We start from the raw sequence: 72089 nt of genomic DNA, 5'->3' as shown, positions 1-72089 counted from the left end.
CAGTTTTAGTTACGTTATCCCATTTATCAACTTAAGTTTTATATAGTTAAGATGGTTATCTTTGTTAGATCTCCTCATGTGTTAGGCTTACCTAGTCTTAGAGACTATGTGCCATCACGATTCCTAAGGTGGAATTTTGGGTCGTGACAAGTTGGTATCAGAGCTCCAGGTTCATAGGTGCTACGAGTCATAAGCAGGTTTAGTAGAGTCTTGCGGATCGGTACAGTGACGTCTGTACTTATCTTCGAGAGGCTACAGAATCATTAGGAAATTCCACTCCTTGCATTCCCTATCGTGCGGCACTGATTCAGCTTGAAGCATACATCTTATATTCCTTTACATCCACTCATATATGATGATGCGCACTCGGTATCAGCTATGCTCCGACAGCTTGGAATGATGTGGATGGGCTACGATGGGGCCATGGATGCTCGATCATTGTCTCGAGATGTTGTCCAGACTAAGGACGTGGACGTGTTGGTAGATCTTTAGTTGTTCACGTATGGGATGCAACAGGTTCTTATATCTGATTGGTATTGTACGAGCTTATAAAGTTCGGTATTGTGGATCATTAGATGTTATGTCCTATGGCTTTGATGTAATGATCCGATCATTCGTTTTGAGAATTAACATCCTGTTTGGTGGCTTAAGGTCCCAAGCAACTTAGTATTGTGTATTATGACATGCATTTGTGGTTGAGTTCAGTTTTTGGATGATTCAGGATTGATTTGGAAGAATGATTATTGTTTTAGAAGCTTAAGTGGCAAGAGTTGACCAGAGTTTGACTTTTGTATAGACGACTCTGGAATGGTGTTTTGATGATTTCAATAGATTCGTATGGTGATTTTGGATTTAGGCGTATGTCTAGATTTGGATTTAGAGGTCCGTAGGTTGATTTGATGTATTTTGGCAAAAGTGGAAAAGTCAAAGGTTTGGAAGGTTCAGAGGTTTGACTAGGAGTTGACTTTATTGATATCGAGTTTGAATTTCGACTTCGGGAGTTGGTATAGATCCGTTGTATCATTTGGGACTTGCATGCAAAATTTGACGTCATTCCGAGTTGATTTGATATGATTCGGCACGAGTTGTAGAAGTTGAAAGTTTATAAGTTTGATTTGAGGTGCGATTCCTAATTTTCATATTTTCATGTGATTTGAGGCCTCGAGCAGGTCCGCGTTATGTTTTGGGACTTATTGGTATGTTCGGACGTGGTCCCGAGAGGCTCAGATGAGTTTCAAATAGGTTTGGGTTGTGTTGCGCTCGTTTTTTATGTTTCGACGTCGTTTCTTCAAGAATAAATTTTACCACATTAATCAAATGAGCTCCAATTTCTTTTTTGATTGGAGCATTAGATCTGTATCATAATTAATGAGCCATAACGAAAAGAATTATTGAATCTAGATCTCGTATGAGGGAGTTATTCTCATTTTCATGTCGGAGAAGAGAGCTGGTGCTTCGCAGATGCGAAGTTGGGTCCGCATCTGCGACCCGCAGGTGCGAAAAATGGTACGCAAAAGCAGAAATGACAGCTGGAAATGCGTAGATGCGGCCTTTAGGGCGCAAAAATAGAAATGCATGTATATAAAAAATCAGATTGCGTTCTTTTGGTATTTTGAGCATATCTTGAGTTCTAGAGCTCCGATTGAGATGATTTTCGTGGTGTTCTTCTCCCATTTTCATGGAGGTCAGTATCTAATCTCAATTTTTGTATTTTAACATGATTCGAGTAGTTCATTTGAGAATTAATCCATATTTTGATTTGAGATTTGGGGGGGGGGGGTTATTAAAAACTTATCTAAAGATAATAATTGGGTTTTGAACATCGATTCGGAGTCGGAATTGAATAAAATTAGTTCGGGTGGACTCGTAATATAATGGGTGTTCAGATTTTATAAATTTTGATGGGTTTCGAGGTGCGGGCCCAGGCTTGATATTTTGGATTGACTTTTAATTTTCATTAAAGATCGAAGCTTTATTATCTGAAATTCTTTCCTATGATTTTTATTTATGATATTGAGTTATTTTGGCTAGGTTTGAACTATCCGGAGGTTGTTTCACATGAGAAGGTCATTTTAGAGTATCGGTTTAGCTTCTTTGAGGTAAGTATCTTGCCTAACTTTGTGTGGGGGAACTACCTCTTAGAATTCGAGTCGTTTGTGCTATTTATGTCATATAAAAGCCGTGTACGTGCGGTGACGAGTACGTACTCGGGCTTATATATGGAAATTGACCGGTTTAGACTTTTAGGCTTCTTTCATGTATTCATTTGGAATTGTTAACACATGTTGTACTTTTTATTCGTCATGTCTATTATCACATGCTTTATTTGAAGTTGTCGTTACATGTCTCATTCTTCACTTGTCGAGTTTTCTCTTATATGCTTTATATGAAGTTGTTATCACTTTTATCATTATGTGATTTCTTTTATTGTGGAGTTATTCTTAGTTGAAATTATTGTACATGATATCCCTTTTGTTGTCGGGTTACTCTCATGCATTTAGAGGTAGTACTAGTTCCGTCCATCTCTTTCATTATTAGCCTAATTCATACACTAGGAGCCGAAGTTTTCCATTTCATGAAAATACTTCCACTATTGAGTTTATCCTTAAATAATTAATTGAAATTGAGGTTATCAAAAATCATTAATCTATTTTAATTGAAGTTGTGTAAAAAGGGGTGTCATTGCTTGTTGAGTTACTTTCCCATTCCTTTTGTTGTTATTGAGATTTTATACACATTGTGTTTGAGTCCTGGGCTATTTGTTGTGGAAATATTGATATTGTTGGATCTTTGGAAAGGTTGTGGCCTATGGGAACTTGTGTTACGAGTTGATACGCCGTGTTGTTATGATGTTAGCATTTGTGAATTATTATGTGGTTTTGGTTGTTGTTATGCGGAGTATAAGGGTGGCATTTCACCGTTGTTGTTATGCGGAGTAAAAGGGTGGCATTTCCTCATTGTTGTTATGCAGAGCATAAGGATAGAATTTCACCGTTGTTGAATGTACGAAGTGATAAGGGTGGCTATTGTGTTATTGTCCGAGCGGAGTGATAAGGGTGGATATTATATGGAGTGATACAGGTGTCTATCAGAGAGATAAGGAGGGCAAATGTTATTGTCAGGGCGGAGTGATAAGGGTGGCTATTACACAGAGTGATACGGGTGGCTATCAGAGAGATAAGGGTGGCAATGTCAAGGATGATATGTGATGGTTTGGAGACATTGTGTTGGTTATTTTCATGTGATGGTGTGCTTTCCAAGAATATGCCACCTCTTTCAGGTGGTAGGTAGCCAATTCCACTGCCTCCGTCTCAGTAGCACGCATAACTCGGAGAGTTTTGTGCATCTCATCAATGAAGTCCTGAAGGTCCTCATCTGGGTTAGTACCCGTGAACACTGGAGGATCCAACTGGAGAAACCTGTTCACCTTGGAACTGGCAGAATCCCCTAGCTGACTGGAAGAAGTGGGTGCAACATTTGATCTCTAGTCCTGGGAAGCCACTATCTGAGCCAACATTTGTATGGCTCCCCTAAGATCAACATCAGAAATACCAGAATCGGAAGTTGGAGCTGGAGGTGGAACTGGAATATCAGTTGGAGGGACCATTGCACCCTCAGTAGGTGCAGGTATAGGTGCGGTCTGATCAGTTTTAGTAGAATCAGGCAGTGTAGTAGTTGGGGGAATATCCTCACCCCTCGGGTCCTCACCCGCATCATCAAATATAGGATCAACTGCCACTCCTGGGGTGACATTGGCTCTTTGGCCAGTTCTTGCCTTCTTTTTAGGCGCCATATACTGAAAATTAGAGCAATGCACGAGTTAAAGGAGGAACAATCTTACAATCAGCTATATCGCACGATCAAGAACATCAAAGAAGGGTATTATTCCTTAATGTCCAAGTAGCCTCCTAATTATAGATGTGAGCGACAACACACCGATAAGAAGGACCCTACTAGACACGGCTCCGAGACATCCAAGGACACTTTAAAACCTTAGGCTCTGATACGAAGTTTGTCACGGCCCGACCTCGGGGAGCGCAACTGGCGTTCAACTGAGATAACCCGGACGAGCAAGCCTGTACAATACCTTCTACTCGAACTCACTCATGAATAAAGAGAATATCTATTTCATTAATTAGGGAGTGAGGAGATTCATGTGAACAACAACACCAATTCATTATCAGTAGTTTCATCATCTATAAGTTTCAGAATACATACACTTTCCTAGTTTGATGTAGAACGTGTGATGTAATTACCAAAATTACTAGTTTGCCTTTCCCAACACCGACATACCACCCACACAATATCTACGGAGCCTCTAATAGATACAAAAGAGTACGATGATAGTGCCGGCAACAAGGCCCCAGCTATACCTCAAAACATAATATATAAGGACAAAAGATATATGACCCCGAATGAGGTGGGGCTCACCAAGTCAGCTGGGAAGAGGGTGTTCCGCTATCAATGATCAAAACTGCCTGTTGTGGAACCACCTGCATCCATTAAAGATGCAGTTCCCCCGGCAAAAGGGACATTAGTACATGTGGAATAGTACTAGTATGAATGACTAAGTACCCTATCAATAGGACGAATGATAAGGCAAGAATGGACAATCATAAAATCAATAGGAGTATCAAACAATACCCCAAATATCAAGTTAGGAACAAGACAAATTTTCAAGTGATTTCCATATTTTAAGTTGGGAGATCTTTACAATCGATATGCCACCGTTTATAGTTTCGATTACAATTTCCGACACAGTCACCACCATGTGTGCGTCATGGCATCCGATCACGACCCGATCGGCTAGGTTGTCTCATACGAGACATCAATTACAATCATAATTTCAATTTCAATTTCCAACACAATCACCACCATGTGTGCGGCACGGTATCCGATTTCGACCTGATCGGCTAAGCTGCCTCATCTGAGACATCATCCTCTTCTATCAATCATCCCATTCCATACCTCTTTCACATCTTTTTATTGCATTGTCACTAGTGGTCATAATTGTAATATCCCCTTTTTGTGTGGCGTGTTGGCCGTACTTCATATTTTATATTTCGTGCTTACGTTTTCACTCACAACCATCATCAACAACAAGGCATTTATGTTCAAGACAATAAGCAAACATATGAGCAAACAAAAGTCTTAAGTGCATTGAGATTTCTTACACAATTGGCATTACATATCATTTGAAATGCAACTTGAAGTCATAGCTTTTAACTAAGCAACCAATACTTTGAACACATTACCAAATAGTAGTACAACTTAACAAGAGCATTTGGAATACGTATTGAACACGAAAGTCTTTTGACGCAAAGTTTATTCAGAATAATTGATTCATAATGAGTAACTTGGGACTTACAATGATATTGTGGGGGTTTAATTCTAAGGAAACAGTTTAGACAACATACCTCACTTAAGCTTCCTTAAACTCTAAAATGTTCCGGAAATCTTAGCAACTTCAATCTATTTCAGAAATATAACAAATTGAACCAAAAATTAGGAGGATGATCATGGTTCCAGCTCATTTGAGTATTTTATCAAACACTAAGTGTGCATTAAGGTTTTTAGGTCCTCATATGATGGATTCCATCATCCCACAATCCATTATCTACCACTTTTAGCTCAATAATCTTCCTACACCCCTTGATAACATATGCATGCAAAATGAACAACTTCCACACCCAAGAATTTCTTTACTAATTACCTATTTTTAGTTGAATTTCGAAATTGAGAGTTAGGGTGTAGAATCTTACCTCTAGGATGAAGACCTAGTGCATTTCCCTTGTCAATCTTCCAAGATTTAAGCAAGAATTGAAGAACAAATTGTTGAGGAACCCTCTCCCACTACAGAGCACTCTCTTACTCTAAAAATACCAGGTTTTTACTTAAGAAATGGTCCATAGCGTCTATATAATGGAATATGGTCGGGTTATAAAAACCAAAAAAATGAAGCTCTGGAACCCAATCTGCGGTCGCATATGTGACCGCATAATGATTCTGCGGTCCGCAAAAGGGGCCGCGAAATGTCCCTCCGGAACTGGGTAGCCCTGCTTAGGTATGCGGCCGTTCTGCAGTCTGGATATCGATTCTGTGGTCACAAAGCGGACCGCAGAATCTCCTCCCAGAATTCCTCATGTCAATCTTTCAATGCAATCTGCGGCCCGCAAAGTAATTTCACAGCCGCATAATGGACCGCACAATGGCCCACAAATTTTGCTCAAGTTCCTGCTTCACTCTGCGACCGCATAGTGGGCCGCAGAAATGTCTTTTTCTGCCAACATTTTCTTTTAACTCCCTAGCGCACTGTTCAACCCAAAAAGTCCGTACACTAAACATATTAGCCTACCTCGCCACCACGGAACCTCAAGTTTTAGGTGAAATTTTACCGGGCCTTACATTGTGATTATGAGCATGTGACCATGACAGGCGGATTGTGAGTATGAGCATGTGATCATGCCGGCAGATTGAGATGTTGGTACATAAGTTGTCCGTGCGGTTGTGATTTGAGATGTGGGCATGAGGTGTCGTGAGTACATGAAGGTGGGTTGACACCTGTGACTTGTGACCATGAGATGAGGTATCACATGGTGATTTTGTGGTGAATCTTGTGTTAGCACGACTTGATTAATTAATTGTCCTCTGTGTTCCTTATTTGGTTTCAACGATACTTCTCGGTGTTCTTGTTGCTTTACTCTTTATATAACATGTTGATTTTGTTGTCATTTATTGATTTCTTCTTTTCATTATTAGATTTATACTTCTATACTGCACAAGTTACTTTGTCTAGTGAGTGTCTTGACTTGTACCTCGTCACTACTCAACCGAGGTTAGTCTTGATACTTATCGAGTACCGACCGTGGTGTACACATACTACACTTCTACATATTTTTGTGCAGATCTAGGTACTTCGGAGTCTGTGGATTGTTAGATAGCGGATCAGATATTGATGTGGAGACTTCAAGGTATACTAGCCATAGCGCTCGCAGGCCTTGGAGTCACCTTCGGAAGTTAGTTGTGTATAGTTTATTTCTATTTCGGAACAGTGTATTTAGAGATTTTCTTTAGTGAACTCAGTAGAGCTTGTGACTTGTACTACCGGTTTTGGAAAGTGTGGGATTCTATTTCAGTAGATTATTACAGTTTATCAAACTTGCTTTAGTATTTTGTTAAGTTATTATTAAAGTTAGGCTTACCTAGTCATAGAGACTAGGTGCCGTCACGATATCCTACGGAGAAAAATTGGGGTTGTGACAAGTTGGTATCAGAGCTCTAGGTTCATAGGTGCTACGAGTCATAAGTGAGTTTAGTAGAGTTTTGCGGATCGGTGCAGAGGTATTTGTAATTATCTTCGAGAGGCTACAGAACTATCAGGAAAATTTCACTTCCTTCATTCTTGTCATGCAGAATTGATGATTTTAAAGTTTGAGCCTTTGTATCTCTATTCTCTTACAGATGGTGAGGGCACGCGCTACTGGATCAGCTGAGCAGATACCCGCACCCCCTACTAGAGCCGCGAGAGGTTGGGGCCGAGGAGGGGAATGCCGCAGCTAGAGCACCTGTCAGAGCAGTAGTTGAGGAGCTACTAGTAGCTCCGGTTGGGGGTCAAGCCTCGGAGGTACCTGTTGTTACCCTCCAGAATTCAGGAGACTTTAGTGCAGTTCCTGAGAATGTTTGGTACATTGGCTCAGGCGGGATTATTCTCTATTGCACCAGCTACTTCACAGATTGGGGAAGGAGCTCAGAATCCCACCGTCCATACACCAGAGCAGCGGGCTCACACTGGTCAGGTTTCGAGTGTGGCACCAGTATAGCCTGTTATTCTTGTTCAGCCTTAGGTCATGCCAGGGGCATCAAAAGAGGAGCAGAAAAGGCTTGAGAGGTTCAAGAGGTATAGTCCACCTACTTCCAGTGGCACAACTACCGAGGATGCACATGATTTTCTAGAGAAGTGTCACTGTATTCTCCAAACCATGGGTATTGTGTAGGTGAGAGGGGTTGCCTTTACTACATTTCGGCTGCCGAGAGCAGCGTATCAGTGGTGGCAGGTTTATGAGGATAGTAGACTAGCCAATGCAGCACCACCCACTTGGGCTCAATTTTCAGAGATGTTCTTAAGGGAGTTTGTTCCCCAGACACTTTGGGATGCGTGGCGTATAGAGTTTGAGCAGTTGCGTCAGGGCACAATGACGGTGTTAGAGTATGCCATCAGGTTCTGTGAGCTATCCCGTCATCCACCTACTTTGGTTCCTACAGTCAGAGAGTGAGTCCGCAGATTCATTGAGGGGCTTAGTTATGATTTTAGGTTCTGCATGGCTCGGGAGTTACAGACTGATACTCTATTTCAGCAGGTGATGGAGATTGCCAGGATGTTAGAGCGTATTCGGGGTGAAGAGAGGGAGGATAAGGAGACCAAGAGGTCTCGAAGTTCTTGAGGGTTCAGTGGATTCTACTCTTCAGCTATAACCCATCACGGTGGAGGCTTGGGTAGTTGGCCAGTCCAGTCGGCACTTCAGATTACTCGTGGTGCTCTAATTATTCAGGGTACTCATATGGGTCAGTCCTCTTTTAGTGCGCCACCTACACGTGTTTCCCACATCAATTATTCCAATTATCCAGCACAGATTCAGTACTAGCATCCACGCCCGTAGAGGGGTTGTTATGAGTGTGGTGATACTAGGCACATCATGAGAGATTGTTCCAGACTTGGGAGAGGCAGATTTCATCAGAGCACTCAGGCCATGGGCTCCATTCCATTTGTTACTCAACTTTCACAACCAGCTAGGGGTGGAGGACAGGCGGGTAGAGGGTGCCCTAGAGGGGGAGGCCCGGCCCGTTGATTTGTTTTCTGTGGTATGGCTGAGGCCGCTGCACCAGATGGTGTTGTTACAGGTATGGTTTCGATTGTTATAGAGGAGCATCATTCTTATTTTGATTCGATTCTGCTTATCAGGGTGAGTTCTCCTATCTTTCTTCACATATGGGTGAGCTTCGTGATTTTGTACTATGCTTATGTGTTTACCCCTGTTGGGAGATTCTATAGTGGTAGTCATATCTATCGTTTTATTTTGTTCACTACTGAGATCTATGAGACTAGAAGTGACTTTTTGTTACTCATTACAGTAGGTTTTGGTGTGATTTCTGGATGGTTTAGTTACAATTTGTGATTTAGATGCTCTACCGGTGTGAGGAGTTCGTTATGTATTATGATTTTATTTCGCTGAATTGAATTAAGTGGAAGGGTTCGGTTGGTAAGATGTGTATTCTACTTGTGATTCAGAGCTGAGGATGGATTCTCGCATTTTCATGTGGTTTGATATGTTTGAACTGGGCTACGTGCCGCGGTGGGGTTATATTAGGATGAGATCCTTGTGGTTAGTTCATATGTTTTGATTCTCCCTTGTAGAATTGATTCGTAGTATGGTAATAATAGGGAATTGTGCCTATCGGGCTTGTTTGATAATTCTCTCATGTGTTTCTCTTTGCATATTCAGTCATATTCGCATTGTGCTTTTTGGGTTTTAGCTTGCGATATGTGTGCCTAGGTGACATTAGATATGACTTATTGATTTGAATGAATGACTATGGGATCTTCATGTTTCTTGCATCGTTGTCAGTATTGTGAGGGTTTGGAATAGGGTTCTAGCTGGTATGAGGTTAATTGGCGGTGCTGGATTTGATTATGGGCACCAATGGTGGTCAGAGATGTTGTTATAGGCATATGGGCGATGTATTGCGTCGGGTGGCCATACCTTGTGGGCGTATGCATGAGTTGTGATAGCTGGTTGAGGTTGATACAGTGTGTTTATGCGGGAATAGGGTCTTTGGGAAGATTCAGATTGTGAAAATATTGGTTCTAAGGCTTATCGGTGTGGGTGGAAGGAATAATTTTCAATTGAGATGGTGTTGTAGATTAGGGTGACAAGGGATCACCCGCGAGTACATGTATGGTGAGTACATTCGGTGATTTGATGACTTCGGAAGGGTTCTTGGCACGTTCGAGGACGAACGTTTGTTTAAGAGGGGGAGAATGTAATGACCCGACCGGTCGTTTTGAGAATTAGCGTTCGGTTCGGTTGCTTAAGGTCTCAAACAGCTTCATATTGCGCATTATGACTTGCGTTTGTGGTCGAGTTTGATTTTTGGATGATTCGAGATTGATTTGGAAGAATGATTATTGTTTTAGAAGCTTAAGTGGAAAGAGTTGACCAGAGTTTGATTTTTGCGTAGACGACTCCGGAATGCTGTTTTGACGATTCCAATAGCTTCGTACGATGATTTTGGACTTAGGCGTATGTCCGAATTTGGATTTGGAGGTCTGTAGGTTGATTTGATGCATTTTGGAAAAAGTCGAAGGTTTGGAAGGTTTGACCGGGAGTTGACTTTATTGATTTCGGGTTTGAATTTTGATTTCGGGAGTTGGTATAGCTCCGTTTTATCATTTGGGACTTGCATGCAAAATTTGACGTCATTCCAAGTCGATTTGATATGATTTGGCATGAGTTGTAGAAGTTGAAAGTTCATAAGTTCATTAACTTTGATTTGAGGTGCGATTCATAGTTTTGATGTTATTTGAGGCCTCAATCAGGTCCGCGTTATATTTTGGGACTTATTGGTATGTTCAGACGGGGTCCCGAGAGGTTCGTGTGAGTTTCAGATAGGTTTGGGTTGTGTTGCGCTCGTTTTTTATGTTTTGACGTTATTTCTTCAAGCATAAATGGTACCACATTAAGAAAATGAGCTCCAATTTCTGTTTTGATTGAAGCAGTATATCCGTATCGTAATTACAGAGTCATAGCAAAAAGAATCATCGAATTTGGACATCGTATGAGGGAGTTATGCTCATTTTAGTGTCAAATAAGAGAGCTGGTGTTGGTGCTTCGCAGATGCGAAGTTGGGTCTGCATCTGTGTGCGGCAATGATAGTTGGAAATGCGCAGGTGCGACCTTTTGGGCGCAAAAGCGGAAATGCCTGTGTATAAAAATTCAGACTGCGTTCTTTTGGTATTTTGAGCATATCTTGAGTTCTAGAGCTCCGATTGAGGTGATTTTCATGGCGTTCTTCTCGTATTATCATGGAGGTCAATATCTAATCTCAAATTTTGTATTTTAACATTATTCCTATAGTTAATGTTTGAATTAATCCATATTTGGATTGGAGATTAGGGGGTTTTTATTAAAAACATTTCTTAAGAGAATAATTGGGTTTTGAACATTGATTCGGAGTCAGAATTGAATGAAATAAGTATGGATGGACTCGAGGTGCGGGCCCAGGGTTGACTTTTTGGGTTGACTTTAGTTTCCCTTAAAGATTGAAACTTTATTATCCAAAATTATTTTCTATGATTTTTATTTATGATATTGAGTTATTTTGGCTAGATTTGAGCTGTCCGGAGGTTGTTTCATACGAGAAAGTCATTTTAGAGTATCGATTTAGCTTCTTTGAGGTAAGTATCTTGTCTAACTTTGTGTGGGGGAACTACCCCTTAGGATTCGAGTCGTTTGAGCTATTTCTGTCATGTGAAAGCCGTGTACGTGAGGTGACGAGTACGTACTCGGGTTTATATATGGAAATTGAGCGGTGTAGACTTTAAGGCTTCTTTCATGTATTCATTTGGAATTGTTAGCACATGTTGTACTTTTTATTCGTCATGTCTATTATCACATGCTTTATTTGAAGTTGTCGTTACATGTCTCATTCTTTACTTGTCGAGTTTGCTCTTATATGCTTTATATGAAGTTGTTATCACTTATGTGATTTTCTTATTGTGGAGTTATTCTTAGTTGAAATTATTGTTCATGATATCCCTTTTGTTGTCGGGTTATTCTCATGCATTTAGACGTAGAACTAGTTCCGTCTATCTCTTTCATTATTAGCATAATTCATACACTAGGAGCCGAAGTTTGCCATTTCATGGAAATACTTCCACTATTGAGTTTATCCCTAAACAATTAATTGAAATTGAGGTTATTGAAAATCATTAATCTATTTTAATTGAGTTTGTGTAAAAAGGGGGTGTCGTTTCTTGTTGAGTTACTTTCCCATTCCTTTTATTGTTATTGAGATTTTATACACATTGTGTTTGAGTCCTGGGCTATTTGTTGTGGAAATATTGATATTGTTGGATCTTTAGAAAGGTTGTGAGTTCGAGTCACCCCAAGAGCAAGGTGGGGAGTTCTTGGAGTGAAGGATGCCGAGGGTCATTTGGAAATAGCCTCTCTTCCTCAGGGTAGGGGTAAGGTCTGCGTACACACTACCCTCCCCAGACCCCACTAGTGGGATTATACTGGGTTGTTGTTGTTGCTTTGGAAAGGTTGTGGCCTATGGGCACTTGTGTTATGAGTTGATATGTCGTGTTGTTATGATGTTAGCATTTGTGAATTATTGTGTGGTTTTGGTTGTTATTTTGCGGAATATAAGGGCGGCATTTCACCGTTGTTGTTATGCGGAGTAAAAGGGTGGCATTTCCTCATTGTTGTTATGCAGAGCATAAGGGTGGCATTTCACCATTGTTGAATGTACGAAGTGATAAGGGTGGATATTGTGTTATTATCCGGGCGGAGTGATAAGAGTGGCTATTATACGTAGTGATACGGGTGGCTATCGGAGAGATAAGGGTGGCAAATTTTATTGTCAGGGCGGAGTGATAAGGGTGGCTATTACACGGAGTGATACGGATGGCTATCAGAGAGATAAGGGTGGCAATGTCAGGGATGATGTGTGGTGGTTTGGAAACATTATGTTGGTGATTTTCGTGTGATGGTGTGTTTTTCCTTATGTTTTTCATACACCTTACATGACTTGTTTTGTTGTTTCGATGAGCTACTCGATGTCTTTGATATTACTTGTTGACTTGAGTTGCAGTAGTACCCTCGCACAAGCATACACCGTAGCATGCCACTTATACTAGCTAAAGAGTATGAAACTTGAAATTTATTGATCATGCCCATGTGTTCTTGTATTATCTGTTTCTATGTTAATATTGAGCCTGCGACCATGCCAGGCGGATTGTGATTGTGAGCATATGACCACGCCGGCGGATTGTGAGTGTGAGCATGTGATTATGCCGGGCGGACTAAGATGTTGGCATGTGAGTTGTCCGTGCGGTTGTGATTCCAGATGTGGGCACGAGGTGTCGTGAGTACATGAAGGTGGGTTGAGACCCGTGACTTGTGACCATGAGATGAGGTATCACGGGGTGATTTTGTTGTGAATCTTGTGTTAGCACGACTTGATTAATTAATTGTCCTTTGTGTTCCTTATTTGGTTTCAACGATACTTCTCGGTGTTCTTGTTGCTTTACTCTTTATATCACATGCTGATTTTGTTGTCATTTATTGATTTCTTCTTTTCATTATTAGATTTATACTTCTATACTGCACATGTTACTTTGTCTAGTGAGTGTCTTGATTTGTACCTCGTCACTACTCAACCAAGGTTAGTCTTGATACTTACCGGATACCGACTGTGGTGTACGCATACTACACGTCTGCATATTTTTGTGCATATCTAGGTACTTCGGAGTCTATGGATTGTTAGATAGCGGATAAGATATTGCTGTGGAAACTTCAAGGTATACCTGTCACCGCGTTCGCAGGCCTCGGAGTCACCTTTGGAAGTTAGTTGTGTACAGTTTATTTCTATTTCGGAACAGTTGTAATTAGAGATTTTCTTTAGTGAACTCAATAGAGCTTGTGACTTGTACTACCGGCTTTGGAAAATGTGTTGTTGGGATTCTATTTCAGTAGATTATTACATTTTATCAAATTTGCTTTAGTATTTTATCAAGTTATTATTAAAGTTAGGCTTACCTAGTCGTAGAGACTAAGTGCCATCACGACATCCTACAAAGAGAAATTGGGTTCGTGACATTCGTGCCAAGTGGGGGAGTTTACTGTCGACGATCAGATTGCATGGGCAACTGTTATATCAGCTTTGGGTCTGAGGTATATATGTGGTATATCTGTATTACTACTAAATCTACATTTCAGTATCAGAGAGGTTAGAGAAGCATCTTCAGATTCACACAAGGTCTCTTTAGAGTTTGTATCTCAATTGTAGCATTGTTGGGTACTTCAGAGGAAATACAACGGTTTATAGGCCTTCGGACGACGTGGTTCATGCTAGGATCTCCCGCAACGAGCTTTGATTTGGAATCATTGTGTATCGGCAAGAAGAAGTTTAACTTGAAGAGAAGTCGAGGAAGATTCGAGGAAGTAGGTCAAATTGGGGGTGTTGGGTCAGCATGGTAATAAAGGTAATTGGTTCTTTTGGTATGGTAATGCCTTGCCGGCATTTTTGTGGAAGTACTCTTAGGTTTGACGGCTTGCGTGACTTGGTTGAGTTGGGGAAGTTCAGTTCTGATGGCTTGGTGGTAGCAGACAGGTCTCGAAGAGTTCTTGATAGTGTCAACCATGGCTTGAACTAGATGTCTGCTACCGGCATAATGAACATATTGCGTGTTACGATTTTCGCTTGGATGGGGTCATAAGTTTTAGATAGCATGGACGATTTTAGATGTTTAGAAGAATGCTAATAGCATTATTTGGTACCACCTGAGAAGGGTGCGCACTCCAGAAGGCGCACTGTGCTTCTACTTGCGGATGCCTGACTATTATTACGATAATCGCCTGATTGATCGACCATTGATGTACAGATTTTGCTATATGTCACAACGGAATTATGGAAGTATTTATCATGGGATGATCATGTATGAGGAAGGTGTCAATCATTTGAGTTGTGCAGTTGGGATCAGATATGGAGATTCTGGCATTCTAAGGATCAGAAGACTAAGAAGTTTCTCAGAGGCAGCTTATTACATGGTTACGGACGGTAAAGGTATGCTAAGAGGTGGGCGACTGATGATATGTGCTATAGATATGCTATTGTGGGCTTTTCGGAGGCTATCCACCTATTTGGAAGAATCGGAATTGATTTGGAGGTCGCTGGTAGGCCTAATGAGAATATATATTCTACACATTGGTCAGACTTGTTTACTCAACACAGTTATTGTAGCGGGTGGTGTCATTAGTTAGAGTTGACCTTATTCATGTTCTGATGTGTTCTACGTGTTACTCTTCTATGCCACGACGGGTTGTGAGATTGTTGACTATTCACATACGATGCGGTTATGTTTGGGATTTGTAGCGAAATTTGAGCGAGATTGCTCTTGGGGTGTTGAATGGTTGATTGTGCCTTGGTTATGGTCTTCATGTTTCTGGTATATAGTAATATCCGTATCTCCATAGTTATAGTCACGCGCTTCGTATGTTTGTTGTTGATATGCTTATGGTTGTTGATTGTGAGTATCATGGCTCGACGTATTCCTGGTGGACCGGTGTTGATATTTAGCTTAAAGTATATATATTTATATGTATATCGCCTCATATTTTCTCGTGTTTCATAGATTTCGGATGTAAAATGTATTGATTTATGTTAATTCGTGGTATTTTTATATGTAGGAATTATCCGGAGGAAATAGGAGGCGAAAGGTACAAGATTAGAGTAAAAAAGAAGCAAAAGATGAAAAATTGGTCATTGTAGCGCCACATGCAGCGTGGGGCACTACCTGTGGCGCCATTTCCAGAATTCTTAATTTCCCAGCGCCAGGGATAGCACGCCTGCTACACTGGGCGCTGGTGACGGGAAACCTCTCCAACTTTTCCCGGGACGACGTTATTTCGGCACAAGACCTACCCAACGCGTATAAAAGCAAGACTAAGCCTATTGTTGAGGGAGGAGATGCTACTTTGAAGGAAAAATACACACGAGGAACATCCGGGAGTGAGGATATCTCAATTTTCTTCATCATTTCTTAGTATTTTTAATTATTCAACACTTGTGAATTTGTTTTAATACTATCATGAGTGGCTAAAACCCATAGTTCTGGGGTTGTGATTTAGCCATGAATATTGTTGTTTAAAGTTGACTTAACCCTGATTACACTTCACCAATACATGGATGTTTCTTCAATTCTGTGATTAATTGCTTAATTGTCTGGCCAACAGTTAGGTTCCATTTACTATCTATGATATGCTTGAGAAAGCCATGTTTAGATTAGAGAAGAATTGAGGAGAGATACAATCTTAACTCTGAGGGGGGCGGATTTGTGGTTAGGATAGGAATATACCTAGTCACCGTGCTTAATTAAATATCGTAATCTTAATGCGTTCTTAATAGATTGATTCCATAAGAATATATGCGTTTATCTATTTTGAATAGGTGAGTAGGAATTCGAGAGAATACTACAAGAGCAATTGTTCAATTAATTAGCAACCATTAGTCAATTGTATGAAAGGGAGAGTTAATTAGAACACAATAGTATTGGCGATTCGATCACAACCCTGGAATATTCGTCTCTACTGAATACACAACAACCATTTTGCTGCTTGATAAATTAGTTACTTGTTAGAATTATTGCGTAGAATAATCACACTTTTGAACTCAGAAATACTTGACTGAATAATAATCTTAGTGAAACTAGTGAGTAGTTAATACAAGTCTCTGTGGGTTCGACACTCGACTTATCATTTTATTACTTGTACGATCACGTATACTTGCGTGTGCGTTTGGGAGCAACAAGTTTTTGGCGCCGTTGCCGGGAACTTGAATATTGACCACTTTCTAGTTCTCGCTTTAATTATTTATTTCGTCAAGTCTAATATTTCTTATTGGTTGCTCTGCTCTCAGGAACTTTCATTGAATGCGAAGGGTCAGAAGCCAAGATAGACTTCAAGGCTTTGACCTCGAACCTGAGAGAACATCTCAGAGGAGGTTGAGGGAAGTAAGGGACACAAATAATCTTCAGGCACTTGTTCAATTTCCATTGGATATGGCAGAGGAGCAACATATGGCTGTTCAGAAGGTTTATTGCCCAGCATTGCTAATGTCACCTCCAGCATTGTGAAGCCTAGCATCACTGGGCACTTTGAGCTGAAATAGAGCATGATCCAGCTAGTGATACTTATATCACTAACGGAGTCACTCCAGACTATGTGAGGCTCACATTGTTCCTATTCTCTCTATTGGGCGAAGCAAAGCGATGGTTGAAGGCAAAACCAGCTAATTCTATTACATCATATAATGATCTGGCGAGGAAATTTTTGGCAAGGTTCTTTCCTTCAGGCAAAACTGCAAAGATCAGAAGTGAGATAGTCACCTTCAAACAGAAATATGGGGAATCTTTATACTTATCTGGGGAAAGGTTCAAGGGGATGCTCAGAGACTGTCCTCATCACAATCAAGCAAATGAAGTGTTAGCTCACACTTTCATAGAAAGGCTACATCCTGAGACGAAGATTGTGGTGGATGCTGCAGCGAGAGTTCAAGTGTTGGATAAAAGTTTCGATGAGATATATGCATTATTGAACAAATTCTCCAAAAGCAATCCTGATTGGCAAGGAGAGATGGGCAGACACACAGCGCAAAAATCTGCAGGAGTTCTCGAGTTAGATGTCGTCTCTGCATTATCAGCGCAGATTGCCACACTGACCAACCAAGTCAATCAGATGACCTCAGTTATTAATAAGAAACAAGCTCAGCCAGTGCAACAGGTTCAAATATTTTATGAAATATGTGGAGAGAGTCACACGAGAGACTTATGCCCAGTTAATCCAGAGTCTGTATATTTTACGGGTAATGAAAATAAGGGCCAGACAAATAAGTATGGGAACACTTACAATCCTAACTGGAGAAACTACTCAAACTTCTCTTGGGGTGGAAACCAAGGTACTCAGAATCAGTACAGGCCATAAGCGCCTCAATAACAATATAGACCACCTCAGGCTGAACAACCTACAAAACCGAGAGTCACCTTGAGGAGATGATGAGGAAATTAATGGCATACCAGCAAGCTCAAGTAGTATCCCACGCTGCAGCGATTCAAAATTTGGAGTGACAAATGGGGCAAATTGCTAGTGCCCAAAATACTCGACCAGTTGGAGCTCTTCCAAGAAACACATAGGCTAATCCTAAGGCATCTATTAATGTTGTGTCATTGAGGAATGGGAGATAGTTAGAAGAAGTCCAGTCGAAAAAGGGAAAGCAAGTGACGTTTCATGAGAAATCGACCACCATAGAAGTAGAATCAGAAAAATCAAAGGAGTCAGAGAAGCCAGCTGAAGAGGCGGTGGCTAAGCAACCCCCACCATTAGTTGCAAGGCCACCACCTCTGTTCCTCGAGAGATTGTAGAAAGTGAAGGATAATGTGTCCTATAAAAAGTTTCTTGATATTTTGAAGCAGGTGCAAATCAACATTCCACTGGTAGACATCCTGCAAGAAGTGCCCAAATATGAGAAATACATCAAGGACATAGTGGCAAATAAGAAGAGGTTGATAGAGCTCGAGACTGTGGCACTCACTGAAGAATGTAGCCCAAGAATTCAAAGCAAGCTACCTCAAAAATTGAAGAATCCAGGTAGTTTCACTATCCAAATCTTGATTGGTAAGCACGCAGTCGAGCGAGCTTTGTGTGATCTTGGAGCGAGCATCAATTTTATGCCGCTATCTGTGTTCAGACAGTTGGGGTTGGATGATCTGTGCCCAACCACAGTAATTTTATAATTGGTTGATCGCTCCCTTGCTCATCCTAAAGGAGTGATTGAAGATGTGTTAGTTCAAGTGGGTTTTTTCATATTCCCTGTTGGTTTCATAATCTTGGATTATGAGCTTGATCAGAAAGTCCCTTTTATTTTGGGGCAATCATTCTTAGACATGGGCCAAGCTATTATTGATGTATGTGAAGGAAATATGACAATGAGAGTAGGTGATCGAGTAGAGGTATTCAATGTGTATAAAGCACTCAGATTGTCAGCCCACTATGAAGAGCTATCCATGATTTCTGTGGTGGAAAGTAATGTGACATCATTGGTGACTTATATGAGCCCCATTGATCCTCTTGAACGATCCTTGATTGGGGATGAAGAAGACAGTGAAGATGAGATGATGGAGGAAATTGAGCAAGTACTTGACATGTCTTGAAATTATGTCCATGGATTTGGTAGATTTTAGGAGTTGGACATGCATGTTACTCTGACCCCTCCTAAGCTATCTATTGAAGAAGCTCTAAAGCTAGAGCTTAAGCCCCTTCCACCGTATCTGCACTATGCTTATTTGGGGAAATCTGAAACATTGCCAGTGATTATCTCATCCATCTTGACCAATGTGCCAGAACAAAAAATGCTCAGAGTACTTCGTGAGCATAAAAAGGCTATTGGGTGGACAATTGCTGACATCAAAGGAATCGGTCCATCAGTTTGCATGCATAAAATCTTTCTGTAAGATGGACACCACCCCCAGTGTTGAGGAATAAAGGATATTAAATCCCATTAAGAAAGAGGTCATGAAAAAGGAAGTAATTAAGTGGCTCGATGCATGTATCATCTTTCCTATTTCTGATAGCAACTGGGTAAGCTCAGTGCAATGTGTGCCAAAAAATGGGGGATGACTGGTAGAGAACGAGAAAAATGAGCTAATTCCTACTCGTACCATGACGAGGTGGAGAGTTTGCATTGATTACAGAAAGCTCAACAAGCTGCCAGCAAGGACCACTTCCCACTTCCATTCATTGACCAAATGCTGGACAGATTGGCGGGGCATGAATATATTGCTTCCTTGATGGTTATTCGGGGTACAACCAGATTGTTATATGCCTAGAGGATAAAGAGAAGACCACTTTTACATGTTCGTATGGTACTTTCGCTTTCAAGCAAATGGCGTTTGGTCTTTGTAATGCACCGGGCACTTTCCAGAGGTGCATGATGGCTATTTTCACCGATATGGTGGAAAAATTTGTGGAAGTCTTCATGGATGATTTTTTAGTCTTTGGGTCTTCTTAGAATGATTGTTTGAAGAATTTTAGCAAGGTGCTGGCCCGTTGTGAAGAAACAAATTTTGTGTTAAATTGGAAAAAATACCATTTTATGGTACAAGAAGGCATCGTGCTGGGCCATAGAGTGTTAAGGAGTGGCATTAAAGTTGATAAGGCGAAGGTGGAGGTGGTTGAAAAATTACCTCCACCCATTTTTGTGAATGGTGTCCGGAGTTTCTTGGGACACATGGGATTCTATAGACGTTTTATTATGGATTTTTCAAAAATTGCTCTCCTTTGTGCAGGTTGCTTGAAAAGGATGTAACTTTCAATTTTGATGAAGCGTGCCTGAAGGCATTTGAGGAGCTCAAAAGGAAGTTGGTGAATGCCCCCATTATTGCGGCACTGGATTGGTCCTTACCATTTGAACTTATGTGCTATGCGAGTGACCATGGTATTGGGGAAGTGCTAGGCCAGAGGAAGGACAAGATATTTTACTCCATCTACTATGCGAGTAAGACTCTTGATGATGCACAGCTGAATTACACCACCACTGGAAAGGAGTTGTTGGCCGTTGTGTGGGCCTTTGAGAAATTTCGCGCATACATGGTGGGAACAAAAGTCATAGTCCATACCGATCATGCAACAATCAGGTATCTATTTACAAACAAAAAAAAAGAATCCAAGGCTAGATTGATGCACTGGGTTTTATTATTACAGGAATTTGATGTAAAAATACGAGATCGGAAGGGCAAAGAAAACCAAGTAGCTAACCATCTATCAAGGCTAAAAAATCATGAACATGTGGAGAAAGGTAGATAAATTAAGGAGGCAGTTCCTGATGAGCAACTTTTTGCAATCACCCAAGACCTTCCCCCATAGTACGCGGACTATGTGAATTATCTTGTGAGTGGGGTACTCCCTCCTGAAATTGAATCTGAAGCTAGAAAGAGGTTTCTACATTATGTAAAATTCTACTGTTGGGATGAGCCATTCTTGTACAAATAGTGTGTTGATCAGTTGATGAGGAGGTGCATTCCATAAAAGGAAGTGGAATTAGTGTTGTATGATTGCCATGCCTTACCTTATGGGGGCCATCATGGGGGCGATAGGACAACTGCAAAGGTGCTACAATCTGGGTTCTTTTGGCCAACATTGTTCAAGGATGCCCATGCATTTGTTAAGAAGTGTGACCAGTGTCAAAGAACAGGGACAATCACAAAGAGGCATGAGATACCTTTGAATAACATCCTAGAGGTTGAGATTTTTTATGTGTGGGGGATAGACTTCATGGGACCGTTCCCATTGTCCAGAGGAAACAAATATATCTTGCTAGTAGTGGACTACGTATTGAAATGGGTAGAGGCGATTGCATTGCCAAAAAATGATGCCAAGGTGGTAGCGGCTTTTGTGAATAAGAACATATTCTCGAGGTTTGGGAATCCACGTGCTTTGAGTAGTGATGAAGGGACACATTTTTGTAATCGGTTGTTGAATAACCTTCTAGCTAAATATGGGGTCTGCCACAGAGTTGCCACAACATATCATCCGCAAACAAGTAGACAAGCTTATGTGTCTAACAGAGAAATAAAGCAAATATTAGAGAAGGTAGTGAGTGTGAATAGGAAGGATTGGGCTGCAAAGTTAGATGATTCCTTATGGGCATACAGAACTGCATACAAAACACCAATTGGGGCATCGCCATATAAGCTTGTATATGGGAAGGAATGTCACTTGCCTATTAAACTTGAACACAAGGCGTACTGGGCCATTAAAGAGTTGAATATGGATTTTGAAGCCGCGGGCGAGAAGAGGTTGTTGCTGTTCAATGATTTGGATGAGTTCAGGCTGCACGCTTATGAAAATGCTAAGCTCTACAAGGAGAAAACAAAAAGATGGGATGACAAGCGTATCGAGCCACGTCATTTCAAACTGGGCCAACAATTACTATTGTTCAATTCTAGGCTCAAGTTGTTTCTTGGGAAGTTAAAATCGAGATAGTTAGGTCCATTTGAGGTAGTGAGAGTAACTCCTTATAGTTCAATTGAGTTGCGCGCTTTAAATGGTGAAAGAAATATTTTAGTGAATGGGCACAGAATCAAGCACTATTAGAGAGGAATCATTGATCATGAGAAGACCAAAGTAGTACTCGCTGATGAGTATGCGAGGCCTTGCATCGTGCCACGACGTTAAATCAGGCGCTTGTTGGGAGGCAACCCAATTTTTTTTGCTTTCATAGTTTAGTTTTTGCTAAATTTTTAGTTAGAGTAGACTAGAGTTTGAATTTTCTTTGTAGACATAGAAATTATAGGTAGAATAGTGTGGGGCATGTAATTTGGATATATAAAGTGCTCGGGGGATCGGGATGTTATTTAAAAACAAAAAACAAAAAAAAATAAAAAATTATCGAACCAGCGCCCAGGCTAGCGCTCCACTCTTCCTAGGGTGCACTTTCCAGTGAAGTTGAAGCCCCCAGCGCCAGGCCTAGCTTGGGGTGCTGGGCTGGGGGGTGCAAGTAAGTATTGCAATCAATTTTTAAATTTTTTATTTTTGTTTATTAGGTTAATACCCATACCCATATATCCTAACATTATAACCCACGTTACAATCCATACCCATACCCATCTTAAATTAAAACATAACTATAACAACATAACTCTATTTCTCTCTCACACTCACTGTAACTCTCTCTCTCTCTCTCTCTCTCTCTCTCTCTCTCTCTCTCTCAAGCTTTCTGTTGCATTTCTTCTTCCTCCTCTCTCTCAAATTTTTCAAGCTTTTCTCTTGCTCTCAACCTAATTCCTACAGGTATGTTCCTCTGCTTCTTCTTTGAATTTTATTTAGTAGATGCTACTAAACATTCCCCCTCCCAAGTCCCCACTAGTGCTTCTTTTGAATTGTTTTTTCTATGGTGGGTAAGCCTAATGAGAACGAGATTGGTCGTGACAACTTTTTCATTGTGTTGTATACGAAGTAGTAAACTAGAATTCCCTTTAATTCGTTGAAATTTGGGAGGGCCACCATGTTCCACCATTTTTGAACTAAGTTGCACACACTTCATGCTCACAATGTGTTTCCTAAAATGTTTGAATGAGTACTTTGTGCACCGGTGAAGTCTGAATTACCGAGTGTAGTTGTATGTGATGTCGGGCTAAGTGTGGGGTGTTTGGGGATGATTTTACATAATTCAAAACTTGGTTTTAATGTGCACATTTCGTCCACACCATGTATCTTGTATTATGTATGTTGTAGCACTTTGTAGAATTAGCTAATGTAGTGTAGTAGTTGTAGAGGTTAATGATCATGTGTCATGGTTGATTTGTGTGGCACAGTTCGTGAGCTATACTTGTACGACATGGGGAAGTCTTGAGTACCCATTGCCTTGTGGTGCAACATTTGTGCATTTTAAACCACGATTATGAGTATAGTACTTTGATCATTTGGTTTTAAGTGTGGGGTCATCTTTGACTCTCACGATAACCTTAGGCGAATTTCTTGATTCATTCTCACATTCATGCTTATTTGTGTTGTAGGTTGCTATGGCTTGTGATGGTGCAAACAAGGGCAAGGGAGTAGGGAAGTCCTCAACCACTGCTCCTGTGCCTAAAAAGCGCAAGCAAGGGGAAGGATCATCTAGGTAAGCTAAAGGGAAACAAGTTGCCGATGGATCACAACAGGCACCATTGTAACTGAGGCCTCTTTTGAAACTAGTTTGTGATGATGCCATCGCATGGCATAGGGATTTCGTGAAATATGGGCAGTATATCTCTGAGATGGGTATTAATGTGAAAACTTTGGAAAAGAACTTCCCGGACGTGCTTGCCCTGTTGCGAGAACTAAAAATGGATAAACTCCTAGAATGCCCCGGCCATGCAAATTTGAGCATTGTGCGAGAACTATATGCCAATTGGAATGTGGACTTGTTCATGTCATGGGTCCGTGGAAAGAACGTGCCATTGAATAGGCGATCCTTATGTGAATTTTTGGGAGTTGAGAACTCTAACCCCCGGAGGCTACAAAAATTTGTCAAAATCCCAAGATACACGGCGATACGTCACACTCTTTGTAGAGTCAATTCAAATGCCAAGTGGACCAGAACTAAGGGTGATGCCCATCTTGAGATGCTCCGCATCGATTTTAACAAGACCGCCAAAGTGTGGAAAATTTTTGTGCATGCCCGACTCATGCCAGTTGAACACAAAAATGAATGCACTCGAGTTCAAGTGTGTGTGATATTCTTTTTGATGACTGGGCGACCTATCAATGTGGGTGAGATCATGCTTGGAGAGATGGCCTGCACATGATTTGGGCGGCAGATCAAGATATTCTTCTTTGGAAATTTTCTCACGCAGTACATGCTGTCTCGGGGGGTGCCTGAATACCCTGGGCATGATGAGGTTGTGGAGGCTCCTAAGGGGTTGATGGACATTACATCTTTGTTGTAGACTACATCTAAGCTTACCCAGGCAGCACGAAATGAAAGGGACGATAACTTCAACAGGTATCTCTATAACTTCTTATATGTGATCATGAGCAGGATGATTGTATCAGACAAGGAGCGTATGCATTTACGCAATGATTTGTCTAGTTCTTCCAAATAGATGTTGGGGATTGCACCTGGCAATCGCGTTCACCCGTCAGAGGATGAGAACATATACAAAGGCTCCGACACTGAGGATGAGATTGGTGATGAAGTCCCGGGGCCCATGGCTTTGGTGCCCCTGGGAGGTGATGATGATGATGAGCCTGGAGCTACGGCTGGCAGGCATGCTGAGGAGGAGGAATCCGACTAGCAGGGAGTTTTCTTTTCAGCCTACTTTGCTTTACATTTTTACATGCATCGGGGACTATGCATATGCTAAGTCTGGGGGTGGGAGACCTACTTCTTGTGATCTACATTGTATAAATTGTATAAATGTGTTTCTTTTTAGTAGTTTTTACTTAGTCTAGTCTTAGAAAGAAAGAAAAAGAAAAAAAATACAAAAATACAAAAAATAAAATCAGAAAAAGCTCGTACTTTTCCCGACGATGGATCGTTTGGACAATTTTCTTGAGGGATTAAAGTCCGACTAAAAAAATACCAAAAATATTTTTTTTAGGATAGTTAGGTAGTATCCCTTGGTTTTTCTTTGGGCGCCGGTTCTTTTCCAAAGGTTTAGCTCGAACCGGGTACTTTGTTTTTTTAGGAGTAGGTTAGGAAGAAACCGAGTTGCTCTGAGGTACCTATTGACGTGTTTGGTGCTGGCACATTAGGTTATGGTATGCACTCTATCTTCCCGTACATTTGATTTTAATTGTGATTCCTGAGTAAAATAAATAGCCTACTCTATGATGCCTTTTTCTCAGTTGTTTGACTTGTAGGCCACATAGTGTAATATTACTTAAAAATTTTCAATTATATGTGTTTGCTTGACTTGAGAGTTTAACAGAACCCTCTTGATTAAGTCATGCGCAATGTGTGTGTGAGGATTTGTGATTTTCTATGTTGTCCTGTGTAGTCTATAACTTGCCCCGTATGTTAATCGAAGTGAAATCATTAAGTTGTGCTAGTCTAGGATATGACGTAGGCATTTCTTGCTTGATCATAGATTTGCTCGTCGCTTAAAAAAAATCTTCTGTTGTTAGCCCCTTTTGAGCCTATAGACATTTTCTTTGGCAACCACATTACAAGTCGTATCCCTATTTTATTCTTAATTTGAGATTGTTGAACCCTTACCTCCTAAGGCACTTAGTCACTAAAAGAAGTAAGGTAGAGATTGGGGAGTAGCTTTCGAGTGGAATCATGGAAGGGCCCTTAAGGTGCACTAAAGTTGTGAAAAATGGTCACTAGCCGATGAACCTTAATGTTTGGAGGGTGTGTAGAAAACAAAAGTTGCAAGAAAGAAAAGATAATAGTTCAAATAATATAGAAAAACACACACCTCCTAATCCTACTAATTCGTGCTAGTGGGAGTATAAAAGTGCTTAATTGAAAAAAGGGCTATGTTGTATATGGTTTGTGACGAGTGAATTGGTTGAGAAGAATATGTGGTCGATTTGTGATTGTAGTGTATTAAAGTACTTAGGAGGGTTAGTCACTATTTCTAAATGTATCCTACTCGTCCCTTAGCCTACATTGCAACCTTGAAGTCCTAATTGATCCTAGATTTGGGTAGCTTAGATTAGCAGAAATGTACACTATGGGAAAGCTTATGGTACGACCACAGGATGCACATAAATTATTTGTGAGAGCGAATTTTGTTCAATTGTGTGATGTCCTTAAATTATGTTCAAAGGCATACTTGAATGTGTGACTATTCTATATTCACTCTTTTGTTTGTTGGTGAGGGCACATGATCTCATGAAGGATTGGTAATATTGTAAACTTCTCTTGTTGGGTGAATGCGCGAGTTGAGGGTGCTTAGTGGTTACGAGTCTGCTCTTGAGGTAGGGTGGTTACACATAGGTTGTTTGAATTGACTGAATTGAAATGGTTATACTTGTGAATGTTTGAAACGGGAAGAATATGAAATTTGTATGTTCATGCTTGATTGCCGGTATCAGTCATAGTCAAGGGTAGAGTGTATGGTTAAAAATTGAAGTGCTCCTCTCTAGTTGAGATGTGTACGTTGTTGGGGTGTGGTTGATAGTCACATTGTTCGAGGGCGAGCAACACTCTAAGTGTGGGGTGTTGATATTTAGCTTAAAGTATATATATTTATATGTATATCACCTCATGTTTTACTCATGTTTCATGAATTTTGGATGAAAAATATATTGATTTATGTTAATTCGTGATATTTTTATATGCAGGAATCATACGTAGGCAATAGGGGACGAAAGGTACGAGATTAGAGTCAAAAAGAAGCAAAAGATGAAAAATTGGCCATTGTAGCGCCACAGGCAGCGTGGGGCGCTACCTGTGGCGCCATTTCCAGAATGCTTAATTTCCCAGCACCGGGATAGCGCCCCACGCTACCCTGGGCGCTGGTGACGGGAAACATCTCCAACTTTGCCTGTGACAAGGTTATTTTGGCCCAAGACCTACCCAATGCATATAAAATCAAGACTAAGCCTATTGTTGAGGGATGAGACGCTACTTTGAAGGAAAAATACACATGAGGAATATCTGGGAGTGAGGATATCTCAGTTTTCTTCATCTTTTCTTAGTATTTTCAATTATTCAACACTTGTGAATTATTTTGATACTATCATGAGTGGCTAAAACCCATAGTTCTGGGGTTGTGATTTAACCATGAATATTGTTGTTTAAAGTTGACTTAACCTTGATTACACTTCACCAATACATGGTTATTTTTTAAATTCTGTGATTAATTGCCTAATTGTCTGGCCAACAGTTAGGTTCTATTTACTATCTATGATATGCTTGGGAAAGCCATGTTTAGAATAGAGAAGAATTGAAGAGAGCATGATCTTAACTCTGAGGGGGGCAGATTTGTGGTTAGGATAGGAATATACCTAGTCACCATGCTTAATTAAATATCGTAATCTTAATGCATTCTTAATAAATTAGTTCCATAGGAATATAGGCGTTAATCTATTTTGAATAGGCGAGTAGGAATTTGGGAGAATACTACGAGAGCAATTGTTCGATTAATTAGCAACCATTAATGAATTGTATGAAAGGGAGAATTAATTATAATACAATAGGATTGGTGAATCGATCACAACCCTGGAATATTCGTCTCTACTGAATACACAACAGCCATTTTGCTGCTTGATAAATTAGTTACTTGTTAAGAATTATTGCGTAGTATAATCACACTTTTGAACTCAGAAATACTTAACTAAATAATAATCTTAGTGAAACTAGTGGGTAGTTAACACAAGTCTCTGTGGGTTCGACACTCGACTTATCATTTTATTACTTGTACGACCACGTATACATGCGTGTGTGTTTGGGAGCAACAGGTGTCGGATTGAGTCATGCATCGCAGCGGCGTTATGTTAGGATATGATCCTTTGTCCTTATTTAGTGTGTTATGTTTCCCCTTGTGTGGTGGACTGATAGCATTATGCTTCGTGGTGGTATCTGTTGAGCTTGCAGGACGGTTCCTTCATTTCCATTCTCTTTTCATCATTGGTATATCGGAGTTATTGTTCATTGGTGCACGGATTGCTTGGTATGTGGCTCTAAGTAGGATTTGTGTGACAGGTCAGTCGAGTAGCTTGTACTGGATGAGATGAGGTTATTAGGCTTGAAATGAGTGTCATCGGATTTGATTAAGGTATGTTCGAAAAAAATAGTGTCACTAGTCGTCTTAGATTTTGGCTATGGTTCTTATCCGGAAAGAGAGTTCCACGACTTGTTGATTCGATGGGTGGTTATGAATTTCTGTATATTTCTTTCATCATTGGCAGTGTATAAAGGTTCAAAACAAGGTTTTAGTTGATATGAGATTTGTTACCGGTGTCGGGTTGGTTATCGAGAAGTTATTGCGGTCTGAAGTTATTTCTATGAGTATTTGAGTTATGTGGTATATCATGTAATTATGTCTTGAGATATGGTTATGGATTGATATAGCTTGTTCAGAGTTATACGGTGCATAGATGCAAGAATAGGGTCATATAATGAGTTCCGCATGTTGGGGATTTGGGTTTTAAGGTTTATGGACTAAGGTTGAAGTAAGGATCCTCTGTTAGGTGGTGTTGTCGGGCTTATATGGATTGGGGTGACATGGGATCATCCATGTTTATGTTTATGGTGAGGGTATATGGCAATTTTATGGCTTTGGAATGACTCTTGGCACGTTCGAGGACGAACATATGTTTAAGTGAGGGAGAATGTAACGACCCGACGGGTCGTTTTGAGCTTTAGCGTTCCACTCGCTGGTTTGAGACTGTGAGTAGCTTCATACTATATATTATGACTTGCATGTATATTTGATTTTGATTTTTGAGCGGTTTGGGATTAATTTGGAAGAATGATTCTCGTTTTTGAAGCTTTAAGTTAGAAGAGTTGACCAAGGTTTGACTTTTGGGTAAATAGACTTGGAATCGGGTTTTGATTGTTCCGATATGTTCGTATGATGATTTTGGACTTGTGCGTATATTTAAATTTGGTTTCAAATAATCCTAGAAGAATTTGAAGAAGAGTTCATAAGTTTAACCAATAGTTGACTTTGATGTTATTGGACTCCAATTAGTGTTCTGAGACTTTGGATAGGTCGATATAGTTTAATTGAACTTGTGTGCAAATTTTGAAATTAATCCGAAGTGTTTAAGTGCGATTTGGACACTCTTTTGAAATAATGAAGATTTAACAACTTAAGAGAAATTCTATTCGATTTGAGCCTCGATTCTTTGTTGTGATATTCCCATTGGTGTTTCGAGGCTTTGGATAAGTTTGTATGATGTATTTGTACTCGTTGGTATGATTGGATGGGGTCCCCAGGGTCTCAGATGTATTTTGCAACATTGGTAGAGAAATTAGTTAAGGATTTGAAATTTGACCATGGTCAATACCGGATCAAGATGACCTCTTTTAGGTGTTTTGAGTGGGCGAGCAAGTTCGTAGCATGTTTTATAATTGAAATGCATATATGATTTATGTCCGGAAGGTTCTGAATGAGTACTGAGTGCTAAAACGAAGATTTAGCGATTGCTGGTTTATTTATGGTGTAAATAATTACGAAAATGCCATTGCAATTTTCAGATTTCTTTTAAAACTTCAAAACATCACGTCTCGCTCTTTTTAGGACAAATTGAGTGATTCAAAAGGCTATCTTGGGTGTAATCTCGCAAGGATCGTGCTGGGTTTATCAAACGAAAGTTTCGGGATCATCTAGTACCTGAATCGAGATGGGACAGCTGATGCATTTTCTTTCTTGTTTTAGAATTTAGTTACTTTTTCTCACAAGGTTTTGGAGCTCGGTTTTGGGAGATTTTGGAGGGGATTTTTACTACTTGAATTGGGATTCGAGCCGTCCGTAGGTTGTTTCACATGAAAAGAGCTTCTTAAAGTATTGATTTAGCTTCTTTAAGGTAAGTATCTTGCCTAACTTTGTGGGGGAGGAAGTACCCCTTAGGATTTAGGTTGATTATGCTATTTGCGTTATGTGAAAGCTGGGTATGCAAGGTGATGAGTGGGTACACGGGCTATATGTGGTATTTGACCGATTTAGGCTATTTAGACTCTTTTCATGCCTTTAATTGAATTGTCATAACATAATATATCTTTCATTATTAATCTACCATTACAGGTGTTAATCTATACTTACATGCTTTATTTGACATTGTTAACACTTGCTATATCTCTTACTTGTTATTTTGCTCTTACATGCTTTAGTTGAAGCTATTGCTTCCTTGTTGTCTTGTTAATTATTTAATTGTTAAATTACCTTGAAGTTGTTATTTCATGGAATATCTCCTTGTTGAGTTATTGTTGTTGATGATGTGAAAGTCGTTATCACATTGAGGTGAAGTTCTTAATTATTGAGATATCTTTCTTGTTGAGATATTCACCTTTATTTTGTTATTATTGAGATTCTTGTTCATATTGTGGTTGAGCGGTGAGCTATATGTTGTGGAAAATTTGGTACTGATGATTTTTGGCAAGTTGTGGCATATGGGCACTTGTGGTGCGCGTTGTTTTTGTGTTGTGATATTGATGCGTATGCGACAGTATAAAGATAGGGGTTAATGTGCATGTGGCGGCATAAGGTGGGATATATGTGCGTGTTGCTAGTAAGGGAACTATTTGAAGCCACGGGCTGACATGAAGTGGGCTAAAGTGCGTGTAACTATTTCGAAAAAATATATTTTTAAAACTACCTAAATGTAAGGCTCCCGCAGTAGTATAAGGAAAGATTGTGATTATGACTTGTGAAATATGATTTCGAGGCGGTACCTTGGTTATGATTCTTATTGTATATTCTATGTTGGAAAACTTGTTGATTTGAACGGTTATTGATCTTCCTTCAATCATTCATCCGCATATTTATTGTGTTTTGTTATTCGTTGTTATCTTGGTGTTGGAATGATTGTGACTTATTGTGTGAGTCATGCATTTTACGTGATTTGTTATATTGATTTAACATACCAATTTGTGCCTCCGTTATAACTTGGTAAATTGATTATCAGTGTGAATTTAATTGCGTGGAGTCATTATATCATATTCTGTTGAGTTGTTGGTAACATAACGATTTAAATAATAGATTTGTTGACTTGCTTTATTCTATGTGTCTCTTAAGACGAAACTCGTTATATCACTACGTGCCGTATTATTTTAAATGGTTATCACCCTTTCACTATAATTTGGTTCTCAAATTATACTCAACACCCTGTTGATTGATTACCTTACTTAAAATTGTTATCCCATTTCTGTTTTAACAAATTCTATATTTAATTCGTTAATTTAACTAATGTTTTGCTTTGTTTAAATATGACATTTTACTCAATTTTATTGATTTCTAAACTAAACCCATATGATACTCTATTTTGTATAAATTGTATTTTATTTTACTTTAATTGATTTCTAAAATAAACTCATTATTTCATTTGACACATTACTTTATTCAAGATGGTTATTATGCTTTATGGTGTTTAAATATAACTCTCGATCATTTTCATTGATATTTGTTACGGTTGCAATATACATAGTAGCACGTGGGCCTTGCCGTGTGAAGGTAATTCTTATTGTGGGCAAGAGGTGTCATACGTGTAAAATTTGGAAATTATCCATGATTTATGATCTACGAGGTGTGGTGCCTCGGGGTAATTCTTGTTTTAGGCCCATGCATTGGGAATGATTTGATTATTTGAGCTGTCATTGGTTCTTCTTCCTTATTTGAGTTCGTTCATATCTCATTGGTGTTCTGTTTATGTTGCTTCTCTATTACCCGTTTACTATTTGTTGTTGTTTGCATTTCTATTATTTCGTTGTTGGTTGTAAATCAAAATGGTAGTATTTAACTAATTGCAATAAAATGATAAAGATTCCTATATTTTGTAAAAATAAGATAAAATTTCATGAGAGCTAAATAATGTGCAAAATACTATATTTTTTTATTTTTTTATTAGGAAGCCCACAAAAGTTAATTTTTGGAAGGAACACATGGATAGCATGTAATTACTTGACACCCATAATAACATGCTAGCAATTTGGAAGGTAAGGCATGAAAGCATGTACAAATCTTACTTTGGAAGATCAAGGAGGATTTCATAGAAACTAATTCTATGAGAACGAGCTTAGCCAAACATACCTCAAATTTTCCTTTTAACGATACCACAATGATCCATCACACTAAACAACTTCAATCTACAACAACATAATACAATGTGACCAATATTAGTAGCAAATTCTATAATTTGGTCATCTAAGCACTACAAACACCTAGTAGGCATAAATCCCTACAACTCTTAACCATAACATTTTTTTAATCCAATTACCAATATTTTTACCAATAATTCATCCTAAAATCATCATTAAGATGTTTCTAACTTCCAAGATCAGATGCATGTCCAACCATCCACACCCTACCAACAAATTCCATCAAATAACCACCCTTCAATCGCTACAATGGCTATGAACTTAAATTGGGTACTTATGGCTTCCAATCACCATCCCATAAGTTCCAACACTTAATTCATACTATACTTATAATAAATTCATGCGTGTAAATTTAAGGGTGTATAATTACCTTTTGAAAGAAATCTTGTAAAACCCTCTTTTGAGTTTTTGAATAAATTTCTTAAAAATCTAGGAATTTCATGAGTAGATTTCATCAATACTAGTGTAGAAATGATAGAATTTCACACCAAGATATTGGGTATTGTTTACCTTGAAGATGGGCGGAGTTTGGTGTCTTGAGTGAGTAAAGAAGAGCTCCAACATCCGGCCAAGATAAATGGGGATATGAACGCCAAAGTGAGTACTTAAAGGCTTCAGGGGGTAGCGCGCCATGGACGTTGGAACTAGCACGCTCAGCGCCAGATCTCGCGTCTATTGTCTATACTTCACTGGTTTTCAAAGTTGTTGAGAGGGCTAGCGTGCCACAATCCACCGAGGTACACAGTTCACATCTTACTTTTGGAGAGTGATACAACAATAGTTGGGTATATATGTTGAGCTTAGCATAGATTTTCACCAACAGACTAATGGTCAGTCTGAGCAGACTATTCAGCTTCTCGAGGACATATTGAGAGCTTGTGTGATTGACTTTGGAGTTCATTAGGATCTGCTCTTGCCTTTGGTAGAGTTTTCCTATAATAATAGTTACTAGTCCAGCATTCAAATGGCTCCGTTTGAGGCTTTATATGATAGGAGGTCCCATTCTCCTATTGGTTGGTTCGAGCTTAGTAAGGGTAGATTGTTGGGTAATTTGGTACGAGATGCTTTTGGAAAAGGTTAAGTTGATTCAAGACTCTGGACAACTCAGAGTAGGCAAACGAATTATGCTAATAAGAAGGTTCGTGATATGTCATTCATGGATGGTGAGAAGGTACTTCTAAGAATTTCACCCATGAAAGGTGTGATGATATTTGGGAAGAAATACAAGTCGAATCCGAGTTTCATTGTACCATTTGAGGTGTTGGAGACAGTTGATGAGGTGGCTTTTATGCTTGATTTTCCTCCTAGCCTATTAGGAGTACATTCGTTATTTCGTGTTTCTATTCTTCTAAAGTATTATGAAGATAAGTCACATGTTTTGGACTTCAATATAGTGCATTTAGATGAGAATTTGGCCTATGAAGGATAATGAATAGCTACTTTAGACAGATAGGTTCGAAAGCTAAGGTTGAAGAAGATCGCTTTGGTGAAAATGATTTGGAAAGGTCAACCGAGAAAAGAGGCTACTTAGAAGACCGAGTCAGATATATGGAGTATATATCCACACCTTTTTGACAATCCAAGTATGTTTCTAAACCCGTTCGAGGATGAATATTTGTTTAGAATGTGGAGAATGTAATGATCCAACCGATCGTTTTGAGTTTTTGAACCCATTTACCCTATTTGAGACTTCCCCTAGGTTCTTTTTGTGAATTATGCGGAATCTAAAGAGATCTAGAAGCATTTTGGAACACTTAAACTTGAACTAGAGGCTTTAAGCTAAGGGAGTTGATTAAAGTCAATATTTGGGCTAAAATGGCTTAGAATAATGATTTGAAGGTTCTTATAGATTCATATGGTGAATTTGGATTTGTACTTATGTTCGGGTTAGCAACTAAGGGGCTTGGATATGATTCGGATGCTTGGTGTGAAGTTCGAAGTTGAAGAAATTAAGAGAGTTCATAGTTTTGTTTGGACCTTTATTCTTAGTTCTTATGTTTCCATATGTATTTGGAGCCCTTGGACAAATTTGTATATGGTATATGGACTAGTTAGAATGGCTTGGAGGGGTCCTGGGGTCTCAACTGAGTTTTGGGGTGTTCGGGAGTGGGTTGGAAGAGAAAAACCAACATATCAACGCCAGGTCGCAGAGGCTCGCTACCTAGAGTGCGACACAAGGGTAATGGATGAGCCCTCGCAATGGGCTCGCGATGCAAGGCTAGTACACAAGTTGCTCTAGTTGCTGAAATTTCAACTTATGCCTATATAACTCCCCCCCCCCCCATTTTGTACATAAACATCATTTATCATTTTAGGAGCTACACACTATAGATTTGGGAGATTTTTAAAGGAAATTCAACTACATCATTAGGGTAAGAAATCTTAACCTAGATCTATTATTATTACTTGGATCAATAATCAATGTTGTCTCTATATCAAGAAACCTAAAAGAGATAAAGAGGATTTTATGATTTGAAAGTTAAGAAATATATTTTGGAATTTTAAACATCAATTTGGATTCGGATTTGGAAACTAAACGCGCATTTGGACTCGTGAGGTTACGGGTCGATGGTATTCAACTTTTATTTGAGGATTTGACCAAGTGGGCCCGCGATTAACTTTTTGTTGAGTTTTAAAATTTTTTTAAAGATCGAAACTTTATCAATTGAAATTTTTTCTTATAGCTTTATTAGACCTTATCTAGTGTTCTTTGGCTATACTTTGGAAATTTAGAGGCCGAGAATAGAGGAAAAGGCATTTTGGAAGATTGAAGCCTATTTTAGAGGAAGTAAGTATTCTGGCTAACCTCAACTTGGGAGAATTTTCTTAAACTTGACTTATGTGCTACGTGTTTGGGAGTAGTGTATATACGAGGTGACAAGTGTATATGCGGGGACCATGGTTTATTCATGCCCAGGGTAATTTCTTAGGCTTTACTATGCTTTGTTTGATTACATGTCTTTATATGGCACGTGTTTTATTTGTTGTATGACTATTTGAACATTTTATTCATGTTAGAATAATATTATAGGCATCCTTCACAAGTTAGTTTAATATTGTGGATTTTATATACTTGTGTTACATAGCAGCACTCTGTAATCATACATTATTCTCTTATATGCCCCAAGCTACCATATAGATTTAGTTCTCATTATTCATCTAAGATTGTTTGGCGTGTGACTGTAACGTTCCTGATTTGAGGTATCAATTTAGGCATATGGATTTTACGTTTTTATTATGTATGGATATGGATCCATCCCTATAGAGTCACTAAATATTGGAATCCCACCGATAATGTGGGCACAAGGTTTGCGGACACATGGATTTTCTGTCAAGTTTTTAACGACCCGACCGATCATTTTGAGTTCTAGAACCCCATACCCCAATTTGAGACTTCTCGTAGGTTGTTTGATTTTTTATGACTTGTGGGGATGAGTGGTTTGAGTTTTGAGAAGTTCAAGAGTGATTTTGAATACTTAGTTCCTAGTGAGGCTTGAAGTTGGAAGAATTGACCAAAAATAATATTTTATATAAATGACCTCGGATTGGTGTTTTGAAGGTTTCAATAGGTTTGTATAATGATTTTAAACTTATACATATGTTTGGTTTAGACCTCGAGGGATTGATTCGGCACTTCTAGTGGATATTTAGTATTTTGAACTTAAGAGAGTTTGAGATTTTTGATTTGATGCTTGATGTTATTTGTGGTGTTTTGAGTCTTTGGACAAGTTTGTATAGGGTATAAGTAATGTTAGGATGATTAAACGGGATCCCCGGGGGTTTGGGTGAGTTTCGGGATGGTTTTGAACCATTTTGAGCCAAGTTGAGATTGCTTGTTTTTTGGTGTAAGGTAGTGAATTGCGATCGTGGAGCTGTGTCTCGCGATCGCGTAGAAGGAAGTTTGGGTAGGGGAGTTTTTCTTTGCAATCGCATGGAGAGATTTGTGATCGCGTAGCTTTGGCATGTGTTGAATCGCGATCGCATAGAAGGTTAGGTCGGGGTGATGGATTGTGCTTGTGATCGCATGGGCTCAGTCGCGATCGTGTAAGGGGAATTTTTGCAGTGCTTAGCGATCGCGTAGAGTAACAACTCGCAGGGGTATTTTATGTCCAGATTTTGGGATATAGCTCATTTTCACCATTTTCGAGTTTTGGAGAATGAGATGAGGAGATTTTGAAGAGGTATTTCACTACAGTCTTAAGGGTAAGGAAGTTTTACTTGTATTTGATCATATATATTGATTCCCCATGGATATTTGCCCCTAAAACATGGAATTTGAGAGTGAAATTTGGGATTTTTGTCTAACACTTAATAGATTTTATGGTTTTAAACGCCAATTTAGACTCAAATGTGGAAACTAATCACATATTTGGACTCGTGACGTTATGAGTCAATGTGATCTAGTCCTAGACTCCGGTTTTGACCATGTGGGATTGGCTTAACTTTTCGAGATTCGATTAAAGAGTGATTTGAGATTTTATTGTTTTGATTTAGTTGTTATGACTTTATTTGACCTCGTTAAATATTGTTTAGCTAGATTCAGAGCATTTGTAGGTCATAGATAGAGGTAAAGTTATTGGAGGCTAAATCTTGTTCTAGAAGAGGCAACTATCTTGCATAATCTTGGTTTGAGGGAAACCACTTTAAGATTTGACCTTGCTTGCTATTTGTAATGTGTTGGGTGCAACATATATGCGAGGTGACGAGTGTATATACTGTAACGATGGTTTATTCATGCTTGGGGGCAGACTTTAGGCTTCTTTATGCCTTGTTTGGCTGTTTGTTCTTCTTAACTTATGCTTTATTTGATTGTATGACTATGTGAACCTATTTGTTCATTCTAGAGTTCATGTTTAGGCTTATAATATCTTCATTTGGAATGATGGCCTATTATTGCGATGTTAATCTATTTGATTTAGTCGTAGTCATACTTTGTAACGAGCACACATATGCACCTAAATTTTTGTCACAACCCAAAATCCCAAGTGTCGTAATGGCGCCTATCATGATACTAAGCAAGATGACAACTCACACATACCAACATCTTGAAATTTAAATTATACAGAAATAAGCTTAAGTAGGTGAAAATCTCATAAAAACTGAATGAAAACGTCACGGCTCAATACAGAAGTTCCCACAACCTGGGTATCACTAAGTACATGAGCATCTATATAATGACATAGTCTGATACACTATCTAGAAAGTAGAACTGAATAAATAAAACTGAAAGATAGGGGAAGGAGAGTCAAGGTCTGCGGACGCCAAGGCAGCTACCTCGATAATCTCCGAACGGCTGAAACTCCAAGATCAGCAACCTCCGTGCCCTAAGACACCTGGATCTGTACACAAAGTGCAGGGTGTAGCGTGAGTACAACCAACTCAATAAGTAACAAGTCTAACCTGTGGGTGAAAGTAGTGATGATATTGCACAGTACGGCCCGCATACAGAATTAACAGTACGGAAATTTACAGAAAATAAGACAATAATATCTCAGAAAAATTCATAATCTACAGGTAACAGTACAAGAATTTAGACATGTTTCTAGGTTTAACAGTTAATCTCCATACAGCTAGAATATGTCAAGTCGAATTGATATGAGGAATATGACATCTCTATATCTACATGCCAATATGCTTGTCGTATGTGATGCAACACAATGAAAGCTTCACGTACTCACACTCTCAGAGTACTCAACCTGACTGTCTCAATTCTCAATCATCACACTCAATCACTTAGCACTGTACAGGGAAGATCCTGCCCGAATCAAATATCGTGAAGCAATAGCAACTGCGCTCACTGTGGGTGTGCAGACTCCAGAGGGGCAGATCCAGCCCAAGCGCTATAATAAGCCAATCATGGTATGAATCAATAAAGCCTGTTGCGATGTGCAGCCCGATCCCATAAATATCACTCACAAATAGGCCATCGGCCTCACTCAATCATTAATCTCTCCAGTCTCTCGGAGTCACAACACTCATGCTAAACAACCCAAATCAATGATACATGATGTCATAATATATGATAACAGAGACTGAGATATGATATGCAATGATGAATGCGACTGAGTACATAATTACAATTAAGTAAATAACTCAAAAGTAAAGAACGACCACTGTGGGTCCCAATTTTACCAGCACATACTCTAAACATGATTTCTAGCATATATCATAGCTCAAGTGCTCTAACACATGGAGTACAGTAATAATATTCAAATAAGATAGCTACACAGTCTAATGGAATCTACTAAATCATAATTACTCCGGTGCACGCCCACACGCCCATCACCTAGCATGCGTGTCACCTCAACACCAATCACATAGCACGTAATTTCAGGGATTCATACCCTCATAACCAAGTTTAGAAAAGTTACTTATCTCAAATTGTGCAAATCTCTACTCCAACAAGCCATTGCCTAGCGAATCCGCCTCTGAATGCCTCGAATGTAGCCACAAACAATTCGATACAATCAACTCAAGCTATAGGAATCAATTCCATATGAAAATGTTAAGTTTTTAATCAAAAGTCAAAAAGTAAACTCAAAAAGTCAACCCCCAGGCCCACATCTTGGAATCCGACAAAAGTTATAAAATCTGAACACCCATTCAACCACGAGTCCAACCATACCAAATTTACCAAATTCCGATACCAAATCGTCACTCAAATCCCCAAACTTTATTTTCTAATCCCTAGCCTAAAACTCTCAAAGTTCCACCTCAAAAACACATAAACTATATGGGAAATTCAATGGGTAATCAATATTATTGCATACAATGATCAAGAGTGACTTACCTCAAGAAACCCCTCGAAATCCCTCTCAAAAATCGCCTTAATCCGATTTTGCAAAGTCCAAAAATGATAAAAACCTTGGAACCCAATGTTTATATTCTGCCCAGTGCTTTTTGCACCTGCGACCAACTTACCCGCATCTGCGGTGTCGCAGAAACGACAATCCTCCATTTTTGCAGTTCTCCTGGCGACTCCTGCTCTCGCACCTGTGTGCCCTTCTTTGCATCTGCGCTCTCGCAGGTGCAGAAATACCCTCGCACCTGCGCAACTCCCCCAGCTCAACAAAATCCACTTCTGTGCCCAATATGCTGCATCTGCAACCACGCAGGTGCGGAAAATAACCTCGCACTAAATATGAAGCCGAGGAACTTACTCGAACCGACCCCGAAAGCACATTTCTCGGGGTTGAGCTTCATGTTGTATTTCCTTAAAATCTCGAACGTTTCCTGTAAATAGGTCAAATAGTCCTCTGCGCGCAGGGACTTAACTAGCATGCCATCAATATAAACTTTCATTGATTTACTAGGCGTTGGTAGGTAGCTCCTGCATTTTTTAGCCCGAAGGGAATCACATTATAATAATATGTTCCATATTTGGTGACAAATGAAGTCTTTTCCCGGTCTTCCGGGTTCATCTGGATTTGATTATACCCGGAATAGGCATCGAGAAAAGTGAGTATCTCGTGGCCGGCCGTGGCATCGATTATGCGATCGATGTTGGGCAGTGGAAAGGAATCTTTGGGGCATGCTTTGTTCAAATCTTTATAATCCACACACATTCTAAGTTTGTTCCCTTTTTTAGGCACTACAACTATATTGGCTAACCATTCGGGATATTTTACCTCCCGGATGGACCCTATCTTGAGAAGTTTGGTTACCTCGTCCTTTATGAATGTGTGCTTTACCTCGGATTAGGGTCTTCTCTTTTGCTTATCCGGTCTGACCCTAGGGTCCAAGCTTAGCCGATGCGTCGTTATGTCCGGTGGGATCCCTGTTATGTCTAAATGGGACCAGGAAAAGCAATCAATGTTATCGATAAGAAATTTAACAAGTTTCTTCGTGAGTTCGGGGCTCAATCCCGTTCCCAGGTATACCTTCCGTTCAGGCCAGTGCTCGATTAGTGTGACTTTCTCCAATTCCTCAATCATTGATTTGGTAGCGTCAGAATCATTGGGAATCATGAAGGATCGAGGGATCCTCTGATCATCATCTTATTCGATCTTCTGGTGATCTGGTAGGGTCAAAGCCGATGTCTGTGATTGCCATTTGGTATCCCGTTCCTCTTATGAGCCCGATCCCTTTACTGGCGAAGGCGAGGATATTGGTTTCGCTTCCTCGACGGCGAACATTTCTCTTGCGACTGGTTGTTCTCCGTACACTGTTTTGACTCCTCCCGATGTTGGGAATTTAAGGACCTGGTGTAGGGTCGAAGGTACAACTCTCATGTTGTGGATCTATGGCCTTCCGAAAAGGGCGTTGTATCTTATGTCGCCTTCGATCACGTGGAACTTCATTTCCAGGATGATTCCGGCCATGTTTATCGGTAGAACTATCTCTTCTTTGGTGGTTTCACATGGCATATTGAATCCGTTTAGAACCAGGGTTGCGGGTACGATCTGGTCCTGCAGGCCGAGCTGTTCTACGACCTTCAATCTGATGATGTTGGCCGAGCTACCTGGATCAATCAGCACACGCTTAACTTTAGTTTTATTCATGAGTACGGATATTTATCAATGCATCGTTATGAGGTTGTATGACTCCTTCTGCATCTTCATCATCGAAGGACAAAGTTCCTATGGGTGTGTAATCTTGAGTTCGAGATCGCTTTTCCCTCACAATCGATGTCTTAGTGCGTTTAAGCACCGGTCCCTGAGGGGTATCGGCGCCGCCGATGATCATGTGAATGACGTGCTGTTCTTGTTTGTTTTGTTTGCCGAAATCCCTGTTTTTAAAATGGTTCTTCGCCCTATCGCTTAAAACTTCTCGAAGGTGCCCTTTGTTGAATAATCGAGCTACTTCCTCTCTTAGTTGCCTGCAATCTTCCGTTTTGTAGCCATGGATGCCATGATATTCGCATATTTGATTGGGATTCCTCTGGGCAGGATCGGTCTATATAGGTCGAGGCCATTTAGTGTCTTTGATGCTTCCGATAGCCGACACGATGGCGGATGCATCAATGCGGAAGTTATATTCCAATAACCGAGGCGCTTCCTTAGATCCGGTAGGCCTATCGAACCTACTTCTGTTCATCAGCCCCGGGACCCTTGACCTCAATCACTTCTTTTGTTATTTTGCCCTGGGTTATGTCTCGATTCACTGACTCTGCGGTTTCCATTGTACGGTCGGTAACGATCCCCGATCGGACCTTGTTCTCGATTAATATCCCTTCTAACAACGGGTTCAGACCCCAATTGATCATCTTAGACCCTAATTTTTTATTGGTACCGATTGTGCACATCGGCCCACGTGATGGATGGGTATTCGATCAGGTTATTCTTAAACCACCGTGAAGCCGTCGAACTTCGTTCGTTCAAACCTTGAGTGAAAGCCTGAACAGCCCAATCGTCTGTGACTGGTGGCAGATCCATTCGTTCCATTTGAAAACGAGATACGAACTCCCTCAACATCTCGTTATCCTTTTGTCTTACCTTGAAGAGGTATGATTTCCTTGTTGCGACTTTTATGGAGCCGGCATGTGCTTTCACAAAAGAATCTGCTAACATGGCGAATGAGTCGATGGAATTTGGTGGTAGGTTGTGATACCAAATCATTGCTCCCTTCGAGAGGGTTTCTCCGAATTTTTTTAACAATACAGATTCGATTTCATTGTCTTCTAAATCATTGCCCTTGATGGCACATGTGTAAGAAGTGACGTGCTCATTGGGATCGATCGTTCCGCTATATTTGGAAATTTCAGGCATACGGAAATTTTTGGGGATTGGTTTTGGGGCTGCGCTCAAGGGAAAAGGTTTTTGCACGAATTTTTTTGAATCCAACCCTTTTATCATTGGTGGAGCTCCTGGGATCTGATCGACCCTGGATTTATATGTTTTTACTTTTTTATCGTTGGCTTCGACTCGCTTTGTGAGTTCCTCGCGCAATTTAGCAATTTCGGGAGTAGTCCCCGATTCTTGCTCATTTGACTTCACTATGGCTGGCTCCGTTCTGTGGGTGATTTCTCCATATGGATTGGGCTCCGGCCTGCTTTGTAGCTAGGTTTGGCTCTGCAACTGAGCTATTGCTGCCTGTTGAGCTTACAATATTTCGAAAATCATACGCAAGCTGACGCTGTTTTCCTCGACGTTGTGGGTATCTCGAGCTGCAGACCGAGTGCCACCATGAATGCTATTTTCGAGTTCAGAATGTAGGTTCGCCTCAATGGCCACATGCGAATTGATATCTATCAGTGTTTCGATTCGGGCTCCAACGGCGTTGACAAGTGGTCTTTCGATACTGGGTGTCAAGTTATTGTTCTCATCTTGAAGACCGGCTTCCTTGTCAATCGGTGTGGCCATTTGACTGGTAGTTAGTCGTTCCTAATCCGAAATCCAAGATATTTTCGGAAACAAGTGCAAAATACGACGGTGTGTTTTTGCAGATTCGTATCAAATAATCACTGTTATCCTTAGCCCCACGGTGAGTGCCAAACTGTTTACCTGAAAAATGGATGGAGTTGAATTTGTACGCAGTTCTAAGGATACGTGGTGCAACTTAATACAAATCACAAGGATAAATGAAAATATCAAGTATGGATTGCGAAAAATGCAAAAATAGACAAGGTTGTAAAGAAGATGAATTTTAGGACTAAACAAGTGGAATCAAATTAAGAAGTTTGAAAGGACAACTCTTCACTATAGAAGAATATGGTGCTTGAATTACAATGTTAGCAAAAGCTTGCCTCTACAGAAATGATAACCATCCCCTTTATAGTAGAGGGATCTTACTTTAGATATAAAAAAATATGTAGTGGGAGACCCATGATAAATTAACTTTTCCACAATTCCTAACAAGATTCTCTCTTCTAGTGGGATTGCAACGCCTCTTGTCTATGAGCTTGATATTGACTCGAGTTTTTCGGTCTTGACTCGAGCTCTCGATCATGGCTTGAGTTCGATTCTGACTCGGACCCTTGAATTGATTCGGGGTCAATGTTGGTCGGTCTCTGGATCATAAGCTCGATAACTTTACTTTACATCATAGTTCGATTTGGATTCGAGCTCGACATTGATCGGCCCCGCGGACTCGAAGCTTGTTTGTACCATCTTCGGAACCCATTTCGAAGTCTTACTTCGATTGATTATGTTTCGAACTCGATCAATCGTACGAAAATCGAAATCTATTTCGACCGTATACAAAATTAGAAGAAGCTTAGTAATGTTATCGTTTGCAATACAGCAGTAAATATAAGGATATCAATTTTTTGGGAAATTATTAAGGAACATGTGCGAAATATATATTGGTTAACTATAGTTAAGTATTAATTGTTATAATTAAATAAGCTGACATGTGGCATTTTTTTATTAGTTGGGTGTATACACCCGGGGCGAATAAGTTTTTACTAACTTGGTAAAATGAGACAAAGTTGACTTAATCTATCCCACCCACCATTGGAGATAAAATAACTTAATTATATGATCAGAATAATATATCCATAAAGATTTATCCACTTCAAAATGGGTTTAATTTATGGTGTCTACTAAACCAAGCCTTCTTCTACCTTTTATGCCTCAAACTATTTATATCAACTAACAAATTAAGCAATGGCACTAACAAATTCTCTAAAACATGAAGTCGAGTTCTGCCCTATGAGAAAGAGAAAGATGATCAAGAAATTATGCTTAATACTTGTTTTAAATGTAACTTGGTAAAAATTTATTCGCACCGGTGTATACACTCAACTAATAAAATAATACCACATGTCAGCTTATTTAATTATAACAATTAATACTTAACCTATATGCCAACTAGCTATATGCCAATTTTTAATATAGCATGAACTAACCTGCTATATGCCAATTTTTTAACTCCCAAACCAGCAGTAGTCCTTGGAGAATGATGGAGAAGAACCAACGGAGAACTTGGAATTTAAGAGTCGCACGAAATAAAAGAGAAGACACGGCAAACCTATATTTTATTTCGTTATATTTCTGTTATTGTGAATTTCTTTTTAATTTTTTTTATTTATTAGAAATAAGACTCCTAATAGTCTTAATTTATCTTTTATGGTTAACTTAATTAAGGCGGGTGTATACATCCGGTGCAGCTAAGTTTTTACCTATCTAAAGAGTCTAATCTAATCTTCAATCCTATATCAACTTGGAGTCTAGGATATTTTCTTCAATATGTGATAACTATTTACTTTTAGAGTACGTGCTATCTCATAGGATTTCTGTGTATAATTTAAACGAGTCGGTGATCGATTTCTGGCTAAATATCTTCTATTATAAATTAGCTATTTGAAATTCAAGAAAGTGATCTTTAGGTTGTAGATTGTAGGGTATGGAACCTACTCTATTGGCAAGATAATTGTTTTCTTAAAAGGTCAGGGTTAGATAATCAACTTCATGTCGAAAATTTATAAAATTTCAGTCGAAACAAATTGTTATGGAATGTGATGGTTATAACCAGAGATGTTCATGGTTCGGTTTGGATCGGTTTTTACTTAAAAAGAAATCAAATCAAGTAAGTCGGTTTTTCAAATATTAGAACTAAACCAAACCAATTAAGTCAGGTTTTTTATCGATTCAGTTTATATCGGATTTTGTCGGTTTTTCGGTTATTTGTCGATTTTTTCTTAAATATGAGACATACACTACCAAACACATATTCCGGCGACTACATTTTCAACGTAACACTATCAAATCAATTGCCTTTGAGAAATCTATCATTTACCAAGATATATTGATGATAATTGAATCAGATAATGATGAATAATTTAATGACTCAGTTAAAAATAGATTATTTTTAACATAAAATGAATTTTTATATTTAACAAAAGAAAACTAACTATCAAACTAGAATGTAAAGGCAAAATACTGTACTATAAACTTTAGAAACTTTAGAAACTTAACATGTACCATAAAATTTTAGAAACTTTGTACAAAAATATACATATATACATATATATATATATATATGTGTGTGTGTGTGTGTGTGTGTGTGTGTGTGTGTGTATAATAATAAATTTGAAATAACTACTTCTATAGTCGGTTTGGTTTGGTTTTTTCGATTATTTTTTTATTAAAACCAAACCAAATTTGATCAGTTTTTAAAATTTAAAACCATAACCAAACCAAACCAAAAAGTATTAATTTTTTTATCAATTTAATTTGATTTTCGATTTGATTTGATTTTTCCGATTTTTACGAACTTAACAGTGTTTGATTAGATACTGAAATCACTCGTACCTTTGTTGTTGTCTAACTAGCTTCTTTGCCACTGACCCCAAGAGAGGAATGTCAGCAACTCCCATCAGCCTTTTAAAGTGTATAATGACGTAGTCAATGACGATTTTATTTAGAAGATTACAAATCCTCAAGTGATGAAAAAGTTGGGGAAAAAGAGTTTTTGTTAATTGAGTAATATCTGCTAACATGAATTAATTCAAAACAATTGATTAGTATAGGAAAGCGCTTAATATATTTTAGAATATACTCATATAGCATTCATCTTTTCTTTTGGGACGGATGGGGTGGCGGAGGAGCTTATAACCCTAGTAAGGTAACATAATATTTTTCTTTTACACTAGTATTATTATATGAAATTTATCATATTAAGTTGCATTGTTGCTTGTTTTAGCATTTTAAATCTAATTATTTCAATAAATTTCAAAAATATCATCTTGCTTCTCTGCATAATGTATCCCAAAAATGAAAACTTATGAAATTAAAAGATATGAATGTTTACCCGAAAAATCAGATAACGTTAGATTTGTGTATGGTTCTAAGGATATGCGATACAATTTAATATAAATCGTGTAGAGAAATAAAAATATGTGCATTCTTAACTATGAGAATAAAAATAGTGAGCAAAAAGAATAAGTAAAACAAGCACCAGGGATTATCTTTTTCTCCTCCCTTGATCTTTTGTTGCCATCCTTCTTATAGTAGAGGGATCCTACTTTATATACAATAAAAAATACGTAGTGGAGAGTCCATGATATATTGTCTTTTTCTCGATTTTCGCCAAGATTCTCTCTCATAGTGGGGTTGCAACGGCCCTAATCTGCGAGCTCGGTGTTGGATCGAGCCCTCGGCCTTGGTCCGAGCTCGATTCTGACTTGGGGTCTCGGTATTCATGGTGAATGTTGGGTGGTCCATGCATCTTCGATAATCTCCGCTTTGCCTCGTAGTTCGATTTGGATATGGGCTCGATAATGATATCGAGCTTGTCATTTGATCGATCTTAGAGCTCGAAGTTAACCGTCCTTACTTCGGATCTTGACCGAGCTTGTCATGCAGATATCCTTTGATCGAAATATTATCGTCTCGATCAGTCCGTACGACTGACTCGAATCGGTTTTGACCGTATATAGATAGTCCCCTCGTTTCTCGGAAAAGGATGTGGCGAGAAACGATATGATTTTCCAACAGCTCGATCAGATATATACTGACATTTTCATCGATCCCGACCATGACGTATGTGATAGTTGTCCCATCGGTTCGATTTTACCGAGGTATTTAATGTGTCAAACGGTGGTCGGTCACCTTTGATATTGAACCGTCATTGCTTCAATTTATAAATAGCATTTCCTTCCACCATTCATCATTTTATGTCTTCAGTCTTCCAAATTTTGCAAATTCCTTTTCTGAGTTTTCTACTTGTAAACATGTGAGTTTTACTGCAAATTCTTCCTTAGAACACCAAATACTTCCGTCCTTTGTTTATGAAATTTTAAATGGCAAAAAACGTCCAAAACTGTTTCGCAAAAAGAGACCGCTTCTTCATCTCGACCTACTGGTGGCGAGGATGTGGAAGAGCCTCGCCCTGAGAAATTCATTCTGATTGGGTGTTCGACCGTAGGCGATTTTAAAATTGAAAATCCTTCTCTAATACCAGGTCGGTGTGAGCCGATGTTGAGGTATCAATGTTCAATCACCGAAAAAGTTCTCGATAAAGTCATACAAGAATGCAACTGGGATAATAAATTCGTATTAATCCCATCACCCGATGAATCAATTACTACGTACGTCGAAGGGTTCTTAAGTGTTTATACTTATCCTTTCATGTTGTGACCCTTAGACCCTGTCATCGTCGCCTTTTGTAAGAGGTATGATGTGACCCTCGGCCAAATTCCCCCTTCCTTTTGGAGGATAGTGATTCTTCTTTGATTTTTCTCGAGCAAGGTCGAGGGGCGTGTCTTCACCCTCGATCATCTTATGCGTCTTTATGGTCCCCAACTTTATCGAGGAGGGATGATCAAGCTAGCTCTCCGAGCAACCAAAGCGCCATTCTCGAGCATAGACGAGACCCGGGATCGGGGTTGGATGGGCCGTGTTATTCGAATCAGAACCTCGGATCTGATCCCTGCCGATAACTTGCCATTTCCTAAGAAATGGAATATGAGCCGTGAGTAAACGTTTCTCTTTGCCCGTTTTGATTTTGTGATTGCTTTCTATTTTGCTGATCCATTTTTCCTTATCACAGCCATAGATCGAATGCCGGAACCGATCCCGGATCTTAGACAATGGGTCGAAAGCCTGGTGTTGCAGAGACCATACTCCAAGCGTGCTTGGGTCGAATTATCAAAGGGCCAATGGGAGGCCAACAGTCATGGTAAATCGTTTTGTCGATTTGTCTCTTCATCGGTTTGTATGGTAAATCTCCCTCTTCCCTTTTGTAGGACTTGGGAAAGATGTAGTCATGAGGCCGCCGTCCGGTGGTGAAGAAGTTCTTGTCCTGAAGCAGGTGAAAGAAAGGAAGAGAAAACACGTATCGGGCTCCTCGAACTAGAAAAAGAAGAAACCGGCTAAGAGATCTCGGAAGCCGAAGGGGGCCCCTGGTGTTATGTCTTCGGAAGCGGTCCGCCATTCAAGGGACGAGCCCGAAGAAGGAGAGGAGAATTTAGCCTGCGTACGGGCTAATGTTGTCATTCAACAGTCTTCTAATTTGGTGGAAGCAGATCGGGGAACCTTGGCCATAATCCCAGAACAAGAAGCCAAGATTATCCATTCTCGAGCTAAGATGATTGGAAGGGATACCGAGGGTGGATCTTCTCAGGCAGTAGAAGATATTTCAAGGGATGAGTTCAGGATAGTTGACATTGGCGGATCCCCTCGAATTTCGGATGCCATGATTCGAGAGGTCGTCATGTTGGAGGATCGGTCCAATGAGGGTATTCAGGAGTCGGACGATATCCATGATTTTCTGGAGGGGCTCGAGTCAGGTGCCTCGGAGGAGGTTACTGGTTTCGGTGGAATGACGGTACCCAAAAAAGCGTCGTGGTCGGGTTCCACCGAGCCTTCATCGATTCATAAACTGGTGGATCGATTTTCGGCCCCGAGTATCGATCCCGACCGAAGGAGGAAAATAGTGCTCTCCGTACCTGCGGATACCCAAATTTTTTCTTCCCCTGTGGGAATTGCCAGTTACCTTCGGTCCTTGATGACCGAAGAAGATCAATCAGTGATGAATACGGTGGGGGCCGCCTGTCTCTTCAATGAGGCCCAACATGCTTTGAAGTGGGTAACTCTGATGGCGTTTTCGCCGCTTCTTTTACACAAAGTTGCAGGTAATTTTAATGTTTCTCCTTTTGTTTGCAGGCTTCGGTGTTGCATCACGAGGCCTTTCTTCGAATCAGGAAGGAGCATGATGCCGAGGTTCGGAGCCTCACTAAGAAGAGTGACTCATACAGGCTTCTTAGTGAAAAACTTCGAGCAGATTTGACAGCGGCTTGGGAAGAGCATGAGGAGATGGCTGAGCAGGTATTCCGCATGTTCCATGATAGTGAATATGAAAAAGAGATAACCACTAATGATCCGATTCTGCAGGTGCGGCAGAGGATCGAGCAGATTGGACGGCTTAACTCACAGGTAGATGCGATGATGGCCGAGGCAGAAGAATTTAAAAAGTGTATGGATAACCTTTCCTCGAAAAAGGAAGTCGTCGAAGCTCAGTTGGAGCTGTCAGATGCCCAATTTTAGTCTGCGAAAGAAAATGTTTTGGGGCTGATTGAAAAGATGAAAGAGCTTTAGCATCAGTTGGATTTGGCCAGTTTAGATAAAGTAGATTTGGCCAAAGAACTCGAAGTGGCCAGATCTGAAATAGTCGAGGTCAACAAAAGAGTCGATGCCAAAGTGGCTCAGTTCAGGATCTAATCAAACCAAAGCTGCGAGCATGGTCGAACATGCAAAGTGGCAGGCTTGGAGAGAGGCTCTCGAGGAGGTCAGAGCTCAGAGCTTCGATGTTGGGGCCGAGATCGAAGTCGCCAGGGCGGAAGAGAACAAAGCTCGGAGGTTGGCCTTTCCTGAGGAGGACTCCGATGACTCGGGGGAGTCTGAAGACGAGGATGATGCCGAGAATACGGCCTCCAATGAAGATTAAGTCATTTAGGGCCTTAGGTCCATCGCTGCGTTCTTTTGATATCGCTTTCGGCTTTTGTATAAAGAACTTCCCTTTGGAAGAGTAGCCGCCTCTGTACAAAAAAATTGTAAATATAAATCTTTCTTCTTTTTGAAGAAAAATAGCCTTTCAAACTGAATTTAAATCTCTGTTGCCTTCGGGCCTTGTGGGTAGTCCCCTTCGCTTTATCGAGCTCGAACATCCTTCAGCTTAAATAGTCAAGTGTTCGTTTTAACCCCAAGAAAATGAGTAGTTTTACTCGAAATCGAAAAAAAGTAGCCCGCAGGATTTAGTAGTCGAGTGAATGATTCGAACTCGAAATATGGGCGGATCCACGTTGGTCATTATGGGAGCTCGAGCACCCATTGCTTTGGACGCGGAACTAATAAAATTATACTAATAACATATCAAAAGTAAATATATATATTGCGAGCACCCAGGAATCAAAAGTGTAACTTGGTGCTATGGTTACTGGGGCTGGTAAACTACTGCTAAATCCCTCAACGCAATATCGAAACCTACTGTAAGCGTTAGTAATGTTTCTTTCCCTTTCTTTGATCTGTTATTTGCTTTCATCTTTTACTTTTGTATACGGTCGAGTTCGAGTGGAAAGAAACCGGAGTGTGATTTTGGGAGTGAGCTCCGAAGACAGTACAAATGAGCCCCGAGTCCGAAGGCTGCTCGAGGAGTCGGCTCGATAATCTTATCGAGCCCGTGACCAAATCAATCCGCAAGGCATTTGCTTCGAGGTCGGAAATGCGCCACGCCCATCCCGAAGGTCGAACTCAAGCCAAGACTGAAGGGCTCGATCCAGTAACGAGTTCGAGCCAGTATCGAGCTCACAGACAAGAGCCGTTACAACCGCACCAAGAGAGAGAATCTTGGCGAGAATCGAGGAAGAGATAAATCATCATGAGTCCTCCACTATATGCTTTATTTTATTATTTTTTGTTATAAATAAAGTAATGACCCTCTATTATAAAACAGGAGATCCTTGTAAGCTATGGACATACTGAATAGACCGGAACAAAAGATCTTTTCCCATATACAAGGATATCTCCTTGTGCTTTTTTTACTTCATCTTACTCATTCTTTCCGTTCATTATTCTCATTCTCATAGTCAAGAATACTCGTATTGTTATCTTTGTATCAAAGGGTATCACGTATCCTTGGAACCATAAATAAATTTAACGTTATCTGATTTTTCGGGTAAACAGTTTGGCACCCACCGTGGGGCCAAGGATAACAGTGATTGTTTGATATAAAACTGCAGTACACACCAGTTTACAATTTCAAATCAGCAATGGCTTTATCTATCGATCACGAAGCTGACCTTCAAGATGAAACCAACAACTTGGCACCCAGGGGAGGAAGGCCACTTGACGATGGCACTGAGGTTCGAATCGAAGTACCAGAAATTCGAGCCGCAGTACCATTGGATGTCAATTCACAAATAGCTCTAGAGGCGAATCAGCGTTCCGAACCGAAAAAAAACATTCAGGGCGGTACTCGATCCGTAGCCCGAGACACCCATAACGAGGGGGAAATCGGAGTCAGCTTACGTATGATCTTCGAGATGCTACAAGCCCAACAAGTAGCGATAGCCCAGTTACAGAGCTAAACTTATATACAAAGCAGGCCGGATCCCAATCCGCTTCGAGAAATCACCCCCCAGAACGGAGCCCGCCATAGTGAAATCAAATGAGCAAGAATCGGGGACCACTCCCGAAATTACTAAATTGCTCGAAGAACTCACAAAATGAGTTGAAGCCAACGACAAGAGAGTGAAAACATACAATGCAGGGTCGATCAAATCCCTGGGGCTCCACCAATGATAAAAGGGCTTGATTTGAAAAAATTCATACAAAAGCCTTTTCCCTCGAGTGCGGCCCCAAAACCAATCCCTAAAAAATTCCGTATGCCCGAAATTCCCAAATATAACGGTACGACTGATCCTAACGAACACGTCACCTCTTACATATGTGCCATCAAAGGTAACGATTTGGAGGACGATGAGATCGGATTCGTGTTGTTGAAAAAGTTCGGGTAGACCCTCTCGAAGGGAGAAATGATCTGGTATCACAATTTATCGCCAAATTCCATCGATTCATTTGCCATGTTAGCAGATTCGTTCGTAAAGGCACATGCTGGTGCCATAAAGGTTGCAACAAGGAAATCAGACCTCTTCAAAGTAAAGCAAAGGGGTAATGAAATACTGAGGGAATTCGTATCCCGATTTCAAATGGAATGCATGGAATTGCGACCTGTCACAGACGATTGGGCCGTACAAGCTTTCACCCAAGGATTGAACGAGCTAAGTTTGACAGTATCACGTCGGCTGAAGCAAAATTTGATCGAGTATCTAGCAATAACTTGGGCAGATATACACAACCGATATCAATCGAAAATTAGGGTCAAAGATGACCAGTTGGGAGCTCTATATGGACCCGTGCATCAGAACAGGACAACTACTAAAAACTAAAGGGAGATCGACAGAGAACAAAGGTTGAACAGAGACCGATATCAATCGTACGTCGCAGATCGGATGAACAACGGTTCAACACATAATACAGTTCGAAACAATCGAAGGATTGATCGAGGGCAAAATTCTCGGGGATTTATGAGCAAGAGCGGCTTTGATAAATATGCCGATCCTATAGAAGCACCTCGATTATCAAAGTATAACTTCAGCGTTGGTGCATCCTCCATCGTGTCGGCTATCGGACGCATCAAAGACACTAAATAGCCTCGACCCATACAGACCGATCCTGCCCAAAGGAATCCCAATCAAATGTGCGAATATCATGGCATCCATGGCCACAGAACGGAAGATTTCAGGTAACTAAGAGAGGAAGTATCCCGCTTATTTAACAAAGGGCACCTTCGGGAATTTCTGAGTGATAGGGCGAAGAACCATTTTAAAAACAGGGATTTCGGCAAGCAAAACGAGGAAGAAGAACCGCAGCACGTCATTCACATGATCATCGGCGGCGCCGATACCCCTCAAGGACCAGTGCTTAAACGCACTAAAACATCGATTGTGAGGGAAAAGCGATCTCGGACTCAAGATTACACACCCATAGGGACTTTGTCCTTCGATGAGGAAGATGCAGAAGGAGTCATCCAACCTCATAACGATGCACTGGTAATATCCGTACTCATGAATAAAACTAAAATTAAGCGTGTGTTAATCAATCTAGGTAGCTCGGTCAACATCATCAGATTGAAGGTCATAGAACAACTCGGCCTGCAGGACCAGATCGTACCCGCAACTCTGGTTCTAAACGAATTCAATATGACATGTGAAACCATAAAAGGCGAGATAATCCTACCAATAAATGTAGCCGGAACCATCCAAGAAACAAAGTTTCACGTGATCGAAGGCGATATGAGATACAACGCCCTTTTCGGAAGGCCATGGATCCATAACATGAGAGCTGTGCCTTCGACCCTACACCAGGTCCTCAAATTCCCAACATCGAGAAGTGTCAAAATAGTGTACGGAGAACAATCAGCCGCTAAAGAAATGTTTGCCGTCGAGGAAGCAAAATTAATATCCTCGCCTTCACCGATAAAGGGATCGGGCTCAGAATGAGAACGGGACACCAAATAGCAATCACAGATGTCGGCTTCGGCCCAGCCAGATAACCAGAAGATCGAAGAAGATGATGATCAAAGGGTCCCTCGGTCTTTCATGATTCCCGATGACTCCGACACCACCAAATCAACAATTGAGGAACTAGAGCAAGTCACACTAATCAAGCACTGGCCCGAGCGAAAGGTATACTTGGCAACGGGGTTGAGCCTCGAACTCAGGAAGAAACTTGTTCAATTTCTTATCGATAACATTGATTTTTTTACCTGGTCCCATTTAGATATAACAGGGATCCCACCGGACATAACGATGCATCGGCTAAGCTTGGACCCTAGGTTTAGACCGGTGAAGCAAAAGAGAAGACCCTAGTCCGAGGAAAAGCACGCGTTCATAAAGGATGAGGTAACCAAACTTCTCAAGATAGGATCCATTCGGGAGGTGAAATATCCCGAATGGTTAGCCAATGTAGTTGTAGTGCCTAAAAAAGGGAACAAACTTAGAATGTGTGTGGACTATAAGGATTTGAACAAAGCATGCCCCAAAGATTCCTTTCCGCTGCCCAACATCGATCGCATGATCGATGCCACGGCCGGCCACGAGATCCTCACTTTTCTCGATACCTATTCCCGGTATAATCAAATCCAGATGAACCCGGAGGACCAGAAAAAGACTTCATTTGTCACAAAATATGGAGCATATTGTTATAATGTGATGCCCTTCAGTCTAAAAAATCCGGGGGCTACTTACCAACGCCTAGTAAATAAAATGTTCGAAGAACAAATGGGTAAATCAATGGAAGTTTATATTAATGACATGCTAGTTAAGTCCCTACGCGCAGAGGACCATTTGACCGATTTGCAGGAAACGTTCGAGATTTTGAGTAAATATAACATGAAGCTCAACCCCAAAAAATGTGCTTTCGGGGTCGGTTCGGGCAAGTTCCTTGGCTTCATGGTGTCAAATCGGGGAATCGAGATTAACCCCGATAAAATTAAGGCCATCGAAGACATCACCATCGTGGACAGCGTGAAAGCTGTACAAAGGCTAACAGGACGAATTGCAGCCTTAGACCAATTCATTTCGAGATCATCAGATCAAAGTCACAAATTTTTCTCTCTACTCAAAAAGAAGAACGATTTCTCTTGGACCTCGGAATGCCAACAAGCATTAGAGGAACTAAAACGATATCTATCGAGCCCACCACTACTTCACACTCCAAAAACAGACGAAAAACTTTGCTTGTACTTGGCAGTATCGGAAATCGCCGTAAGCGGTGTCCTAGTTCGAGAAGAGCAAGGTACGCAATTTTCCGTTTATTATATAAGTCGGACCTTAGGAGAAGCGGAAACTAGATATCCGCACCTAGAAAAATTGGCACTTGCTCTGATACGCGCCTCTAGAAAGTTAAGACCGTACTTTCAATGTCACCCCATATGCGTATTAACCACTTACCCGCTTCGTAATATTTTGTACAAGCCCGAACTATCAGGCCGATTGGCCAAATGGGCCGTCGAACTCAGTGGGTACGATATCGAATATCAACTCCGTACGACCATCAAGTCTAAAATTTTAGCAGACTTCATGGCCGATTTCACGCCAACCCTCGTACCCAAAGTCGAAAAAGAACTCCTGTTGAAATCGGGTACATCATCGAGGGTATGGATCCTTTTTACGGACGGGGCTTCGAACGTGAAGGGGTCCGGGCTAGGCATAGTTTTGAAACCACCCACGGGTAACACTATTAGGCAATCTATTAAAAATACTAGGTTGACTAACAACGAGGCCGAGTATGAAGCCATGATTGCAGGTTTCGAGTTAGCTAAAAACTTGGGAGTAGAAGTCATTGAAACCAAATGTGACTCTTTGCTGGTGATGAGTCAAGTAAACAAAACCTTCGAAGTTCGAAAAGGTAGAATGCAAAGGTATTTAGACAAACTGCTTGTCACTTTGCACCATTTCAAACAATGGACTTTACGGTATGTTCCATGAAAACAAAATAATAAGGCCGATGCACTTGCGAATTTGGGATCGTCGATCGAGGAAGATGACTTGAGCTCGGGGACTATCGTTCAACTTTCGAAATCGGTAATCGAAGAAGGTCACGCCGAGATAATTTCTAAAAGCTTAACCTGGATTGGAGAAATATGTATATTTAATACTTAAAGAGCGGAAAGCTCCCATCGGACCGTAAAGATTCTAGGGGCCTACGGACTAAAGCTGCTCGATTCACGTTGGCGTCAGATGGAATGCTATATCGAAGGAAATTCGATGGACCATTCGCAGTATGCTTGGGTCCGGGAGGTACCGATTATATCCTATGGGAAGTGCACGAGGGAACTTGTGGGAACCACTCCGGTGCTGATACATTAGTTCGAAAAATAATCAGAGCAGGGTATTATTGGATCGATATGGGAAAATATGGGAAGGAATTTATTCGTAAATGTGACAAATGTCAAAGATTTGCGCCAATGATCCATCAACCCGAAGAGCAACTTCACTCAGTCCTATTCCCATGGCCATTCATGAAATGGGGAATGGATATCGTCGGCCCTCTGCCATCGACCCCAGGTAAAGCCAAATTCATTTTATTTATGACTGACTATTTTTCTAAATGGGTTGAAGCACAGGCGTTTGAGAAAATAAGAGAGAAAGAAGTTATAGACTTTATTTGGGATCATATCGTATACCGATTCGGGATACCCGCCGAAATAGTATGTGACAATGGGAAGCAATTCGTTGGCAGTAAAGTAACAAAATTCTTCGAAGATCACAAAATAAGAAGGATACTATCAACACCATACCACCCAAGTGGGAACGGACAGGCCGAATCAACGAACAAAACTATCATTCAAAACCTAAAGAAGAGGTTGAACGACGCTAAAGGAAAATGGAGAGAAATCCTGCCTGAAGTCCTTTGGGCATATCGGACAACGTCAAAATTCAGTACGGGGGCGACCCCATTCTCCTTAGTATATGGGTCCAAAGCATTGATACCAGTCGAAGTCGGTGAACCCAGTAACAGATTTTGATTCACGATGGAAGAATCAAATAACGAGGCTATGAATACCAGCCTCGAATTATCGGACGAATGACGAGAAGCTGCTCTCGTCCAATTGGCTGCCCAAAAGCAGAGAATCAAAAGATATTATAATCGAAGAACCAAGATCCGCCATTTCAAGCTCGGGGACTTAGTGCTAAGAAAAGTCACCATCAATATCCGAAATCCGAATGAAGGAAAACTAGGACCAAATTGGGAAGGACCATATTAGGTTCTCGAGAACGTCGGAAAGGGATCGTACAGGCTCGGCATTATAAATGGCAAACAGCTATCAAGCAGTTGGAATGTGTCACATCTAAAACGATACTACTGCTAAGGTACGACCCTTCTATATTCATTTACATTTCAAAGCTGACCCCTGCAGAAGTCCGAACAAGAGCTAAGATGGATCCTTCGCTTGAAAGCATGCGTTGCACTCTTTTCCCCTTAGACCGGTTTTATCCCAAATGAGTTTTTCGGCAAGGTTTTTAATGAGACAACCAATGATCGTGCTGCACTTATAACAGTATCCGAGGCCTTTGTACAATCAACCTCGAATACTGGGGGCATTAGAAACCTATGGGCTATTTTTATTATGAGATCGAGCAAGCACTCACTCGACCATTACGCCTACGGGCTATATTTCTTCGAGTTCGAATCATTCACTTGACGACTAAGCCTACGCGCTACTTTTATTTCGAGTTCAAGCAAGCACTCACTCGACCATTATGCCTACGGGTTACATTACTTCGAGTTCGAATCAATCACTCGACAACTAAGCCTACGGGCTACCTTCATTTCGAGTTCGAGCAGACACTCACTCGACCATTATGCCTACTGGCTACATTACTTCGAGTTTGAATCATTCACTCGATGACTAAGCCTACGGACTACCTTTATTTCGAGTTTGAGCAAGCACTCACTCGACCATTATGCCTATGGGCTATTTTACTTCGAGTTCGAATCATTCACTCAACGACTAATAAGCCTACAGGCTATTTGCATTTCGAGTTCGAGCGATCACTCACTCGACCATTACGCCTATGGGCTACATTACTTCGAGTTCGAATCAATCACTTGACCACTAAGCCTATGGGCTACCTTCATTTCAAGTTCGAATCATTCACTCGATGACTAAGCCTATGGGCTACTTTTATTACGAGTTCAAGCAAGCACTCGCTCGACCATTACACCTACGGGCTATATTTCTTCGAGTTCGAATCATTGACTCAACTAGTAAACCTAAGGGCTACATCACTTCGAGTCTGAAAAAACAATCAATCATAGAGAGTACGAAGTCCAAATTTGATTAAATTGTTAAAATCCTTGTGAAAACATTTGTAAGGCACGTATAAAGTCTTCACGAAACAGAAGCAAGTCGGCCAAGTTGTCTATATACAAAATTGTCTACTTGATTGATTACAAATGTAAAAAATTAAGAACTAAGTTTCCTGGTCATCCTCAGGGGAGTTTGCTTCGCTGTCAGGCTCTTCCCCGTCCTCGGATCTGCTCTTGCTACCGTCATCATCATCATCATCGCCATCAGAAGCCAAGACTTTAGCTTCAGCTTCGAGCTCTTTAGCCTTTTTTATCTCTTCAGTAAGGTCGAAACCTCGAGCGTGTATCTCCTCGAGGGTCTCCCTCCGAGACCTACATTTAGCAAGTTCGCCAACCCAATGCACTCGAATGTCGGCAGTATCCGCCGCCTCTCGTGCCTCCATCTGAGCAGCCTCGGCATCAGCCCGATACACGGCAATGGACTTATCTTCCATGACTTTCGATGACTCAATCTCCGCCTTGGCCTCAGCAAGTCGTGCTTCAAGCTCCTCGATCCTCTTAGCTTGAGCCGAACCCTTTTGCTTGATGCTTCGAAGCTGAACATCGGCCGATGATAATTTAGTCAAAATGATTTCTTTTTCCGCAGCCAGGCGGTCGATAGTTTCCTTCCACTGATTACATTCAACTTTGATTTGATCAACTTAATCCCAAAGTAACTCGATCTTTTCAACCTTTTGCTGCAGCTGAGACAACGAAGGGTTAACTTCCACAGTTGAGTCAAACCCATACTTTAACAAAACGAGGCTCACCTGCTTATCGAGTTCGGCCTCTTCTTCACGAACCTTAGCCAAATCCGCTTGGAGGTCCTTTCTAGCCTCGTCCTTTTGGATGCAAAGAAGCCGCAGGGCGTCTCTCTCCCCCTAGACCTTCTGAAGCTCGACCGCACACTGGCTAAGGTCGACTCGAAACCTACTAATGACCTGCACAGTAGGGTAAGAACACAAGTCAAGTTTGGAAAAGAACAAAGAAACCAAGTATAGTAAAATCATTACCCGAGTAATGAAACGTTGGGCCTCTTCTAGTAGAAGAGAAGCGTCACCAATATCAGAAGTATTATCGACTCCAGTAAAGAAATCCCCAAAAGGGTCCCCTACACTAGAGCCTCCGCCCATATCGGGGGTCTTCAATTCTCGAGCTTCCTTTAACGCCTCCTTAGAAAAGGTTGGAAGGGAAGGCGAATGACCCACTGTTATAGCCCCAAGCGAATCCCTCGGGGCGCTCCGATCAAGACTTGGGATTCCAGGACCGACCCCGACCGGTATAGCCGCCATCGGCTCAGGAGCTCTGGTGACCTCGATAGGTTTCGCAGATTGGATCACCAAAGCAAGGCATCGTCTTCTTCTTCTTTTTCTTTTTCTTCTTCTCTCAGTCGTTGGACCAAGTCAATCGGAAGAGCAATTGCCTTCCTCCTCACCCTTCGAGTTTTGGGCTTGGGGTCCTCTGACCTAGAGGTAGCTTTTCGCTTCTTATCTTTCCCCGATTTCGGGACTGAGGACTTGGTTCCTTCTTCACCGCTCGAAGGCCTCAAAGCGGCATCCTTGGTTACACCTGCATGAAAGGAAATCGGTAACGAATGGAGCACAAAGAACACTTCGAAGGAAACGAGAAGTAAAACCTTACCATGATTCTTGGCCTCCCATCTATCTTTTGCCAAATCACGCCAAGCGCGTTCGGCATAAGAGAAAGTCGAGGCTAACTTTCGAACCCAATCCTCGAGGTCAGGTACCGCTTGTGGCATCCAAGGGGAAGCTGTATATCGGAGAAAGACATCGGAAAAAATCGAAAAAAGATACGAAAAGCAACGTCTTATGAGAACCACTTACGGTCGAAATTCCATTCCTCGGGGAACGACATCTTCTCTTCCGAAATAAGGTCACGGGTCCTCACTCGAATATAACGGCCCATCCAACCCCGATCCTTGTCTTCGTCGATGCTCGACATCAAAGCCTTCTATGCCCGACGATGAAGTCTGATTAGTCCTCGAAAGATTTGAGGCCGATACAATCGTATGAGGTGATTCAGGGAAAAATCCAGCCCCCCGGCTTTGATGGAGAAGAAGCGAAGTAGGATTACTATACGCCATAGAGAGGGATGAATATGACCGAGGGTGACCTGATATCTTTTGAAAAAATCAATGATCACCGGGTTGACGGGACCCAACGTGAAAGGATAAGTGTAAACACTTAAAAACCCCTCTACATGGGTGATGACGCTCTCTTCGGGGGATAGAATTTGCAACACAACCTCGGAACCCCAGTTGCAGTCTTTCCTAAAGGCCTCGAGATGACCCTCCATTATAGAGCACATGTACATCGACACGTGCTCGCATCGACCCGGAACAGATGAAGGATTCTCAACCTTAAAATCGATCTTCAGAGTACACGGGCCGGGAACATAGTCATAGATGGACGGCTCCACCGGCGCCTTGTCGCCGGACGACCGTGAAGAAGAAGTTTTCTTCTTCTGAGGTACAGTTTTTGAAGTTTTGGCCATTGATATGAGAGGAAGAAAGGCAAAGGAAAGTGAAAAATTGACGACACCAAAACTCTGGTGTAGATGGCTCTGCAAGCGACGAAATAGAGAGAAAGAATAAGAAAATTTGGAAGAGTGAAGGCGTAAAAGTGGTAAATGTTAGATGGAAGGGTTATTTATAGGCTCGCATCATGACGGTTCAATATCAGAAGTGGCCGACCGCCATCTGACAAGCATTAAATACCTTGAAAGACTAAATCGATGGGACAGCTATCACATACATCAAAATCGATCCCTGTTAAAACATCAGCTTATAACCCGATCGAACCGTCGAAAATCATATCGATTCTCACCGCATCTTTCATGAGAAATGAGGGGACTATCTGTATACGGTCGAAATAGATTTCGGTCTTCCTACGTTCGATCGAGTTCGAGTGGCAAGAAACCGGAGTGGAATTTTGGGAGTGAGCTCCGAAGAGAGTACAAACAAGCCCCGACTCCGAAGGCTGCTCGAGGAGTCGGCTCGATAATCTTATCGAGCCCGTGACCAAATCGATCCGCAAGGCATTGCTTCGAGGTCGGAAATACGCCACGCCCATCCCGAAGGTCGAACTCAAGCCAAGACCGAAGGGCTCGACCCAGTAACGAGTTCGAGCCAGTATCGAGCTCACAAACAAGAGCCGTTACAACTGCACCAAGAGAGAGAATCTTGGCGGGAATCGAGGAAGAGACAAATCATCATGGGTCCTCCACTATATGCTTTATTTTATTATTTTTTGTTATAAATAAAGTAATGACCCTCTATTATAAAACAGGGGATCCTTGTAAGCTATGGACATAGAACAAAAGATCTTTTCTCATATACAAGGATATTTCCTTGTGCTTGTTTTACTTCATCTTACTCATTCTTTCCGTTCATTATTCTCATTCTCATAGTCAAGAATACTCGTATTGCTATCTTTGTATCAAAGGGTATCACATATCCTTGAAATCATACATAAATTTAACGTTATCTGATTTTTCGGATAAACAACTTTCTTTATTCCATTTTTAATTTTGCTCCCAATATCCATTCAGTCCCTCTTCTTTTTATTTATTTGCTTACTTTTCTTACTTACTTTTCTTACTTTCCTGTTTCATTTTTAACTTTGTTCCGCTTCCCCAACTGAGAAGGCATTTTTTATTTCTTCTTTTTCCCTTTTAGGTTCTCTTTTAGATTTTACTTTCTTCTCCCCAAATTTACTTCCCAATGGGTTAATAGAGAGGATCTAGGAGTAAAATTTGATGTACAGTTTTTAAATTCTTACCACTATACTTTTAAAATTACGGGTTAAAAATTTTATATATGTTGAGATTCTGATTATCTTTTACGTATACATTAATGATCTGTGCCGAAAACTTGAGTTTAGTTGAACCCATTGATTATATGTTCTATACGCCTATTTGCGCTAAATATAGTGAAGCACCCATTACTTCAAAATTCTAGATCCGTCACTGACCTTCCGTATAAGTCCCGAATTCTTTAACACTATTTGGTTTGGTCACTTCTTATAGGTCCAGAATACTTTTTGTTACTCTCAGGTCTTGTACCAAAATGTTCATTGTCTACTAAGCTTTGTCTGGGAATTTTCTGCTGGCTTGTTAGTAAAACCTTGATTTTTTATAATCATGTGATCTGCAGTTGTATCGTACCTAACTACGGTTGGTGTTTAGAGGGTAAGGGATTATTGGGACAAAATTTTGTTCATATGTATGTTGGCTTATAGCTAATTAAGATTATTCTTTGGTTTGCCTTCTCATCATTTATCTCTTTGTTCCATTTGGCAGAACAAACTAGCTATTTTGAAATTCATTCACCTCTTAATTAGTTGAAACCTTGGATCGTCATTTTGGCAATGTGGTAAGCTTGTGATTAAGTTGATTATCTATTGAACTTCAGTACTTTCCCATTTATTGATTGTCTAATTCAATAGTGCGAGCTGGATATCATGTACACTTGATGCTGGAAGAGATGGTAATGAATGAAGCCACTGAGAGTTCCTATACGTTATTTTTATTTCTCTAGAACCTAAGCCATTTAGCCAGTTTATCCATATGTGTAAATTATATGTCAATTCCCATGGCAAAATGGTTGATAAAAACAGTGGTGTGTTTATGTTTAGATCTCTCTCCTGAGAAGCCGAAAAGGCATTACTAAAATATGGTTTACAAACCATTGAAACTAATCGGAAGGAAGTGTTAAAACGAAAAGAAGAACAACTTTCTGTTTGTGTTTTACTATTATTTTTATTTTATTTAGAAAGGGGAGTTGGGGTATACGAACAAGGACGAACAAGGGTACTTTGATAATTACAAGGTCATATAGGAATAAATTGGTAATTTGGTCATCAATCTTTTCCAAGAAAACACGTGTACAGCATATTACTGTATAAAACTATTCTCTCCCACCTACCTTACATGCTCTTCTCATGAGGAGGCTAACAGTCCAGTACTGCCTCTAATTTCTAATCAATTTTGCACAAATTGGGCCAGCGTGCTTCAAATTTCTACTGTCAATTTATCTTCCATTGATCTTCGTTGTTTTACTACTGACTCCCGAAAAATTTACCAAAGTTTCTTATAGTTATTCTAGAAATTCCGGTGGTCAGTCTCTGTAATTTCTTCTCACTTTTTTCTTCTCTTTCTCTATTCCAGACTTTCTATGTTCATTTTTCAAATTATGCTCTTTCTACCGGTGAGTTTTTTTTCTGCAATCTTTATTTGGTTACTGTATTTTCTTTGGTGATTACCATTTGCTGGGTATTAGTTAGTTTCTTATTCTTTTGGTGGGTATCCGGTAATATTTTTGTTCCCTCGGATTATTATTGTTTGATTTTGTTCATGCATGTCAATAATGTTTTTGATTTGCTCATGCATGTTTGGGAATAGATACCCAGTAACCCAGGTGCAAGTTTGTGCTGTAAATTCTATCTGTTATTGGAGTAGAGTCAAAATTCTTCTTTTTCCGTTTAATTAAAAAAGCATCTAAGATCGATGAAGCCTCCTTTATATTTTGATTTTCATTTTATTGATGTCTACTGTTATTTCATCAGTTTCCTCTCATTTCTAAGTATAATTATGCACTATTGATGTTTTTTCATTGTGTTTTACTGAAAAGTGTAAGCATGTCATTTTTGTTTGCTTTTCAAGCTACCAGGGAAAAGTTTAGGAATTTCTTTTTCCTTAGTGATGCAGTCGTGATTTGTAGTTGTGATAAATGTTCATTGTTTATGCAGTGAGGAATCAAGAAAAAATTTAACAAGAAAAATCCTAATACGAAGGTTGTATCAGCTGTAAGCCTTCGTGATTATTTCATATGCGCTGCTTCCTTTTTATTGGTACTGATAACCTTGTGGTTCCCTTTTGGGTCAGAGTTCTCCCCTCCCTCCTTCTTTCAGGGCCATAGGTCTGCAGCTTCCCATGAGAAAGGACAGCCAACACAGAAGAACTGATTTTCCGGTAGAATCAATTGATGACCCGTAAAAAACTTTGTTTATGACTTAATATTTTTGGAGGTGACATCTCTGTAAAAGAAGATACTAAATTTTATTGATGAGTTTTTGCATTAGACATTTATATATTTTATTAGTCTTAATTCTATTAAATTTCATCATATCCATTATTATTTGTTTGCTTTGTGTACACTCAGACTTTGCTCTTTCCTGTGAGGTATTTCAGGAAGTTGAGAAAGATGAACAACTAGATTGAAACATCATATGAAGACCCCAATAGCATATAGTAAATTTTCTATTTAAAGGTTTCTTTTAACTTTCCTTTTTGTTGTATTATAATATCGTATCCTCATTATCTGCTATAATCTTCATTGTTGGATGAGTATTGTGATTTGTGCTAACATATAACTTGCAATAATCTTCGTATTGTTGGATGTACTAAATCATCCCTGATTCTGCTGAAAGTGAATGGTTTTTAAGTTGGTTTTTCACGTGTGGCTTTTTGAGAAGTTCAATTACATTGGGAAGAGCAAACACTATATACGAATTGGTCAAAGGTTTGCTTGAGCTTCTCATTCTTTGAAAGATGTATTAGATGCGTTAGAAAGATTGTGTGAAGAACTCCTGGATGGTGAATTTGGTCTGTTTTATTTCTTTAACTATTAATTTTTATTAGATGTTGACCTTTATATGCAGTCAACAGTAGTAGGGATTACAAATAAAAAGCCCCCCCCCCCCCCCCCGGCAAATGAAGCATTTATGAAAGGGTAACTTGGAAGACTACGATACAAATATTGTTGAAATATATATTGATCTTGAAGAAGCTGACACGCCATAGATTTTGACAAAATAAATTTGGGTTTTATTTGGCAAATACATATTTGGCCATAAATTTTGCCTACATTTTGGCAAAATCCCAAATCCCAAAACCAGCTCAATATCACTACATGATAGCTGGTTTTGTATTATCCCAAACTTTTGTATTTTATAAAAGAACCCATTATTTATTATTTTGTAACAATGTTGTTTCGTCTTCTCGGTCACTTGATAGTGTATCATGTAGTTCATTATAAAAATGATAATTTTGTATCAAATTTATTTATGTTCAGGACTATGGTTTGCGATAATATAATGAATGTTATTGATAATGGTACTGTTGGGTATTTGTGATAGTTTTTAGAACTTGTGGGTATAAGTTATGTTTCATGTTTTTCTAAAATAAATTTGGGAAATATGTTTTGAAAACTGATGTCCAAACATATTTTTCATCTTCAAACCAAACTCCACCCAAATCAGATTTTTCAAAACAAATTTGGGAATCTATGGCCAAACGCTAGCTTAGTATGAGTTAGACGTGAAACTTAAGCTTTCAAATGCTTCCTTCTATAATATCCAGCATTGGAGCGACTTGGTTTTGATCTATTTTGTAAGATACTAAAAATTAATAATCTGCTAGACCAGGCATTGGAGTCCATCTCCATTAATGGATTGTTTGTGAATGCTAAAAAGAACACCTTATGCATCTTATAGAAAAGAGAGACGATTCTACCGTTAAGAGTTGATCATAAACTTGGCTTGCATTCCATCCATTTTTTCTGCTTGCTTTCCATTACTTCATCCCAAAAGGGTTGATTTTTGAAAGAAACATGCTTGTGATTTTTTTTAAATGCAGAGGAAAAATCCTTTTATTATGTGGGTATACTCTTTTTGGTTTTCTTCTCCCATTGCTTTATGTCTAAACAAATTGAAGTAAATCGTTCACAGATGCAACTCCTGTCTGTTAAGCACATCCAAGAACAACTAGCAGACATAGTGTTCCGAATTAAATTGAGAAAATTGCTCTGGAGAAATGTTGATAACTTTGCATGCAGAACTATCAGTTTTATCTTGTGTAGAAATGGAACATATGCTTTTTGACATAGTGTTGGTGAGAGAAACAAAAGAAAATTATTTCTGTAATTAGATTTGAACAAGAAATGAAAGAAACAGTTGGAAAATGTGAATCGACAAGAGGCTGAAATTGAAACCACCAACATTATCAACGTAAGTTTATAAGGGAAGTCTTTTAAGTATTGACAGTTCAAAATCTTGGTTAGCTACAAATAGAACATAGAAAGCTTCTCCTAGGACTTCTTCGACAAGCCAACTGAAATTATAGCACAAGTACAGAGATATGGAGTGTGAGCATTGTACCCAAGAGTTTTAAGTTCTTAAAGAGTGTTCAACTTAGTTAAGATCTTTGGGAAACTTATGTACTGTTGGAAGGTAGGGATCAATGAATCTAATCGTGATTGCCTTTCTTGCCTTCTTTTTCTTAATTTTTTTCTGAGTTCTATATAATATATATCTGCCACATGAAGTCTTCCGATTTTTGACTCGGTAAAATTCTAATGTATTGGCTATTGAAATCCTTTTTTTTAAAGTAGTATATCATGTGTAGAAGTTCATCATCTTTCTCGGACAGGGCATCATGCTTTCCTGATTGCATAGTCCAAATTATATGTACTTATATGAGTGGAGTCTAATACACTGGAATTGCATAGAAATATATTTTTCCAAGTGTGATGTCAAATATATTGGAATCTTCCAAAATGTGAAGTTTACCATTTACTTTATAACTCAATAATATCTATTTTTGTATGCCTCCCAATTTCAGCTTCTTATAATTGATTGGTATTTAAAAATTCTCTGTGATGTGGCTTTTGGAATGGCAAAAGTCAGGCTACCAAGTTGCTCCTACCCATAAAAATGATGATTGTAAGATGTGCTTAGGTTGTGTTTGAAGATGCTGACATTTTCTATAGTTTTGGGTATTATATCTCAGTTATTAGGTAGTTGGTCTTGGATATTATGTCTTAAGTTATTAAGTACTATGCCTGTAATATTTGAATATGATTCTACTAACAATGTACTTATGTCTTTTGCATATATTGTAGATACGAGTATACGCTATTACAAAATGCACATTGATAAACTTAAAAATCTTTTGGTTATGATTATTTATTTTGTACATGTACAGAGTTTTTCTTATGATTATGAAACGTAAAGCGCAGAAAATTTGCCTCAGAAAACATGTTGGGCCCGTGCTCACTTTCATATCTAGTCGTCTTAAAGAAAAGTACCACAGGCCAAGTTGGTCTCGTTGAAATACCTGAGAAATGGAGATGGAGATGGCATCCAATGATAGTGTAGCACATGGTATTTCTAGTAACTGCTTCTGGAACCCACAATTCCTTACATCATTGATTGTCAAAGGCTAGCTAGCTCTTTTCACACATTCAACAAGCTTTTCAAGGTTTGTTCCATTATAAAATATCAACTTTCTAAAATCTAACTTATTTTAAAAAGTGTTTTTAAAAATAAAAAAAAAATAGTTTTTGTGAAAAATAATTTGTATTAATTTGAAAAATACATTTGAACAACAATTAGTGTTTGGCCAAACTTTTAAATAATGCTTTTGGGTAGAAACTATTTTTTTCTACTTCTCAAAAACTACTTTTGTTTCTTCGAAAAAGTATTTTTTTTCCGTCTAAAGTTTGGCCAACCAGGCTATAAGTTCCACAATGTAGCAAACATGTGTAAGTTTTGCCTTCTGAACAATGTGGGATGCAAGATATGGAACCGACCGTGTTTCCCTCTTGTCTATTGCATGAACTTTAGATATTGATGAGAGATACAACCATCGCCCCACGACACAATGACAACTCCAAAGGGCACAGGACAGGGCAACGACAACATCAACTCATTCTATGTGTTTACTCTTAAAACGGATAACAATTAAATTTGTACGCGGTTTGAAGGATATGTGGATTGATTCAACACAAATAATCGTGAATATTAGATAAACGAGTTAAAGACAAAATAAATAATCAAATCAATTATAATGTTACGGCCCAACCTGAACCTAGGTTGAATAGTAGTTTTGCCCTCGATCGGACCCTTGGTTCGAACCCAAATCGGATGAAGAACAAACAATTATGTAAGAACTTTTGCAATAGCTAAAAAGCAGAAAAATAAATTTGTATTGCCTTGGTTTGCGTGTTACAATATATCTATCAAAAGAAAAAAAACTCCCTTTTATATATTAGGTGAATTTCATCCCTAGTACAAGTCTAAAAAGGGTAAAAATCTTTCTTTCCCGTCAATTACTGATCCATAACCGACATCGAGCGAGATCTGCGCTGTGATATCCGGTCAGGTACGAATATCACTGTCATTTATCCGTCGTGTGTAACTATTTACAGTGTTTTTCGAGGTTTTAGAATTCTTTCTGGGTCCGGGGAGCGTTGCTTTATCGTGCCCGGTGATGAACACATCGTTCTTCTTCCGTAGGTCTCGATACGAAAGGTTTCCGGTCTCGATTTCAGTCTCGTGCGTCTGTGCCCTTCTTCTATTTTCTTCACCTAAAAATAGGGGTATGCTCTATCCCCGATTTTACCTGTATACAGATAGTCCCCTCATTTTCTAGCGAGTAGGTTTGCCGAAATGATGAGAAACGATAGATGAACTCCGGTTTCTTCCCTCATACGTTGTAACTGAGATGACGGGTAAATCGAAACGTCCCATCAGTTGCATCGTTCTGACTTCGGACATGTGTCAGTCATCGGCTGGCCGTCTTCGAATGCGAAATTTCACGCATTGATTGCATTTTCCTCTATAAAAGCTTCAACCCTCTTCACTTCTTCCACTTTTCGATTCTAGACTTCACCTTCGAACATTCTACCGGCTTTTAATCTTTCCAGATCTTCATACATTGTTCATTGAGCCTTCATATCTTCATATTAATCTTCATACTTCTTCTTTTAACCTTCATCCCAGACCTTCATACCATCTTGAAATCTTCATATTTTTCTTCATACCTATATTTTCCAGATTATAATGGCTAAAACTTCCAAGTCAGTGCCTCGGCAGGCTGCCCCTTCATCTTCCCACCCGTTCGCAGATGCCGAGGCGGCCGTTCCCCAGGTGGCTCAGGAGCCCCCTATAAAGAGCTTCATACTTGGGGGCCGCTCTATCTGGGATGAATTCAAGGTCGAGAAAGCCTATAGTCAACAAGACCGAGGTGAGGGAGCATGGAGATACATATGCTCTGTCACTGAAGAAACCCTACCCATAGTCCGAGCGAACTGTAAGTGAGAGGGTAAGGATGTGGTCGTCCCCGAGCCTAATCACGATATTACTACTCACGTGAAGGGGTATCTGAGTGGTTACACTTACCCTTTCTCGCTCGCCCCTGTGGACCCCATAGTTCTTGCTTTATGCAAGAGGTACGAGGTGTGCCTTGGACAATCCACCCGTCCTCGGTTCACCCTCGACCACCTACTTCACCTGTACAGTCCCCGAATCTTTCGAGGGGGACTGATCACTCGTTCACCGAGCAAGCAAGGCTCCTTTCTCGAGCATTCATGAGGACCGAGACCGAGGCTGGTAGGGGAGGTTCATTCGGGTGAAAATTAAAGACCTGATCCCCCCACCCCTCGAGTTTCTGTCGTTCCCCGAGGAATGGAACGCATCTCGTAAGTATTGTCTTTCTTAAGTATTTCTTTCTTTTTATTCTTTCTCTCATCGCCTGTGTTTGTGGTCGTGCAGCTGTTGCCTAAGTTCCCGATGCAATCCCCCGATTTAAGGAGTGGATCAAGGGGATTTGTAAGCAGATGTCGTACTCTGAGCGCGCATGGCGCAAACTTTCGAAGGGCAAATGGGAAGCTCGTTCTCATGGTGAGGTTCTTCTATGAATTGTTACCATCACGCACTTAACTTATACAGTGCTAACCTTTTCTTTTTTCTTATAGGTTTGCCTAAGATCACCGAACTTAGGCCGCTGGATGAGGACGAGGATCCGTCCTTGCTTGCCGATCCCTCATTTTGGGACAGCCCGAGGCTGCCACGAAGGAGGAGAAAAAGAAAAAAAAAGAATGTCCTCGGGTTCCCCGAACCCCGAGGCGAAGAGGAAGAAGAGGGCAGCCACCCGAGTCTGGAAACCCAAGAAGAACACTAAGTCTAGGGTAACGGACCCTGACTTTCTCTACCGGCTCAGGGATGAGCCCAAAGAAGACGACGTCATCGTCCCTCATGGGTCGACCTCTACTGGGGAGCAGGCGGTGACTGAGAAAGAGGACCACGAGGTCGATCCCATTCTGACTCGGGAACCTGAGGGGGTGATGGAGGCTGCAACCTCCCAGAAAGCTGCTCTTGTTCCGAAAAAGGCGACTGGTGTCATTGACATCATAGAGACGCCCTCCTATACCAATTCCATGCTAGAAGAGGCCCAAGCGGGAAAAAAATGTCAAGTGAGGGAGCGCAGAGTCCTGATGATCCTCTCAACTCCTTTTTCGAAGGCATTGACATGGCCATATTGGAGGACTTTTCCGGGCTGGGTCACTTGGAGGTCCCGAAGAAGGACGTGCTCTCGGGAGCTGGCGGGCCGAGTTTGATCCCAAAACTAGTGAAACAATTCCCAGTGTCGAGTGTGGACCCCGAGCGTTAGAGAACGGTCGTTCTCACAATCCCGAAGGATGCTCGTGTCCTGTCTACTCCGATGGGCGTAGCCAGCTACCTCCGATACCTGGTGACGTGGAGGACCAGGCAAAGATGAACAAGGTAGGAATGCTAAGTCTTTTCAACGAGGCGCAGCAGGCGCTGAACCGGGTAAGGCGTTAACACTTTTGTACCTTTGATGTCTCCAACTAATTTCATCATTTTCCAAGCTTCCGTGCTTCACCATGAAAGCTTTCTCCGGTACCAATTGAAAATTAGCTAGCTCGAGTTCAAGCTTAAAGAGAAGGTCCGGAAGAAGGACATGTACATGGATCTTAGAGAGCAACAAGACGAGGCCCTTAAAGACCTCTCGATTCTCCAGGCCGAATTGGAAAAAGCTCAGAAAGAGGCCTCGACCCTGAAGCGGGAACACGCCGACCTGGTTGAGAAGGTAAAGATCTTTGAATCTAAAAACGAGCAGCTACTCGCGATGACTAACAACACAACTTCACAAGTCCAATAGAAGATAGACCTGATCGATCAGTTGCGGGTTGGGATGGACGAGGTCAAGGCCACAACCGAAGTATGGAAGGGAGGGATGGACCTGCTGGCCTCGGAGAAGGAAGCTGAAAAGGCAGAGCTAGCATCGCTTGAGAACCAACTTCGGGTGGCGAAGGACAAAGCCGATAAGTGTTCTTGGTTAAACGATGATCTTCGGGCACAACTGAGCTTAGTCGTCACAGAACGGGATGCTCTCGGAAGAGAAAATGCGGCACTGAGGTCCAAATTGGATACAACCTCTACTGATTCCAAGGAAATGGTGGCCCACTACAAGGCCGATGTGGAGGCAGCCGAGACCCGCTTAAAGACAAAGACTGAATACATAAAGAGGTTGTCCTGAAGAGATATCCTCGAAGAGATCCATGCCCGAGGTTTTGACCTATCAGCCGAGATCAAAGAAGCTAGGAGGCTTGAGGCCGAGGCAAAGGAGCTCTACGAACGTGAGGGTGCCGAAGGCTCTGAGGCTTCCGAGGGATCTGAGGGATCTAAGGGCTCTGACGGTTCTAGCGACGAGTCGAGCCCCGGTGAAGACCAGGCATAGATGCCTTAGTACTTTTTTAGTTTTTTATTTTTCCTTATGTATTTTTTTTTTATTTTGAGGCCATTCTATCGGGCCTTTATAAATATATTTTGGAATATATATAAAAAAATATTCCCTTTTTGGCTATATCGTGTCTTTACTTTTTCAGCATCTTCTTCCAATTTCTATTCGTGTATTGTTTTTGATGCCTTAGCATAGAATTAGATGTAGTTATGGGGCATTTATTTTTCGGAGGTTCGAACAAAGCCCGACTTCAATTCAACTTTGTTTGCTCGTGGCTTCGAACCCTCAGTGAGACCGGTGGTTTCCAAGATGCTTAAGTGTTTTTAGACAATGTTTTTGCTGAGGGTAACCTTTTAGAAGGTTTTGAATTTTTGTAAAGGCCTTACCTTCTGGTTACGGACTTCGGACGTCTCCGAGCCATTTTTAGGGTGGCCGTAGCCTTTTATATTTGGGCACCGCCTAATAGGTTTGGTACCTCCGGGATTTGGTAGCCCAGGTTGTCCGAATTTCTTTCGGGCGATAGTCCCCGAGTAGGGGTAGCCCGTGGGCTAGGATCCGGGATCGAAGAAGCAAAAACGCGTAGTAGAAAAGTGGAAATTTCTTTCATTTCTTAGTATGCAAGGTACACGATCGAAAGCGTATAAAAACTTGTGTTATGGCTAGAGTCGACTATGTGGGCACGGTTCATACGACTGTTTGGCCCTTACAATGAATCCTAACCACCAAACCATAGTTTTCAGCACACAAAGTTTTCTTTTTACCTTGATAAAGACCTTAATCCAAGGGTAACGACCCCCAGTATTCGAGGTCGAACTCGTGAGGGCTCGGATACTGTTGACCTGAAGCGAACGATCGTTGACTTCGGTTTGAAACCGGTCTTCGAATCTAAGTTAGCATGTTTTACTGTTGCCTCGTTAAAAATCTTGCCGAAAAATCCACTTTGGGACAAAACCGGTTCAAGGGAAAAAGAGTGCAACGCGTGCTTTCAGACCTAATAGCCACATCCATCCTTGGCCGTTTACTTTTATATGTTAGTCAGATTTATAACATGATTAAAAAGTAATTGAGTTCGTACCTTAGCAGTAGTATCATTTTAAGTGTGTCATGTTCCAGTTGTTCGGTAGTTGTACGCTGTTTTCCTCT

At 40.4% G+C, this 72089-nt stretch overlaps 1 long non-coding RNA gene across 1 annotated transcript; it reads left to right on the top strand.

Annotated features, from left to right (window-relative positions):
• Positions 1 to 62197: 62197 nt before the first annotated feature.
• LOC107829115 (uncharacterized) lies at positions 62198 to 63478 on the top strand. The gene is made up of 2 exons (XR_001657859.2): positions 62198 to 62607; positions 63149 to 63478. It is a non-coding gene; the product is annotated as an uncharacterized LOC107829115 (long non-coding RNA).
• The last annotated feature ends 8611 nt before the right edge of the window (positions 63479 to 72089 follow it).

Source organism: Nicotiana tabacum, chromosome 13, assembly GCF_000715075.1.
Source record: "Nicotiana tabacum cultivar K326 chromosome 13, ASM71507v2, whole genome shotgun sequence".
Classification (NCBI taxonomy): domain Eukaryota; kingdom Viridiplantae; phylum Streptophyta; class Magnoliopsida; order Solanales; family Solanaceae; genus Nicotiana; species Nicotiana tabacum.
The sequence above is the reverse complement of the archived record's forward strand: the minus strand, read 5'-3'. Positions and strand labels throughout refer to the sequence as shown.